Here is a 72,089-nt window from a genome sequence, read left to right as displayed (position 1 = left end):
TGAACTACCGCACCAATCCCAAATTATATTTTGGGCTTCTTCTTATCATGAGTGTGTTAATCTCCCTGTGTTTAAGATATCGAATGCCCACTAATTAAATGAGTTACTGATAACTCACTTAATTAATATCTAGCTCCAAGAGTAGTACCACTCAACTTCATTGTCATGTCAGACTAAGTCCACCTGCAAGGTTTACATGACAATCCTTATGAGCTCCTCTTGGGGACATCATCAACCTAGATTACTAGGTTACAATTTCATTCTATAATCAACAACACACCATATAAATAATATCATTTCCCAATTTATCGGGCCTATTGATTTAATGAACTAAGTCGCACCCTTTGATAAATTAAAGAAATAAATATTAAGTATATGTGCTTGTTATTATATCATGATTAAGAGTCCACACTTCCATAATAACAGAGGTATTATTCTTTTATATAGTCAGTATAAAAAGAAACTACCTCAAATGGTCCTACTCAATACACTCAGAGTGTACTAATGTAATTTTATAGTCAAGATAAACTAATATCAAATTACACTATCACTATTCTAATGGTTTGTTCCTATCCATCTTAGTCATGAGCTACTATTTATAATTTATAAGGAACTGATAACATGATCTTCTGTGTGTGACACCACACACCATGTTATCTACAATATAAATTAATTGAACAACTACACTTAGTATATAAATGTAGACATTTTACCAATGTGATTTTTTATTTCAAAAATAAATGTTTACAAAAAGCTAGGCTTTTAGTATACACTCTAACAGCTTTGACCTCTTGTCTTTTCCCTTTTTGAGTTCTGGGAAGTCCTCTTTTATGTGTCCTTTTTGACACTGGTAGTATCAAACCTTTCTTCTATTTCTTGAATTTTTTTCTATTATGTATTCCTTTAAATTTGTTAGATTTAAAATTTTTTTTATAAATTTTCTTACCATGTAAGCTTCTTGGTCTCCTTCCAGATCTGAGTCTGACTCAGGTTCATCCTTTTTGGTGGCTTTTAGTGCCAGATTCTTGCTTGATTCTTTTGTTGTACTTGCATATTTGGTTTCATGTAATTCTAAAGTTGAAAATAGTTCTTCTAGGATACTTACCTCTAGGTTTTTCGAGATGTAGTAGGCATCGATTATCGAGGTCCATTCTGGAGTCCTGGGAAAAGTATTAAGTGCGTAGCGTACCGAGTCCCGGTTGGTTACCATTTCACTGAGGTTGACCAGTCCGGTGATCAACTTCTTGATCTTCGCATATAGTTCCACTACCTTCTCACATTTCTCAAGACAGATGTTCGTTAGCTTGTTCCGAAGAATGTCCCGTCATGCAAGTCTCACTTTGGATGTTCCTTCATAGAGTTCCAGGAACTTCTTTCAGAGGTCTTTTGCCAATGTGCAACTTCTGATGTGATTTACTTCTTGAGGCAGTAATACACTTAATAAGTGATATTCCGCTCTACTATTGGCTACGAAATCACTTTGCTCCTTCTTCGCCCAGAGGTATTCTTCTTTCTTTATTCCTTGTTGATCTTTTGGAATTGCAAAACCGTACTTAATTATTAAAAGAATTTCAAAGTTGGTTATTAGGAATACCTCTATTCGACGTTTCTAGTGTGGGAACTCCCCCTCAAACTTTGGTAGGATGAGGCTTGGTCCGACCATTGATTTTACTTCGATCGACGGTTAGCCCTTCTGAAGCATTTTTACTTTGATAGCAATTGTTGGTCCCCTGGTGGCCAACTAGAGGGGGATGAATAGCCTTGAAAAATATAAAAGCAAATCTTTCTCGACTTATAGCTTAATTAAACCAAACACTTGTACAAAAAGAAATAAGAAGTAAACTAACTAAAGACAAAGGCACATAAAAAGTTACTTGATTTGCAATCAGAGGATTGCTAATTCAAGGTAGTTAAAGCTCACTAAAAAGCTCCTTTGGGCGGAGTAGCCTCTTACAACACTGACAGCTCACAAACAAGTAATAGAATAGAAAAAAGAATCATTTATAAGTGTTGTTCTGAACTACTGGGATTCAGGTCATATTTATAGCCTTGATCTGAGCGCTTATAAGGGTTCTGGGCGCCTGGGCATGGATAAAATTTTATCCTCGTCATAACGGATCATGATAGTTGACAAATTGATAAACTTTTTGGTTCGGACGCTCGGACCGGGTTGAACTAGCCTGCGACCAGGCTTCGCACCCGGGGCGCCTTGGCTGCCTTAGGTGATATGGGTGCCCGGACCAGAGTCAACCCCTGGTTGACTTTTTATCCGGGTCTTCCGCTCAGGTTCTGCTCATTTGGGTGATTTTGGTCATCCGGAATAGGGCTCAGCCGAACCCATTTTCTGGCCTTCTCGAGCAACCTTCCGCTCTAGCTTTTCGTCCCTCAGAACTGTCGCGCACTTCCTTCTCATCCACCAGCGTACTCTTCCGCAGCACCTCGTCCTTCAAATGCATAGAGCCCCTCGACTCTCTTTCGTGCTATCCTTCTCACTAGCTACATCTTTTGCTCGACCTCCTATGCTCTTAAGTTTCTGCACACTTAGACACAGGCATCAAACCACAACAGGACTTAACTTGACTTGGTTGATCATTTCAAAAACCATCATGGGGTACTTACAGTTACATCGCCTAGGAGTGAATCCATAATCTTCTCCCTCTTGATGAACTTGTCCGAGACCTTGGTGGAGAGGTGGCTGCCTTCCTTTAGCTACTGAAGGGTTCCATCAATGTCATAGTTGAATAGTCAGAAGGATCAATCGGTCAACATCTGATTGAAGCCCTCTGAATGAAGATACTCAACTCTGAAGGCTTCCAACTCGGCGGGCTCATCTTCTTGGAACTTGGTGAGTTGGGCCTTGGACGCCTCTAGCTCGACCTTCAGTGATTGTAGCTTGACATCCTTTTCAGTGATTTTTTGTTGGTGCTCCTCAATGTTAGAGTGTATACTAAAAGCCTAGCTTTTATATAAACATTTATTTAGAAATAATAATCACATTGGTCAAGTATCTACATTTATATATACTAAGTGTAGTCGTTCAATTAATTTATATTGTAGATAACACGGTGTGTGGTGTCACACACAGAAGATCATGTTATCAGTTCTTTATAAATTATAAACAGTTGCTCACGACTAAGATGGAAAAGAACAAACTGTCGGTAAAGTCGTAGTGTGATTATGGATTAGTTTATCTTGACTAATAAATTACACTAGTACACTCTAAGTGTATTGAGTAGGACCATTTTAGGTAAGTTCTTTTTATACTGACTTGATAAAAGAACTAGACCTTAGTTATTATGGAAGTGTGTACTCTTAATCCTAATATAATAACAAACACATATATTTAGTATTTATTTCTTTGACTTATCAATGAGTGAGATTTAACTCGATAAATCAATAAGCTCGATAAGTTGGGAAATGATATTACTTATAGTGGGTGTTGTTGATTATAGAAGGAAATTGTGTCCTAGTAATCTAGGTTGATAATGCCCCCAAGAGGAGCATATAAGGATTGTCATGTTAAACCTTGCAGGTGGACTTAGTCCGACATGACGATAAGGTTGAGTAGTACTACTCTTGGACTGAGATATTAATTAAGATGAGTTGTCAGTAACTCAATTAATTAGTGGACATCCGACATCTTAAACACAGGGAGACTAACACACTCATAATAAGAAGGAGCCCAAAATGTAATTTGGGATTGGTGCGGTAGTTCAATAATAATTCTTTAGTGGTATGAATTATTATTGATGAAGTTAAGTTGTGTGTTCGGGGCGAACACGGGAAGCTTAATTTCATCGGGAGACCAAAACCAATTCCTCCTCTCGGTCCCTATCGTAGCCTCTTGTATATAGAGATTTATACCCACCACATACCCACTTCTTATCCACCTTTATACCTATCCTATTGGGGCCAACCAAGCAAGCTTGGAACCCAAGCTTGGGCCGGCCAAGTAAATAGGATGAGTTGAGTTGGTGTGGCCGATCCTAGCTTGAACCCAAGCTTGGTGTGGCCGGCCACATCATATTAAAAGGGATTTTATTTTTAATCTTTTCTTAATGTGGATATCATGGTTTTAAAAGAGAGTTTAAAATTTAAATCTTTCCTTTTATAGCTTTCTACAAAAGATTAAGAAAAGATTTGAAATCTTTCCTTATTTGTAGATTGAAAGGTGGATTTTAATTTTAAGAAAATTTTACTTTTTTAACCATGTTCATGATTTAAAAAAGAGTTTAAAAATTAAATGTTTCTTTTATAAGTTTTTACAAAAGATTAAGAAAAGATTTGATATCTTTCCTTATTTGTAGATTGAAAGGAGATTTTAATTTTTAGAGATAACTTTCCTTTTTGGAAATTATCCACATGTTTAAAAGAAAGATTTTAATTTATAAAAATTCCTTTTTATAATCCACCATGAAGGAAAAAATTATTGGAGAAATTTTTTATAAATTTCTGGAAATAAATTAGGAAGTTTTAATTCTTGTGTTAATTAAAACTCTCCTTGTTTTGGAGTTTAAAGTGGCTGACCATTATAATTAAGAAAAGGATTTTAATTTTAATTAATTAAAATTTTCCTTTTCATGGCAAAAGAATTAAGGAAGTTTTTATTTAAATTTCCTTATTTTTCAGGTGCCTTCATGGCTAGAGAACTCTATTCTTTTTCTTCCTCTCTTTTCCTCCTTGGTATGGTCGGCCCTAGAGGTTCTCCCTCTCCTCTTCTCTTCTTCTTTAGTGGCTGGTTTCATCTTTCTTTTGGAGTTGGTGATGGTGGCCGGTTCTAGATAGGAGAAGAAGGAGAGAAAGGAGGCTTTGTTTTTAACATCCCTTGGAGCTTGGTGGTGGTGGCCGGACCTCTACTTCTCTTGGAGAATTGATGGTGGCCGAATCTAGCTTGGAGAAGAAGGAGCTTGGTGGTTCTCATCTCGGAAGATCGTTGCCCACACAACGCCCGAGATTAGAAGAGGAATACGGTAGAAGATCAAGAGCTTATTTGCTTACAAAGAAAGGTATAACTAGTAATTGTTTTCCGCATCATACTAGTTTTCTTTGTATAATTATTTTTAGAAATACCAAACACAAGAGGCATATGATTCTATAGTTTTTGGATTTGTTTCGAAGTTGTGTTTCTTTTCTTTTATTTTTTGAATTTGTGATTTGATTGTTCTTTTTGGTTAAACCTAGAGTTATATAAGGAAATTAAATATTAGCTTTCCTTAAAAGACTTTGTCTAGGCGGTGGTGGATGCTCCCATACCCAAGAAGGCCATGTGCCTCACCATGCAGTCTTGGAAGCTAATTTTGGAAATTAATATTTAATTAAATTTATAACATAGGTTGATTTAGATCAATAGTGTTAAGTTCCACTTGCGATCCAAGTCTAAACCATTAAGAACAGATAAGTTAAATTTGGAATCAATAATGTTAAGTTCCGTTTTCGATTCCTAATTTAACTTCTAAAGAACACAATAGGTTGTTTAGGAAAAGGTTCGACACTTGTACAAAATTTTTGTATAGTGGAATCGATACGATCCTTCTAGGACTAACCAACACTCGATTTGGAGTTCGCTAGCCATCTCGTCGGCTGTTCGGCTAACTTATTCCATAGCTAGAGCTTCCTCTACCTCTTGAAGTTTCTTGGCTAAGACCCGGACTTCTTTATTTTTTGTTTCTAAGTCCTTGATGGCCCGGGGTTTCCTGGTATTCGCTGAGTTGATCTTGACATAAAAATTGTGAGCTTTCTTGGTCAGTCGGTCGAGCTAGAGGGCCTGATCATAATTTTTATTCTTCTTAACTGTCAGCACCCACTAGGACCCTAGTAGCGGTTCAGAGGTCTTCTCCAGGTCTTCTCCTTGTCTTCTTTTAGTTGAGTCACCGTAGCAATGAGCTTATTGACCATGACCTACGAGGCGCTTGACTCCCTGGTTTGAGCTTGCAGCTGCCTATTTTCATGTTCGAGGAAGACCAGTTTTTGGCATATGGCCAAGCTTTCCACCTAGAATTGCAAGTAAAAGAAGTCAGTTATGGCCGACCGAGAAAAATGAATGAGAAATTCTAGATAAGCTTACCCCAGTGGATTTTTGACTAAAATTGTTAGCAAGCTCCCCAGGTGGAATAGTTGCTTCCCTCGCCCAAGCATCTGCCTAGGTCTAGACTAGGAGACCTTGTATCCTGATATGATATTCTGGGGAGTGCGGCTCAACGTTATCTAGATGGTGCCAATCATTGATTGACAATCTGATGATGTCGCAATATACCTACGGTCGCTCGAATCCAAAGGCTCTGAAGTAGCTTTTCCCATGGACTTGGATATTAGGGAGGAACAGATAGTTGAAATAAGGGCTGCTGGGTCGGCCGACAGTGGCAACATGTAAGAAATTGACTGCGCTATCATCGTCCCAGCTAGCAACTTAGACAAGGAGGGAGTCCGATCAGACGATGACGATGTCGGTAGGTTGGCCATCTTCTCAAGGACAGCGGATGAAGAGTTCTTGCCCCGCTCGGATGGAGATTGAGGAGTTGCAGCAGAAGGCTAAGGATTAGAGGACTTCGAGCGAGAGGAATCCTCTAATCAGAGCCTCTTCCTTCATTAGCACTGGATCAGGGGCTCACCGAAGGTGGTCGACTCGGAAGGGACTACCACTAGGACCATGGAGGGTCGGGCGGGTGGAAGCTTACTTGTGGTAGCCGCGGCGTTGCTTCTCGCCGCTTGGCTTGCTTCTCTGGTTTGCTCCTCTGAAGTACCAATCGGTAAGAGCCCACAACTTTCCAGCTTGGTTGCTCCCCTGGTGTTGATCTTGACATCGGTCAGCTTATTCTTGTCGCTCATTAATGACTTAAACATGACTTTGACTGCAAAAGAGAAAAAGAAATTAGCTAGATTCAAAAACGACAGAAAGAGAAATGGCTTACTAAATGAGCTGGGCAGTCGGGCTCAGATAAGACTCGACCCAAACATATATAGGATGCCCTCCATCAATATGATATTTCTGACCGACTAGGTGCACAACAACCTGGAGGTAGGTCGGCTCCATCCATATTTTCCCAGTGCGGGGGATTTCAGCAGCTCCATTTGCCAATTGGTCGAAAAAGCAGGTCAGTCAGGAAGTTGAACATAGAAATAGTGGTCCTTCTAGCCCTTATTAGATAAGAGCATCTTGTTAAAGTAGATAGTGTTGGATCGTAGAGTTCGATAGAGGGGGGGGGGGGGGGTGAATATCGATTTAAAACTTGTTGAAAGTATGCAGCGGGAAAGTAAATGCAAAAGAATAAAGCAATGCTAACAAGAGTCGTTTTTTACTTGGTTCGGAGCCTTTGCCGACTCCTACTCCAAGGCTCGCACGCAAGGGTGCTTTCGATGGGCAATCCATTAGCAATTCGAATATTTGATTACAAACTAAATTACAGGAATGCTAATAGGAAAGCAATACCGACAAAAGAAAGAAAACAACAGAACAGTGCGTGGTCGGAGTAGCTTCGCAGCGTCGCAGGAGCACAGGAGAGCAGATTATGAGTTGTTGTACTGGCTCCAGCCTTGACCCTCCTTATAAAGGAGGTTTGCGGCGCCCGGAACCTTCAGGGCGCCCTGGTTGTGACATAGCCAGACTAATCAGTGAGCTCCACGCGACGAAATGACTCTGAGGATAAGTTTTTGCCTTCGGGTGCCCGGACCTCTAGGCGCCCGGATCCATCCCGAGCGCCCGGACCCCAGTTTTCCAGCAGCTTCCTTCCTGCAAGAAAATGTTAGTCCAGAGGCAAATATATAATACATATATCCTGTAAAGTAAAGTGTTAGCACAGTTCAAGTTTAACAAGTAGAGTATTAATTAGATTCTGTCTCTCCGAGACCGGAATCTAGTCAAGATCTTGATTTAGAGTTCCGAAATGGTTCTAAGTCGGATCGGCGCCTAAGTTCCCTTCCCGGGAATGCGTCCTCACAGTCACTCCCCTCTAGTGACTTACCTTCACTTACCTGCCGACATCCGGTCAGCCCTTCAACCCGTCTGGACTTCGTGTCAGCTACCTGGTCAACCCGTCGACCTAGCTAAGCTTCCCTGCAATACTGAGTTAGTACAGTATTAATAGATATCAAGTATAACCTAGGGTTACCTCCTAGGGTTGCCTAGCTTCACTCACTAGAACTTCCATTGCCTGACTTCACTCACCAGGACTTCCTCCACCTAGCTTTACTCACTAGGGCCTGACTTCACTCATCAGGACTTCCTCCACCTAGCTTCACTTACTAGGGCTCGGTTTCACTCACCGGGACTTCCACCACCTAGCTTCACTCACTAGGGCCCAGCTTCACTCACTAGGGCCCTACTTCACTCACCGCGACTTTTACCACCTAGCTTCACTCACTAGGGTCCGGTTTCACTCACCGGGACTTCCACCACCTAACTTCACTCACTAGGGCCCGACTTCACTCACCGGGACTTCCACTTTGCCTAACCTTTAGTTAGGACTTACCTTTTCTAGTCATCTAGTCCTGACTATACTTCTCTCTCCCAAACATCAGGTTCTGTTTGGGTCAACCCTTGGTCATATTGTCAAACATCAAAACCCTAGAGGTCAATTGCACCAATAATCTCCCCCTTTTTGATGTTTGACAATTTTCTTAAGTTAGGCGTGGGTCTTTAAGGGTTAATTCTCAAGATTTGAGAAGTTTGAAAAAGTTTGAGAGGGGTTAGGAATGTTTTAACTTTTCTAACTTAAGATTTCCTAACTTAAGATATCACTCTCCCCCTTTGACACACATCAAAAGGATATGAACTTAAGGGTTAGTTTCTATTAGGTTTTGCACCAACAATGTGCGAAAAACTTTTTGAAAGTGAGTTTTCTAAGTGACAAAAGTGACTTTTGAAAGTTTAAGTTATTTTTTGATAGTGTATTTTCAAAATATTTTTCAAAGTGTTTTCACAAACATTTGTAAAGCAAAGAGTAATTTTGTAAAAGATTATGAAAATAATTTTTCAAACTTAATTTCAAAGATTTGAAAAAGTAATTTTTATTTTTTTTATATTTTTTTAAAGATTCCTTTTAGTCTTTTAATCAGGGCTCCCTTTAACTTGACACATTCTTAGGACTTCTTGTTAACCACAAGTAAAACTTCCTATGTGTCAAGGGGTTGATCCAAATTAAAAGAATATAAATTTTGAAGGTGAGTTTTCAAAACATTTTCAAAAGGAATTTGAAAGTGATTGTGCACCAAAACCTTTTAAGAAGACCTTAAGTTTTTAAAATGTTTACTAAGTAACAAAATAATTTTTCAAAATATGTTAAGTCGTAATGATTTTTAAAAAATATAGAGTGTTTATATATATATATATATATATATCAACACTCTCCCTGAAGTCAATATTCCCCCTGAAGTCAACATTGGGGTTTGGGTATGTTAATGTAACGACCCGACCCCTCAGCCCCTTAGGCGGCCCAACTGGCGACCCCTTGGCGATCCCTTGGGCGGACCATTTGGTGACCCCTTATGTCGTTGACCGACGACCCTCGGTCGTGCCATTACTCACTAGGACTTCCCACCCCTGGCCAGTGGATTTTTGTCTTCCCCAAGATTCGAACTCTAGACCTCCAGGCTAAGTACTAGAGTTTATGAATCTTAGTAGCTAAGTGAGAGGTGCTCACTTGGCTACCAAGATTCATAAACTCTAGTACTTAGCTTGGAGGTCTAGAGTTCGAATCCTAGGGAAGGCAAAAATCCACTGGCCAGGGGTGGGAAGTCCTTTTTATTGTAACGACCCGACCCCTCGACCCCTTGGGCGACCCATTTGGTGGCCCCTTGGCGGTCCCTTGGGCGGCCCAGCTGGCGGCCCATTTGACGACCCCTTATGTCATCGACCGACGACCCTCGGGCGTGTTGTTACTCACTAGGTCTTCCCACCCCTTGCCAGTGGATTTTTGTCTTCCCCAAGATTCAAACTCTAGACCTCCAGGCTAAGTACTAGAGTTTATGAATCCTGGTAGCCAAGTAGCGGCGCTTATTAGAAATAGTGGTTCTTCTAGCCCTTATTAGATAAGATCATCTTGTCAAAGTAGATACTGTTGGATCGTAGAGTTCGATAGGGGGGGTGAATATTGATTTAAAACTTGTCGAAAGTATGCAGCGGAAAAGTAAATGCAAAAGAATAAAACAATGCTAACAAGAGTTGTTTTTTACTTGGTTCGGAGCTTTTGTCGACTCCTACTCCAAGGCCCACATGCAAGGATGCTTTCGATGGGCAATCCACTAGCAATTCGAATATTTGATTACAAACTAAATTACAGGAATGCTAATAGGAAAGCAATACCGACAAAAGAAAGAAAACAACAAAACGGTGCATGGTCGGAGTAGCTTCGCAGCGTCGTAGGAGTACAGGAGAGTAGATTCTGAGTTGTTGTACTGGCTCCAGCGTTGACCCTTCTTATAAAGGAGGTTTGGAGCGCCCAGAACCTTCAGGGCGCCCTGGTTGTGACGTAGCTGGACCAATCAGTGAGCTCCACGTGGCGAAATGACATTGAGGATAAGTTTTTGCCTCTGGGCGCTCGGGTACCTCCCGGGCGCCCGGACCCCAGTTTTCTAACAGTTTCCTTCCTGCAAGAAAACGTTAGTCCGGAGGTAAATATATAATACATATATCCTGCAAAGCAAAGTGTTAGCACAGTTCAAGTTTAACAAGTAGAGTATTAATTAGATTCCGTCTCTCCGAGATCGGAATCTAGTCAAGATCTCGACTTATAGTTCCAAAATGATTCTAAGTCGGATCGGCGCCTAAGTTCCCTTCCTGGGAACGCGTCCTCACAGTCACTCCCCTCCAGTGACTTACCTTCACTTACCTGCTAGATGTCAGGTCAGTCATTCGACCCGTTTGGACTTCGTGTCAACTACCTCGTCAACCCGTCGACCTAGCTGAGCTTCCCTGCAATACTGAGTTAGCATAGTATTAGCAGATATTAAGTATAACCTAGGGTTACCTCAGGGTTGCCTAGCTTCACTCACTAAGACTTCCATTGTCTGGCTCCACTTACAAGGACTTCCTCCACCTAGCTTCACTCACTAGGGTCTGGCTTCACTCACTAGGACTTCCTCCACCTAGCTTCACTCATTAGGGCCCGATTTTACTCACCGGGACTTCCACCACCTAGCTTCACTCACTAGGGCCTGACTTCACTCACCGGAGCTTTCACCACCTATCTTCACTCACTAGGGCCCGGTTTCACTCACTGGGACTTCCACCACATAGCTTCACTTACTAGGGCCCGACTTCACTCACCGGGACTTCCACTTTACCTAACCTTTAGTTAGGACTTACCTTTGCTAGTCATCTAGTCCTGACTAGACTTCTCTCTCCCAAACATCAGGTCCTGTTTGGGTCAACCCTTGGTTATATTGTCAAACATCGAAATCCTAAAGGTCGATTGCACCAACAGATAGCGTTCACTCGGGCTTGGAAGAGAAAGGTGTCCGACTCAGACAATTTTGAATAATAAAAGTAGTGAAAAACGCGGGGTAAAAGAGGAATTCCGTATAGACATAATAATGCAATAATCCCGCACAGTAATCTAAAGGAGTTAGGTATCAACTGGTGCAATATAATGTGAAAGTACCTACAGACTTCAGAAAAAAAGGGGTGAATAGAAAATCGTAGATCGATATAGAATTGGTCTTTGAAGAATGGGAAGAAGTCGTCCAGAGGTATATGAGGGAGAGCATAGGCAGAAGGGATTACGATTTTGTAATCGTTATGAATGTGGTAGGTTATCTTCATTTGATCGACCTAGTCACCATTGAAATTAGACGCGGTGGAGGTGTACCACAGCTCGGGAACAACCGGGAGGAAAACACGCGATGGAACAAAAGATGGAAATCAAAGATTGCAGGAGAGAAGGATCGCTGACGACGAGCAGAGAACAGAGAGTAAGGAGACAAAAGAGAAGAAGACTACGACAATATAGTGAGCGGAGAAAGAAACGAAGGGTTTAAAAACCTAGGGGACCGCTACCCTGAGCCGTCCGATCAAGGGTTTAGGAAAATGAAGTTTAATCTTGGCTGCTAAATTTGAAAAGGCAGTCATCGCATCGGATCCAAATAGTCACCTGCCACATCAGACATGCGGCGACAGGAAAAAGTGACACATGACATTTGATTGCAAGCAACATTAATGAGGAATGGGAGCACATGATTAAAAGGCGTGGTCGACGTGCTTTAGATTAATGGCAAAGGATTTGAACAATTCCAAGAAATTAGGGTGACATCAACAGTGATCCGACGGTAAGAACAGGGGACCCCCGTTCTGGGGAGTCAACGCCACATGGAAGTTAAAGGGCCAGGTGGCCGACCGGAGATGGGTGGGTCGAACGCTCGGCCGACTGACCGGTGTCTAACTGATGGCAAAAGGCGCCCCAGCAGGAAGCTGGGCCCCGGCGCTCATGGTACAGGATCGTTGGGCCGAGCGGAGGGCACGCTCGGCCGAAACATGAGGTAGCATACTGCTAACAGTCTCCACAAAGCACATCACCGAGAATCTTCCAGGTAGACCACTATATGTGCCCGACCGGACGTAAGGCAGAGGCTAGCCGGCCGGACTCCCGGAGGCGGGCAGGCCGGACGCCCGGCCGGAAGCAAGGGGAAAAGGACAAGGGACATCTTTTTCTGATAGCGAGCATGTTCTACGTTTAGGCCAAACTCCAAATCTTACAACAAGGGGTTCCACTGTCCCATCGAAGACATGCTTGGACTGTAGCAGTATGGGGTCAGGTAAGCTCACTGACAGGCCCTTACTGGGGTATGGGCTGAGGACACGTGTACACCTCTGTATGTGTGCACTCGCTTCTCTACTACCCTATATAAAGACCCTCATCCTTCGCCGGAGGTACGCATTCTACGATTCTCTGAGCCACTTTCTTGTTGAGCTTTGCCTGACTTGAGCGTCGGAGGGTTGTCGCCGGGAACCCCTTCCTGGCCCAACTTGCTTGCAGGTTCGCTCGAAGTCCGTGCGGACGACCAGGGATCTACGTCAGTAGTTGGAGAGCGCCACGTGCCCAGCGTCCGTTGATTCAGCTTTCGGACAGGATCAATTTGGCGCCGTCTGTGGGAACGCTCCTGCATCCGATCGAAAGCAATGGACGAAGCTGGACGACAGCACTTGGTGATGCTCTCCACGGAGGAACTCGACGCGTTGATCGAGACAAGAGCTGCCAAGCTTATGGAACAGAGACAAAAGTCACAAGCTGAGCGGGCAGAGCAGCAAGCAACATCAGCATCAGGCGGCCGAGTGGAAGCACCTTAGGCCACCGTTGCATTCCATCGGGCCCTATTCCGCACTCCTGAAGCCGCAGCAACTAATCGAGATCGGGGATCATCTTCGGATGAAATGCCAAGACGAGATAGCAGAAAAGGGAAAGCCCCCCGAGCGGACGCATCGCCCGAGCGGATCAACCACCAATTTTCAGAGGCTATTCTACGAGACCCTCTGCCCAAGCACTATATGCCTCCGACGATCGGCGAATACAATGAAACCACCGACCCGGATGATCATTTGGGTAAATTTGATAACACTGCAACCCTGCATCAATACACAGATGGGGTGAAATGTCGAGTTTTCCTCACCACCCTCTCTGGATCGGCTCAACAGTGGTTTCGGAGGTTGCCGGATGGATCTATCACAAGTTTCAAAGACTTCCATACGACCTTCCTCCACCACTTCGCAAGCAGTCGGCGCTATCAAAAAACCAGTGTTAGTCTGTTTGCCATCAAACAGGAAGCCCGCGAATCGCTCCGAGCCTACATCCAGCGGTTCAACAGAGTGGCCATGGACATTCCAACGGCCACCTCGGAGACCATGATGAATGCCTTCACACAAGGCCTCGTGGATGGGGATTTCTTCCGATCACTCATTCGGAAGCCGCCCCGAGACTACGACCACATGCTACACCGGGCCAACGAATACATCAACGTGGAGGAAGCCCAAGCGGCCCGGAAAAAAGAAACCTCAACCGAGCGGGCTCCTCCTGCCGAACGGAAGCCGCACGCTGCTCATCAGCCACCCAGAGGACCAAGGGCCGAAGCAATCCGCTCCTCCCATGCTAGGTCCCACGTGCAAGAGGTAGCTGCCGCGCGGCCCAAGCCAAAGAAGAGATGGACCCCAATGTTCTGCTCCTTCCACCGGACGGACACACATAACACCAGGGATTGCCGTAGTCTTCCTCTAATCGCCCACCCCGTTCCCAGAGGCGGCGGTCGTTGGTCGTCATCAGCCGACAGGTGACAGAGGCCTCGTGAAGCCGATCGGACGATAGCTGACAGGCGACAACAACAGACTCCCGAACGGCATCGCTCTTCGAGGCGGGAGAATCTCCGGATGTCTAGAGAACGACCCCGACCGTCCGCTCGGGAAGAAGAAAATAGAAGTAATACTTCCTGAGGCGAGATCAACATCATAGCTGGTGGTCCGACCGTAGGAGATTCCAACCGAGCGAGGAAGGCGAGCGTCCGGCAGCTCCAGATCCATGCGGTCGGCTCCAGCCAGGAACGGGCGAGCGGACCCGGAATTAGTTTCAGGCCCAGGGACTTGGATGGGGTTGAAGTTCCCCACGACGACGCCCTTCTCATTAAAGCGGTAATAGCCAATTACTCTATTCACCGCATTTTTATTGACACAGGAAGCTCGGTCAATATAATATTCAAAAAGGCATTCGATCAACTGCAAATTGATCGAGCCGAGCTGCTGCCCATGACAACCCCCCTTTACAGGTTTACGGGTAATGAAGTTCAGCCAGTCGGACAGATTCGCTGGCCATATCGCTGGGAGAGGAGCCGCTCAGAAGGACACGTACTGCAAACTTCGTCGTGGTGGACTCTCCGTCGGCATACAACGTCATATTGGGGCGACCGGCTCTCAGTGAATTTCGAGCGGCCGTTTCCACTTTCCACCAGAAGATCAAGTTCCCCGTCGAGGATAAAGTGGGAGAAGTACGAGGGGATCAATTGGCAGCTCAGCGATGCTACGTCGAGATGGTCCGAGCAGAAGCCAATGCCGCTCGGAAGACGCCCCAGATCGAGGTAAACGCTATTACTGAAAAGCCACCCTCTTTGATTTATGAAGAAAAAGAGGAAGTGCAGATTCACCGGACCCGATTGGAGGCCACGACGTTCATCGCGTCCGATATGGAGGCGAGCCAGAAGGAGGAGGTGATCCAATGCCTCCAGAAAAACCATGATGTCTTCATCTGGTCGACGCATGAGTTGCCCGGAATTTCACCAAGTATAGCGCAGTATGAGCTCCATGTCCGACCGGACGCTCGGCTAGTGAAGCAGAGAAAGAGGGATTTCAGCGCCGAACAGAATGTCATAATCCGAGCGGAGGTGGAGAAACTCCTGGAGGCCGACCATATACGCGAGGTTCAGTTCCCGAGCTGGTTGGAGAACGTAGTATTAGTCTCCAAGCCGGGCAACAAGTGGAGAGTGTGCATAGATTTTTGGGATCTCAACAAAGCTTGCCCGAAAGTCTTTTATCCTCTGCCTCAGATCGATGAACTGGTGGACTCCACAGCTGGCTGCGAGTTGATATGCATGCTCGACGCTTATCAGGGTTATCATCAAGTGCCGCTCGCCAGGGAGGATCAAGAAAAAGTCAGCTTCATTACAGCCGACCGCACCTACTGCTATAATGTGATGCCGTTCGGACTGAAGAACGCGGGAGCCACTTATCAACGCTTGATGAACAAAGTTTCAAGGAGCAGATCGGGCGAAATCTGGAAGTATATGTGGATGATATTCTTATCAAGTCCGTCCGAGCGGTCGACCTCTTTAAAGATATGGAGGAGACTTTCCGAACGCTGCGGAAATATGGCGTTAAGTTATACCCACAGAAGTGCCTATTTGGAGCAAAAGGAGGGCGTTTCTTGGGTTACATAGTGACCGAGCGGGGCATCGAAGCAAATCCTAGCAAAGTGAAAGCCTTACAAGATATGCCGCCTCCAAGAAATCTGAGGGAAGTGCAGCGCTTGACCGGTCGGATAACTGCTCTGTCCAGATTCATCTCCAAGACTGTCGATCGGAGCTTGCCTTTTTTCAAAATCTTGCGCAAAGCCACCAAGTTTCACTGGGACGAAGAATGCGATCGGGCGTTCAAAGATCTGAAGACATATCTAAATTCTCTTCCGGTACTAGCCAAGCCAACTGCGGGCGAGCCACTTTGTATCTACTTGTCTTCAACCGAGCAAGCCGTCGACTCGGCACTAGTAAGGGCGAGCGGAGAAGAGCCTGTATATTTTCTGAGCCATATTTTAAAAGATGCTGAATCTCGCTACACTGGCTCGAGAAACTGGCTTTCGCCTTGGTCCTCGCCGCTCGGCGCCTCCGTCCTTATTTCTTGGCCCATACTATCATCGTCCGGACGAACAACCCACTAGGAAGAGTGCTGTTGAATCCAGAAGCGTCCGGGCGGCTCATCAAATGGACAACGGAGTTGAGCGAATTTGATATTCAATACCAGCCCCGTTCGGCGATAAAGGCACAGTCCTTGGCAGATTTTGTCATCGAAGTACAAAGGCCAGAACCGAAGCTATGTGGAAGATATTTGTAGACGGATCATCTACTCGGCTCGGGAGCGGAGTTGGAATACTGCTACTCTCCCCTCAAGGAGAAAGGATGCACTTATTCGTCCGGCTAGATTACAAAGCTACAAACAATGAGGCGGAATATGAGACCCTTATAGCAGGTTTACAGGCAGCTCGGCACGTGGGAGCTGGATGGGTGACGCTGCATTCAGATTCTCAATTGGCCGCTCAGCAACTTTCTGGTACTTTTGAGATTAACAACGCGCGGCTCAAACTTTATGCTGAAGTCTTCGAAAAGCTCAAAGCACATTTCAGAGAAGTCACTATCCAGAAGATACCCCGAGCGGAAAACCAAGCGGCCGATGAGTTAGCCAAACTAGCGAGCTCAATAACGCCAGTCGCCATCCAGCAGCCAATTGAACAAGTATCTTTGGTGACGCACGTCGATCGGATGGAGGGCCTCTCGTTTCCGAGAGACTGGCGAACACCCATCATGGAGTTCCTCCGCTCGGGTGTTACACCGTCCGATCGGGATGAGGCCCATCTACTAAGGAGGAGAGCCGGTCGGTTCACGCTCATTGGAGACCAACTATATAAGAAGGCTTTCTCTCGCCCACTGTTGAAATGCGTGAGCTCGGAAGACGCGGCGTACATCCTCCAAGAAGTGCATCAAGGATCCTGCGGTGGGCATCCGGGCGGACGATCATTGGCTAAGAAAATCCTGCTAGCCGGATACTTCTGGCCAACTTTACAAGCAGACGCCGCTCGGACCGTCGCGACGTACCTATCTTGCCAAAGGTATCATAATTTCTCTCACCGACCGGCGGAAGAAATGAAGGCAGCTGATGTGTCCTGTCCGTTCGACCAATGGGGAATGGATATTGTAGGTCCGTTTCATATGGCGACCGGATAGCGGAAATTTTTACTGGTGGCGGTTGATTATTTCTCCAAGTGGGTGGAGGCCGAGCCGCTAGCCAAGATCACCGAGCAGATGGTCAAGAAGTTCATCTGGCAACACATCATCTGTCGGTTCAGCATCCCTCGTCGACTTGTTTCAGACAACGGGTGGCAATTCCCAGGAAAGTTGCTCGGAGATTGGTGTAAAAGCTATGACATTGAGCAACACTTCACGTCCGTGGCATACCCCCAAAGCAATGGGCAAGCCGAAGTAGCCAATCGGGAAATTCTTCTTATTCTGCGCGCTCGGCTCGACCATTTGGGAGGAAGCTGGGTAGATGAAGTGTCGGGCGTCCTATGGGCCATCCGAACCACCCCAAAGGAAGGAACGGGTGTCACGCCTTTCCATCTGGTGTATGGCGGCGAAGCGGTTATTCCTGTCGAAGTCGGCGTCGAGTCCGCCCGAATCCAGAATTATGATGTCGGCAACGCCGAGCAGAGGAACATGGAGCTAGATTTGGTTGATGAAGAGCGAGCCAAGGCGTCCGTCCGGCTGATGGCGTACCGGCAACGGATGAAGCAAAACTATAACCGACGCGTCATCCCCAAATCATTTCAGGTCGGCGACCTTGTCTGGAGGAAAGTGAAGCCGGTCGGCGACGTCGGCAAACTGGAGGATCCCTGGGCAGGCCCCTTCAAAATCATCGAGAAGCTCCGCTCGGGCGCTTATTATTTGGAGGATGAAGACGGGCGACAGCTGGATCGGCCATGGAGCGCGAATCATCTCCAACCTTATCGAGCTGGGTGAAAGGTGCACTGGGGTAACTCATTTTTGTATATATTTTGGGTCGCCTATGTACTTGTAATGCAGAAAGCAAAAATGATTAAAGGATGGCAAATAGCTTCACCGAACGGCAACGTTAAAGTTAGCCTTAAGGACCGTCGAGCTTCGACGTTAAATATCGAGAGACGAGCCGACGTCTATAAACCCTCCGAGTGGAAGACCGTCGAGCTCCGACGTTAAATATCGAGAGACGAACCGGCGTCTATAAACCCTCCGAGCGGAAGACCGTCGAGCTTCGACGTTAAATATCGAGAGACGAGCCGGCGTCTATAAACCCTCCGAGCGGAAGACCGTCGAGCTCGAGGCGTTAAATATCGAGGCAGGCGGCGTCTATAAACCCTTGGCGGAAGATCGTCGAGCTCGACGTTAAATATCGAGAGCGAGGCGTCTATAAACCCTCCGAGCGGAAGACGCCGAGCTCCGGCGTTAAATATCGAGAGCAGCCGGCGTCTATAAACCCTCCGGCGGAAGACCGTCGAACTCCTACGTTAAATATCGAGAGCGAGCGGCGTCATAAACCCTCGGCGGAAGACCGTCGAGCTCCGACGTTAAATATCGAGAGACGATCCGGCGTCTATAAACCCTCCGAGCGGAAGACCGTCGAGCTCCGACGTTAAATATCGAGAGACGAGCCGGCGTCTATAAACCCTCCGAGCGGAAGACCGTCGAGCTCCGACGTTAAATATCGAGAGACGAACCGGCGTCTATAAACCCTCCGAGCGGAAGACCGTCGAGCTCCGACGTTAAATATCGAGAGACGAGCCGGCGTCTATAAATATTCCGAGCGAAAGATCGTCGAGCTCCGACGTTAAATATTGAGAGACGAGCCGGCGTCTATAAACCCTCCGAGCGGAAGACCGTCGAGCTCCGACGTTAAATATCGAGAGACGAGCCGGCGTCTATAAATATTCCGAGCGGAAGAAGGCCATAAAAAAGGACTACAAGTGTCTGAGAAACTCGCCATCAATATCGTTCGACCGACTCTACGTTCCGCTCGACTCAGAGCCCAAAGGTACTTATCTGCTTCTAGCGAGCGATCTCTGCTATTAAAGTGGAATGTTAAGCATTCGAAATATTACATATTTAGCCGAGCGGAAGGGAAACGCCAGGTACTTCGCAAAAATCCCTTTCGAATGCCAGAGGTGTGATAATAGGCGAGCGGACAACACACATATTAACTAGCAAAAGGACAAAGTGCAAAAGGACAAAGTGCAAAAGGACAAAGTATGCGAAAGGAAAATATTGCATTAAAATTAAAACTTTAGGCCGAGCGGCCTAAGTACAAAAAAGGATCATTTTTTGGCCTAGCGGCCTAACTACATATACAGACGTCTACTCAATGTAATCATAAAGGTCCTTGGGGATGTTGTCCTGGAGCGCCACTTGATCGCCGGCCGGAATAGTAGTGGACTCCGGAAGAAGACCTTTAGACTTCAAATACGTGGTGGTGGCGGTTATAGCCAAGTCGAAGGCTGTGTACATCCGCTCACAGATTTTCTCCGAGAATTCAGGCGAGCGGATGTAGCTCTGTCTTAGGCAGCGACCTGACTCGGCTCAGCCTCTTGATATTCTTTGAGAGCCGCCTGGGAGGCAGTAAGGGCCTTATTCAGATTTTGAAGCTTTTCCGCGTCGGCCGAGCGGCCCGCCTTCTCTCTATCAAGCTGCTCCATCAGCCCCTTTACCTTCAGCTCCAGGCCCCGAGCCTCCACGTTCTTTTTCTCCAGATCGGAGATGGCCGTGTTTTTTCGAGTGGTGGCCAGGGTTATTTTTGTGTCGAGCCACTTGACTTGTCGCTCGGACTCGGCCAGGGCGTGGGCTTGATCGGCCGTCGTCTTCTGCTCGGCCGCCAACAGATCTTGAGCTTTCTTCAGCTCCTTTTGCAGCTCAGAATATGAAGGGCCTTGAGGGCCGGACAGACCGACTGCTGCCTTCAGTTGCCTTAGTTCTTCATCTACTAAGGCCAGGCGGTTGGAGACAGCAATCTCCTCCACCCATCTCTGACAAAAGAAGTTGTTATTGGTCGATCGGAAGGAATGCATACAAAACTCGGAGAAAATAAACTTACCCCCGTGGCCTGCTGCATATGACTATTGGCCAAATTTCGAAGGGGGATGAGCGCGACGCGTGCCCGAGCGTCGGCCCACATCTCAGCTAGTGGGCCCTTTAGAGTGATGGTATGTTCGGGCGTTGTCGGTTGGTCGGCTTCTGGCAGCAGCTCTTCAGTTGGAAGATGAAGAGTGACTCGTATTGTGCGGCCATGACCTGGGGTCGTCCGACCGACATCCGGTAGAGGATGAGAGGCCGGCGCCGAAAACTGAGAGTGGATGGTTGAACGCCTGACTGGTTGAGAGGGCGGAAGGGTGCTGACTGGAACAGCCTCAATAGGGGCCACCGGGTCGTCCCATTCTGAAGGAGTTCGATCGGACGAAATGGCTTCGACCTCCGGAGCTTTTCCGTGAGAACTTGCAGTGGCTCGGGCGGCAGGTTGAACAGCAGACGTGGCCGAACGGACGGGAGTCTCCACTCGGGAGTGGGGGGTAGGTCGACCTGCCACTTGGTCCGGAAATTGGCCTGATCGGGCATACGAATATAGAAAAAAATACTCCATCCAATGTTTATTAGAAGAAGGCAGTTTGTTAAAGAAGATTAGGCTAGCCCGAGCTTGGAACATGAAGGTGCCCGGCTCGGACTGCTTGGGGTAATAGAAATAAAAAAAGACGTCCGGTCAGAGGGGGATGTTGTGGATTTTAAACAAAACAACAACCCCACAGAAAAGGCGAAAAGTGTTGGGTACTAGACAGCCGAGCGGAATGCCGAAAAAGTTACAAACATCTATAATGAAAGGATGTACAGGGAAACGTAGACCGGCAGTAAACTGGTCGTGGAAGACACAGAAAGCTCCACGCGGCGGCCTATGTGGCCGAGCGGAGTGACCGGCTAAAAGAAGTTCAAAGTCAGCGGGGATTTCAAAATTATCTGTCAGAACATCAAAGTCACGCTGGTCGAATCGTGACTGCATGGTAGTGTACCATGGGCTGAGAGACTGGTCTTCAGGATGAGAAGAACTAGCCATGGTCCAAGCGGGAGAAATCAAAAAGGCAGAAGAAAGACGACAGCAAGCGAAAAGAGTACCCTGGAAGCGAAAACTGGGGAAAGAAATGCAAAGAGAGCACCGGAAACGAGAAAGAAAAGAGGAGAATCCTACGAGAAAAAGGAGGATCGAAGGAAGAACACCTGGGATCGACGGAAGCAGAAGAATGCGATCGCCGGAGCTTCAGAACGCGAGGGTTAACCGGGAGCACACGAAGCAAGGAGTAAGGCGACGGAGGAGAAAACGAAGATTTTATAGGGCGGAGGCCGGGCGGCCTCCACCGTTGGATCCGGGTCACGGGAATCAAAGCGTGCATCACACCGTCCATTTCGAACCACTTCAATCCTATCAAAGCACCACGCCGCCGCCGCCGTACGATGACGCCATTGCGCCACGTGGCATTCAACCATTCGAAGCATTTAATGAGCGCATGCTCAACCTTAATGTCGAAGATTGGCGCAGATTACGAGGAGGTCCAATGTTGGGTTTTTCGGGCCGCGAAAACCATTTTTTCGCATCGCGGAAACCCCGAATCACCCTAGCCAACGGATCTCGTGCGAAGAAAACTTTTCAAAAACGATACGAGTACGAGTTTACAACTTAGATCTACTCCTAGATCTACATGAAGAAGAATTATACCTTCGAAGCGTGCCTTTCGCGTATCCCGCTCGTCCAAAACGCCGGATCTCGAGAGTATCAAGATAGATACCCCTCTAGAAGTATCCACACGAACACGTAGGTGGAGAAAAACACACAAAGAGGTGTGCTAGCACCTATTTGTGGTTCGGCCAAGATGAGGAGGAGAAGGAGAGGAGGAGAGCTCCAAGAGGAAGAAGGAAGAAAAATACACTTGAATGAAAAATTGAATTCCCATTCAAAACCAAAAGTGGCCGGCCACTTCCCATAGTGTAACCCCCCATTAAATGCAATTAATGTGAAGTTATTAAGAAAATGGCTTTGTAACTTCCATGAGGTGGCACCCATGATGATGTGGAGTAACATCATTGGTCCACTTCAATGCCAACTCACCAATGAGGTGGCATAAAGTCAAGTCTAACTTGACTTTTCATCTTCCTCTCAAATCAAGTCAAACTTGACCAAATCTCTTCCATGGTTGATCTAATCTAACCATTTGATTCAAGCCAACTTAATATAATGAATCTAATTCATTAAATTAAATTGATCTAATGAGTCATAATCTAAATTAGACTCATTGTATACATGAATCAACTTGAGTCTAACTCAATTAGCCCAATTTGGATTATTCTTAATCCAATTGGATCCATCAAATGAATCAAGTCCTCTTGGTTCATCATATGAACCTAATCTCCATCTAATTGTCCTAAGTGTGTGACCCTATAGGTTCTTGTAATGTTGGCAATGCCCTAAACCCATTTAGGAGCATAAGTAATGAGCGGTATCTAGCAACACATCATTACTACCCAAGTTACAAGAATGTCGAGATCCAACATCACCTTGTGACTACTAATTATGACTCCTCACAATATATGACAAGTGTCCTTCTATCATAGACATCTAGATTGATCAATATGAGGCATAGACCGTGTCATCCTCTAATCAATCTAAATCTTGAACTCCAAGTAGACACACTAAATCAAATGAGCTCAATATCGTATATTGACTCATTTGGGCATGGCCATGCACTTCGTGGTCTCACTCTATCAAGAATACCGATGTCACTCCCGTCATATAGGAGGGATAGATCCCATCTACATCACTCACATCCCTCCGCATAATTTGTTACATACCCAGTAATCGCCTTTATAGTCCACCCAGTTACGGGTGACGTTTGACGAAACTAAAGTACATAACTCCTTATGTAGGGATCTATGGTGACTTCAGGTCTAAGGACTAGTAGTCATACTAATAGCCACATGAGAAAGTATATGACACTCATATAACGATCCATGATACTTTCTCATGGCGGGTCATTCAGTATACATTCTCTAATGTATACCCATGTGTCAACTTGATATCTCTATATCCATGACTTGTGAGATCAAGTCATCGAGTTGACCTACATGCTAGTCTTATTGCATTAACATTGTCCCTGAATGTTAATACTCGACTAGGAATGATTAAGAGTAGTGTTCCCTATATCATCTCACTATCGGTTAAACTAACCGATTGATATAGGTGAGAACCATCTACTCAAGGACATTATTATACTTAGTTTATTTGGCACAAATACAAGTAAGTATAATAACCAAAATCCAAATACCTTTATTTATATAGAATATGATACAATAAGTCTAAAATACAATCATCTAATGATTGGCTCTAGGGCTCTAGCTAACAATCTCCCACTGACACTAGTGCCAATCAGTGTAGGCTCTAAGCCCAAATGACCTAGTGTGACCATCATGCTTCTTCTGTGCCAAAGCCTTGGTCAAGGGATCTGCAATGTTAGCCTCTGTAGGTACTCTGCAAATCTTCACATCTCCTCTCTCGATGATCTCTCGAATGAGATGGAAGCGCCGTAGTATGTGTTTGGTCCGCTGGTGTGAGCGAGGTTCCTTCGCCTGTGCTATATCTCCATTGTTGTCACAATAGAGCTCAATGGGGTCAGCAATGCTAGGAACCACCCCAAGTTCAGTGATGAACTTGCGGATCCAAACTGCCTCCTTTGCTGCCTCTGATGCAGCAATGTACTCGGCTTCTGTCGTAGAATCAACTACTGTGTCCTACTTCGAACTCTTCCAGCTCACAGCACCACCATTAATGCAAAATACGAACCCCGACTGCGATCTACAGTCATCCTGGTCGGTCTGGAAGCTAGCATCACTGTAACCCTTTACAGCTAGCTCATCATTGCCTCCATATATCAAGAAATATTCTTTAGTCCTTCTTAAGTACTTAAGAATATTCTTGACCGCTATCCAGTGACTTTCACCTGGATCTGACTGGTATCTTCTCGTCATGCTCAAAGCATACGAGACATCAGGTCGAGTAAATAGCATGGCGTACATGATCGATCCTATGGCTGAGGCATAAGGGATCTGATCCATACGGTCTCTCTCCTCTCTAGAAGAGGGACCTTGAGTCTTCGAAAAACTCACGCCATGTGACATCGACAGAAATCCCTTCTTGGAGTTCTGCATGGCAAACCGAAGGAGTACCTTGTCAATGTATGTACTCTGATTTAGGTCAAGCAATCTCTTAGATCTATCTCTATAGATCTGTATCCCTAGAATGCGGGATGCTTCACCTAAGTCCTTCATTGAGAAGCAACTCCCTAGCCAAATCTTGACAGACTGAAGCATAGGGATGTCCTTCCCAATGAGTAGTATGTCATCCACATACAATATGAGGAAGACAACTATATCCCCTATAACCTTCTTGTAGACACAAGGCTCATCTTCGTTCTTGATGAAACCAAACTGTTTAATTGCATCATCGAATCGAAGAGTCCAGCTCCGAGAAGCTTGCTTTAGTCCATAAATGGACCTATGCAGCTTGCATACTCTGCTAGTATGCTGTGGATCTACAAAACCCTCAGGTTGTGTCATGTACACATCCTCGAGTAGGTTTCCATTCAGAAACGTGGTTTTGACATCCATCTCATATTCATGGTAGGTTGCAATAGCAAGCATGATCCGAATGGACTTAAACATCGCTACGCGAGAAAAGGTTTCATCATAGTCAATACCATGAATCTGCTTGAAACCTTTAGCTACCAAGCAACCCTTATAGATAAGTCCATCCATGTCGGTCTTTCTCTTAAAGACCCACTTACACCCAATAGGTTTTACCCCTTGAGGTGGATCAACCAAAGTCCATACTTGGTTGGTGTACATGGATTCCATCTCGGATCTCATGGCCTCTAGCCATTTCTCGAATCTGGTCTCATCACAGCTTCCGATAGGTGGTAGGCTCATCCTCTATGAGCACAACGTCATCATGGTCGACAAGAGAAATGAGTATCTCTCGGCTGACGACGTACCCTATCGGACCTGCGAAGAGGTATGTCTACTTGAACTGGTTGTTGTTCCTCAACTCCTTGTGGAACAACATCATCCACAACACTTTGTGGTTCCAGTTCAATTTCCATCGAGGCATCAGTGCTATTGTTCGCATCTTGAACTTCTTCAAGATCGCGCTCCCACTAGTCTTTCTAGAAACAAAGTCCCTTTCTAAAAGACCCCGTCTTTGCCACAACTACCTTGTATTGATGGGAATGTAGAAGTAATATCCCTTAGTTTCCTTGGGATATCCAATAAAGTAGCACTTGTCGGATTTGGGTCCTAACTTGTCCGAGACTTGACGTCGAACGTAAGCCTCACAACCCCAAATCCTCATGAAAGACACAGGCATCTCTCCATCCATTTCCTATATGGTGTCTTTATCACGGCCTTGGATGGAACTCGGTTGAGTATAAAAGCTGCCGTGTCTAGAGCATAACCCCAAAGGTATGTCGGAAGATCTGTGTGACTCATCATAGATCACACCATATCTAATAGGGTACGATTCCTCCTTTCGGATACACCATTCCACTGTGGTGTTCCAGGAGGAGTGAGTTGGGATAGAATCCCACACTCAGCTAGATAGTCACGAAACTCATGGCTAAGGTATTCTCCACCTCGATCGGATCGAAGTATCTTAATACTCTTGCCAAGCTGGTTCTGTACTTCATTCTTGAATTCTTTGAACTTTTCAAAGGATTTAGACTTATGTGTCATCAAGTACACATAACCATATCTACTGAAGTCATCAGTAAATGTGATGAAGTACCTATAACCGCCTCTAGCAGCGACATTGAAAGGGCCACATACATCACTATGTATGAGTCCTAACAAATCAGTCGCTCTCTCGCTGTGCCCACTAAAGGGAGTCTTGGTCATCTTGCCTCGTAGGCATAACTCGCATATCTCATATGATTCTAAATCAAATGAGTCCAGCAAACCATCCTTATGGAGCTGGGATAAGCGCTTGTCATTTATATGACCTAAGCGACAGTGCCAGAGGTAGGTTTGGTTCAGGTCATTTGACTTGAACCTCTTGGTATTTATGTTATAGATAGGGCTTTCCAGGTCTAGAATATAGAGTCCATTTATCAGAGGTGCACTACAATAGAACATATCGTTTAAATAGACAGAACAACATTTGTTCTTTATTATAAACGAAAATCCTTTCTTGTCCAAACAAGAAACTGAAATTATGTTCTTAGTCAAGGCAGGCACATAACAACAATCATCTAATTCTAGTACAAGCCCAGAGGGAAGAGATAGATGATAAGTTCCTACAGCAATAGCAGCAACTCGTGCTCCATTGCCTACTCGTAGGTCTATCTCACCCTTCGTCAATGCCCTGCTATTCCTCAGCGCTTGTACATTAGTACAAATGTGCGAAGCACATCCGGTATCTAATACCCATGATGAAGAAATAGAGAGGTTGACTTCTATAACATGTATACCTGAAGTAGAAATCTTATTTCTCTTCTTCTTAAGATCTTCCAGGTATTCTTTGGAGTTCCTCTTCCAGTGCCTTGCTTGTCCTTGATATAGGTGACAAAGATGTTCAACCATATCGTAAGCACCCATCAACTCATGTTGCTTCTGAAGCTCAGAGTTCATGGTCGCGAGCATAAGACAGGACACATCTAATGCGTCATCTTGATGCTTCTTGTAAGCATCACGGTCTGCTCGTGTGGCAGTGGCAGGAGGAGCCTCCGGAATGGGCTGCTCCAGAACGTACAGTTTACGTTCCTGAGTGAGAACTATTCTCAAATTCCTGTACCAGTCCAGGAAATTTGCTCCGTTGAGCTTGTCCTTCTTAAGGACAGAACGCAGAGAGAAGGTGTTCGTATTTGACGTCATGGTTATCTACAACAGAATAAAAGCAGAAATAAATATCATATTCTTAATCATTTAATTAGGCCTTTAACTAAATGATGCTCCCACTGAATTCTATAATTCATGTGGGACAAGATCCACATCATACTAACCCTTGAGTTAGCTTTGGCTAATACGCCCAAGATTTAGTATGATTGGTAGGTAACGATTACCAATTACATCTCTATGCAACTCTTGTTTATAGGATAAAATCCGCATTTATATTAAAACTCGAGTTAGCTTTGGCTAATACGTCCGAGAGTTAATATAAACGTGATTTTGTCTTACCTTTCCAACCATTGGAAGAATGTCTATAGTTATACTCGATCCAACCGAGTTAACTAGGGATACTCAATCTTATTGAGTTTATACTCGCCCATGCGTTGATAGGCGGGACCAAGATTGTCCCTCCGCACCCTACCAAGATAGTATGCGTTGCTCTGCTTTGGCAGATTCAACAACATCATGCGATCGAGGTAGTGATGGGTATCACGGCATGGTAGGCATTTTGAGTTGTCGTGATTTAGATCTAATCTAAATGATGTTGTATCATATACTCGAAATAGATCTAATCTAATCGATAGAGTGCATCTTGTACACGATGTAGATCTAATCTAATCGTAAGGGTGCATCTTGTGCACGATTTAGATCTAATCTTAATCGCTAGGCACTAATTAATTACTTAATTAAACATGCATCATATACACAAGTAATTAACTAAGTTTTGTGATTAGTCATGGCCCTACTACGATCTTCTCAAGCCAATGAGAAGATCGGATGGTCAACCTAAGGTCAACTTCTCAAGCGCCTTCCTTTTGACCACCTTGTGTTGCTCGCGCCCTCCTCGTAACTCCGTCTCGTGTGGACTTCTACCGCTTCAAAATTACATTACAATTTTTGAAACTCGAGTTACATTCGAGTCTAAACCTAATTACAACCAGAATAAAAGGAAAGCATGATGCGCAGGTCGCAAAAAATAAAATAAAAATAAAATTACAAGCACGCACAACACATAACGGCACACATGCCGTATTATGAATTACAACACAATATCCAAATCTAATTTGGGTCATTTGGGCCATGACTATCACAAAATTAATATATAATTCAAAATTATATATTTCTGTAATTTTTCTATAATTGTTTCATAATTTTACAGATTTTATGAGTAAATTTTTCCCGACGGTCCCGATTAGCGATTTCGGGCGCAATCGCGTAGCAAATCCCCTTGCGGGGTTAGGGGCAGTACCCCTACCCACGATCTAACCATCGCGAGTTGCTCCTAAGCGATCCAATAGCGCCTAAGCCCGCTGTCCCAAAACGTTTTGGGTCGAAACGATTCCGTTTCGGGAAAAACTTCTCGGTAGTCGAAGCCTACAAGTGTATAAACACTTGTGCTTCGCTTCTACGAGAAAAATTACTCTTAAAACTATAAAAACCATAATTTACAGAAATGTACAAAAGCTTTAATTTTTCATAAAAATCAAATTAAACTCGTACAAGCTTCGCACGTGGATCTGATACCACTGTTGGATTTTTCGGGCCGCGAAAATCATTTTTTCGCGTTGCGGAAACCCCGAATCACCCTAGCCAACGGATCTCGTGCGAAGAATACTTTTCAAAAACGATACGAGTACGAGTTTACAACTTAGATCTACTCCTAGATCTACATGAAGAAGAATTATACCTTCGAAGCGTGCCTTTCGCGTATCCCGCTCGTCCAAAACGCCGGATCTCGAGAGTATCAAGATAGATACCCCTCTAGAAGTATCCACACGAACACGTAGGTGGAGAAAAACACACAAAGAGGTGTGCTAGCACCTATTTGTGGTTCGGCCAAGATGAGGAGGAGAAGGAGAGGAGGAGAGCTCCAAGAGGAAGAAGGAAGAAAAATACACTTGAATGAAAAATTGAATTCCCATTCAAAACCAAAAGTGGCCGGCCACTTCCCATAGTGTAACCCCCCATTAAATGCAATTAATGTGAAGTTATTAAGAAAATGGCTTTGTAACTTCCATGAGGTGGCACCCATGATGATGTGGAGTAACATCATTGGTCCACTTCAATGCCAACTCACCAATGAGGTGGCATAAAGTCAAGTCTAACTTGACTTTTCATCTTCCTCTCAAATCAAGTCAAACTTGACCAAATCTCTTCCATGGTTGATCTAATCTAACCATTTGATTCAAGCCAACTTAATATAATGAATCTAATTCATTAAATTAAATTGATCTAATGAGTCATAATCTAAATTAGACTCATTGTATACATGAATCAACTTGAGTCTAACTCAATTAGCCCAATTTGGATTATTCTTAATCCAATTGGATCCATCAAATGAATCAAGTCCTCTTGGTTCATCATATGAACCTAATCTCCATCTAATTATCCTAAGTGTGTGACCCTATAGGTTCTTGTAATGTTGGCAATGCCCTAAACCCATTTAGGAGCATAAGTAATGAGCGGTATCTAGCAACACATCATTACTACCCAAGTTACAAGAATGTCGAGATCCAACATCACCTTGTGACTACTAATTATGACTCCTCACAATATATGACAAGTGTCCTTCTATCATAGACATCTACATTGATCAATATGAGGCATAGACCGTGTCATCCTCTAATCAATCTAAATCTTGAACTCCAAGTAGACACACTAAATCAAATGAGCTCAATATCGTATATTGACTCATTTGGGCATGGCCATGCACTTCGTGGTCTCACTCTATCAAGAATACCGATGTCACTCCCGTCATATAGGAGGGATAGATCCCATCTACATCACTCACATCCCTCCGCATAATTTGTTACATACCCAGTAATCGCCTTTATAGTCCACCCAGTTACGGGTGACGTTTGACGAAACTAAAGTACATAACTCCTTATGTAGGGATCTATGGTGACTTCAGGTCTAAGGACTAGTAGTCATACTAATAGCCACATGAGAAAGTATATGACACTCATATAACGATCCATGATACTTTCTCATGGCGGGTCATTCAGTATACATTCTCTAATGTATACCCATGTGTCAACTTGATATCTCTATATCCATGACTTGTGAGATCAAGTCATCGAGTTGACCTACATGCTAGTCTTATTGCATTAACATTGTCCCTGAATGTTAATACTCGACTAGGAATGATTAAGAGTAGTGTTCCCTATATCATCTCACTATCGGTTAAACTAACCGATTGATATAGGTGAGAACCATCTACTCAAGGACATTATTATACTTAGTTTATTTGGCACAAATACAAGTAAGTATAATAACTAAAATCCAAATGCCTTTATTTATATAGAATATGATACAATAAGTCCAAAATACAATCATCTAATGATTGGCTCTAGGGCTCTAGCTAACAGGAATGTGACTGTTGACTAACCTTAAGGCCATCCCTGTGGTAGGCCGAGCGGAGGATAATGGTCATCCCTCGCAGTCCAGTCAATCGGACTAATCGCCTCCTTCGACTAGACTTGAAGGGGAGGCAAGTGATCCGGCGGTAAGAACATGGGACCCCCGTTCTGGGGAGTCAGCGCCACGTGGAAGTCAAAGGGCCAGGTGGCCGACCGGAGATGGGTGGGTCGAACGCCCGGCCGGCTGACCGGTGTCTAACTGATGGCAAAAGGCACCCTAGCAGGAAGCTGGGCCCCGACGCTCATGGTACAGGATCGTAGGGCCGAGCGGAGGGCACGCTCAGCCGAAACATGAGGTAGCATACTGCTAACAGTCTCCACAAAGCACATCACCGAGAATCTTCCAAGTAGACCACTATATGTGTCCGACCGGACGTAAGGCAGAGGCTAGCCGGCCGGACTCCCGGAGGTGGGCAGGCCGGACGCCCGGCCGAAAGCAAGGGGAAAAGGACAAGGGACATCTTTTTCTGACAGCGAGCATGTTCTACGTTTAGGCCATACTCCAAATCTTACAACAGGGGGTTCCGCTGTCCCATCGAAGACATGCTTGGACTGTAGCAGTATGGGGTCAGGTAAGCTCACTGACAGGCCCTTACTGGGGTATGGGCTGAGGACACGTGTACACCTCTGTATGTGTGCACTCGCTTCTCCATTGCCCTATATAAAGGCCCTCATCCTTCGCCGGAGGTACGCATTCTACGATTCTCGGAGCCACTTTCTTGTTGAGCTTTGCCTGACTTGAGTATCGGAGAGTCATCGTCGGGAACCCCTTCCCGGCCCGACTTGCTTGCAGGTTCGCCCGAAGTCCGTGCGGACGGCCAGGGATCTACGTTAGCAGTTGGAGAGAGCCACGTGCCCAGCGTCCGTTGATTCAGCTTTCGGATAGGATCAAACAACAATTAAATGACACTAAGTATAAGTGGTCGAGCGGGAGAAAGATCAAAAATAACTTAGCAAACAGCTAAGTGTTGTCCACATCGAATTTGAGTGGAATTAACCTCAGAGTACAAAGTGGCCGATCGGGAGAGGGATCAGAAATAATTTAGCAAATGACTAATGTTGTTCACGCTGAATTTGAGCGGCATCAGTCTAATGAAAAGCAGTAGGATCGGTGATGTTCATAGTTGAGTGACGACTCAAAATCCTAGTACGTCTAGTCCAGGAAAAGTCAACTTCTTGACAAATGGTAGGAGCAGTAAATGTCATAGACGAGAGGTGGCTCTAAATCCTAGAACACCCGATTGGAAAGAAGAGTTGCAGAATGATCCTGTCCGAAAGCTGAGTCAACGGACGCTGGGTGCGTGGCGCTCTCCGGTCACTGACATGGATCTTTGACGGCTGGTGCGAACTTCCGGCGATCCTGCAAAGAAGTCGGGCCGGGAAGGGGTTCCCAGCGACGACCCTCCGACGCTCAAGTCAGGCAAAGCTCAACAAGAAAGTGGCTCCGAGAATCATAGAATGCGTACCTCCGGCGAAGGATGAGAGCCTTTATATAGGGCAGTGGAGAAGCGAGCGCACACATACAGAGGTGTACACGTGTCCTCAGCCTATACCCCAGTAAGGGCCTGTCAGTGAGCTTACCTGACCCCATACAGCTACAGTCCAAGCATGTCTTCGATGGGACAGTGGAACCCCCTTTTGTAAGATTTGGAGTATGGCCTAAACGTAGAACATGCCCGCTGTCAGAAAAAGATGTCCCTTGTCCTTTTCCCCTTGCTTCCGGCCGGGCGTCCGGCCGGCCCGCCTCCGGGCGTCCGGCTGGCTAGCCTCTGCCTTACGTCCGGTCGGGCACATATAGTGGTCTACTTGGAAGATTCTCGGTGATGTGCTTTGTAGAGACTGTTAGCAGTATGCTACCTCATGTTTCGGCTGAGCGTGCCCTCCGCTTGGCCCTACGATCCTGTACCATGAGCGCCGGGGCCCAGCTTCCTGCTGGGGCGCCTTTTGCCATCAGTTAGACACTGGTCAGCCGGCCGGGCGTTCGACCCACCCATCTCCGGTCGGCCACCTGGCCCTTTGACTTCCACGTGGCGTTGACTCCCCAGAACGGGGGTCCCCTGTTCTTACCGCCGGATCACTTGCCTCCCATTCAAGTCTAGTCGAAGGAGGCGATTAGTCCGATTGACTGGACTGCGAGTCTAGCCGGGCGGCGCCTTCGTGCCATTATCCTCCGCTCGGCCTACCACAGGGATGACCTTAAGGTTAGTCAACAGCCACATTCCTTGGACCTCCTCGTAATCTGCGCCAATCTTCGACATTAAGGCTGAGCATGCACTCATTAAATGCTTCGAATGGCTGAATGCCACGTGGCGCACTGTCGTCATCGTACGGCGGCGGCGGCGTGGTGCTTTGATGGGATCGAAGCGGTTCGAAATGGACGGTGCGATGCACGCTTTGATTCCCGTGACCTGGATCCAACAGTGGAGGTCGCCCGACCTCCGCCCTATAAAATCTTCGTTTTCTCCTCCGTCGCCTTACTCCTTCCTTCGCGTGCTCCCGGTTAACCCTCGCATTCTGAAGCTCCGGCGATCGTATTCTTCTGCTTCCGTCGATCTCAGGTGTTCTTCCTTCGATCCTCCTTTTTCTTGTAGGATTCTCTTTTCTTTCTCGTTTCTGGTGCTCTCTTTGCATTTCTTTCCCCAGTTTTCGCTTCCAGGGTACTCTTTTCGCTTGCTGTCGTCTTTCTTCTGCCTTTTTGCCTTTTTGATTTCTCCCGCTCGAACCATGGCTAGTTCTTCTCATCCTGAAGACCAGTCTCTCGGTCCATGGTACACTACCATGCAGTCACGATTCGACCAGCGTGACTTTGATGTTCTGACAGATAATTTTGAAATCCCCACTGACTTTGAACTTCTTTTAGCTGGTCCCTCCGCTCGGCCACATAGGCCGCCGCGCGGAGCTTTCTGTGTCTTCCGCGACCAGTTTACCGCCGGTCTGCGTTTCCCTGTACATCCTTTCATTATAGATGTTTGTAACTTTTTCGGCGTTCCACTCGGCAGTCTAGTACCCAACACTTTTCGCCTTCTCTGTGGGGTTGTTGTTTTGTTCAAAATCCACAACATCCCCCTCTGACCAGACGTCTTTTTTTATTTTTATTACCCCAAGCAGTCCGAGCCGGGCACCTTCATGTTGTTGGATCGAGATGCGCTAGAGGGGGGAGGTGAATAGCGCTCGCGGCTATTTCGTTCGATTCGTAAAACATTCGAGTAAAAATGCAGCGGAATAAAAACAAACAGCACAAAGACACAGGTCGATTTTACTTCGTTCGGAGCCTAAGGCGACTCCTACTCGAAGGCCCGCGATCCTTGATCGCTTCCGGTGGGCAACAACTATAAGTTCGAAAGTATACAAAGATGATTTACAAGTAATGCAGTAAATAATCTTATACCGACAATGGAAAATACTAAATTGAAGCTTCGGGTTGTCGGTGTCGAGTTGCAGCACTTCGGGACGAGTTCGTTAGCAGCTAAATGCAGAAGGAAGACTTGAATCTTGTTGTGTACTCAAGCTGTTGGTCGAATCCCCTTTATAAACAGTGTTCAAGGCGCCTTAAACCCCTCCAAGGCGCCTCCAGGTTGGCCGCATCACCCGCGTGGATCAGAACCGACCTAGTCGAATTCTATCCTGTTCAAGGCGCCTCCAACCTCTCCAAGGCGCCTTCATCAACCTGTTCAAGGCGCCTTAAGCCTATCCAAGGCGCCTTGAAGCTTGCTTCGCAGGTACCCGAGGCGCCTCCAAGCTCCATGGAGGCGCCTCGGACACTGTTCATCCGAGGTTAATCTTTGCACTTTGGTCCCTGCAAGATACATTAATCCCAAATATACCCTGCAACACAAAGTTAGCACATAAAACATAATAGAAGTGATAATGACGGTCTCTGGACTGTCCGAGTCTGACTTCGGGTTTCCGACCGGAAACCCTAGGTCGACCCGACGCCTATTGTTCCCTCTACGGGGAACGCGTCCTCACCTACTCCACTCAGGAGATTTACCTGATGCCAGTCCGGTCCTCCAGACCGACTGGACTTTCCGCCTAGGGTTACCACCCTTAGGACCTAATGTTGTCGCCCCTTAGGATTTTCCTCCACCTAGGGTTACCGCCCCCTAGGACCTAAGGTTGCCGCCCCTTAGGGTTTTCCTCCACCTAGGGTTACCGCCCCTTAGGACCTAAGGTTGCCGCCCCTTAGGGTTTTCCTCCACCAAGGGTTACCGCCCCTAGGACCTAAGGTTGCCCCCCCTTAGGATTTTCCTTCACCTAGGGTTACCACTCCCTAGGACCTAAGGTTACACCCCCTTAGGACCTAAGGTTACCCCCCCTTAGGATTTTCCCCTGCCTAACCGCAGTTAGGACTTTCCTAAAACCTTATTTAACCACATTAGATAACAAGGAATCTTAACTTTGAATCCCTTTGCCATTATCAAAACTGAGGTTCGATCGTCGGATGCTTACTGCACCAACAATCTCCCCCTTTTTGATTATGGCAACCGAAATTCAAAGTTAAGTAAAAATGCAATAAAGATACACATAAATAAGCACAGGCATAAATAAAGCATAGGCACATTCACAACAAAAAATTCTTTTTAATTTTCTTTGAATTTCTTCCTATTCTCCCCCTTTGCCATACATCAAAATACCCAAGAGAGTGAAGAAAATCTAGGCCTTAGCTTAACTCTCAAAAATAGTTTTTGTTAAGTTTTTAACCTTAAGAAGACTTAGTTTTTTTTTGTTTTAAAAAAAATATTTTGATGAAATTTTGAGAATGCTTTGAAAATACTTAGCTATATGTCCAGCTTAAAAATGATTGCCTTGAGAAAACATCTTGCCAAATAGCTAAGTTTAGAGTATAATTTAACTAAGTTTAGTTAAAGAATACTTGATTAAGTACTTAGCATAAAGAGGTTTTACATAAAGGCTTAGCTTTGAAAATATTCTAGAGGAGTTGTACTTTAAAAGTCAGGTCATAGATAATTTAAATTTTAAGTCTAAGTTAAAAATGACTTGAATTTTCAAAGACATGCCAAAAATAGTTTTAAATTATGAGGTCAAATCAAAATTTTATTTTAAAGAAAAACTAATTTTAAAACCAACTCAAAATCACTCCCCCTTAATTAATGCCTTAATAAATTTTTGAGTTCAGGTGTTCAAGCATGAGAGGTTAAAAAATTATTTTCCTAATTTTCCATCTCACTCAATCTATATTAACAAGCATGTTTAACATTTGAGTGAACGTGAGATGGAGTTGTCTTTAAAGTTGATATAAAACATAATTTTTGAATTTCAAATAATTTTGAAATGGAGTTTAAAAAGATTTTTAAAATAAATTTAAAAGATTTTTCAAATAATTTTGAAAGATTTTTCAAATGATTTTGAAAATAAGTTTTGAAAAGATTTTAAAATGATTTTAAAATTAAGTTTGAAAAGATTTTGAAAATAATTTTGAAATTAAGTTTGAAAATTTTTGAAAATGATTTTGAAATTAAGTTTGAAAAGATTTTAAAATGATTTTGAAATTAAGTTTAAAAATTTTTGAAAATGATTTTGAAATTAAGTTTGAAAAGATTTTAAAATGATTTTGAAATTAAGTTTGAAAATTTTTGAAAATGATTTTGAAATTAAGTTTGAAAAGATTTTGAAAATGATTTTGAAATTAAGTTTGAAAGATTTTGAAAATGATTTTGAAGATAAGTTTGAAAAGATTTTAAAAATGATTTTGAAATTAAGTTTGAAAAGTTTTGAAAATGATTTTGAAAAGATTTTAAAAATGATTTTGAAATTAAGTTTTAAAGATTTTGAAATGATTTTGGAAAGATTTTTCAAATAAATTTTAAAATGATTTTGAAATTAAGTTTTAAAGATTTTGAAATGATTTAAAAAGATTTTTCAAATAAATTTTAAAATGATTTTGAAATTAAGTTTTAAAGATTTTGAAATGATTTTAAAAATATTTTTCAAATAAATTTTAAAATGATTTTTCAAATAAATTTTAAAAGAATTTTGAAATTAAGTTTTAAAGATTTTGAAATGATTTTAAAAAGATTTTTCAAATAAATTTTAAAATAATTTTGAAATTAAGTTTTAAAGATTTTGAAAAGATTTTTCAAATAATTTTTAAAGGAATTTTGAAATTAAGTTTTAAAGATTTTGAAATGATTTTGGAAAGATTTTTCAAATAAATTTTAAAAGAATTTTGAAATTAAGTTTTAAAGATTTTGAAATAATTTTAAAATTTTTTTTCAAATAATTAAGTTTTAAAAGATTTTTAAAATATTTTTTTTTCAAAGATTTTTCTAATAATTTTTAAATGATTTCTTAAAATATTTTTCAAATACTTTTGAAATGAAGTTTTAAGAGATTTTGAAATGATTTTGGAAAGATTTTTCAAATAAATTTTAAAAGAATTTTGAAATTAAGTTTTAAAGATTTTGAAATGATTTTGGAAAGATTTTTCAAATAAATTTTAAAAGAATTTTGAAATTAAGTTTTAAAGATTTTGAAATGATTTTGGAAAGATTTTTCAAATAAATTTTAAAAGAATTTTGAAATTAAGTTTTAAAGATTTTGAAATAATTTTAAAAAGATTTTGAAATTAAGTTTTAGATTTTTTTTAAATAACTATTAGTTTGAATTTTTTAAATTCCTTAGTCATCTCACCCATCTAAATTTTCAATCAGGGATTCCTATAATTTTTGTGAGATGAATTGAGGTTCAATTTAAGGGTATGGTTTAACTTTTTGTTAGATTCAGGTTTAGCTTTGGGTTCAACAAGTAAGCATTGTTTGGATAAACTTCTGGGCTATGGTGAGTCACAAGGAACTCATTAAAGTAATCATGCCTTCGAAGTTTTCCAAATAGTCCTACCCATTGAACTTAATACTAAACTTTGGTCTAACTAGTTAGGATCCATTTAAGGGTAGCTACGGTCAGTTCCACTTGGCCAAATGCACCAGGTCGAAGCCATATCTTCCTAGACATGCGATGCCCAAGCTTCCCTAACGTACTATCATCCAAAAACTTCACCAGTACCGTTGGTTAAGTTAAACCTAACACATTTTGATCTAACCTTAATTACCCTGCCGGGTAGTCTACTCTTGTTTACCCATTTCGGGTAGATTAAGTTGGGTTACCCAGTCAGGTAGTTAAGTTTGGGGGTGCCAGCTATTCTAGATCCTCCTTCTAATTTTTATTTGATAAGATAATTATTTATTTATTTATGAATTAGATTTAGGTTATATTTAGATTAAGTTTAGTAAATAAAAGGTACTTGATTATTGCTTGGTATGTAGTGTTTAAGTTTTACTTTAGACTTATAACCTAAGTCTAGATTTCGAGATTTGACTAAATTATTAACAATCTTCTCTAATTTATCAATTTTATCTTTTAAAATATTATTTTGTATTCCTAATTTTCTTAAAATTAATTTCTTATTTTTACTTAATAATTTTGAGTTATTCTTGTTTATATATGAATCAAATTTAATCATGGTATTATTAGCATGCGTATCTAATTTTGAAGAAAAATCTATACTAGAACAAGCAGGATTAGTTGAACTATTGCAATCATGTGTTGTAAAAACTGGATTTTCATACAATGTAAATTTATTTACCTTGATTTCTCCCTCTGGATTCTTGGGTCTTCTTTCTGGGCATTATCTTTTGCTGTGATCCATTTGTTTGCATTTAGAGCATTTAATTTGTTCCTTCCCTCTTTTGATCGTTTTCTCCTTCTCCTTCGATTGTACCGGCCGAGTCTTATGAGTAGGACACTCATTTCTATAGTGCCCTCTCTCCCTACACTTAAAACAAATTATGTGACATTTGAATTTTGAATTTACAATCTTACCTCTCAGATTCATGACAGGATACTCCCCCTTGACTGTTGCCACCTCGAGTTCAGACTCAGATTCAACAATTTCCTCTCTGGCCATTAGTGTTATGAAATTGGTCTGGTCTGTTTCTTCTGAGTCTGGTTCGGAGGTTGACTCTGGAGATTCGTATTCGGGTTCGCAGTCTTGTTCAACTTCTGAAGGAGTCTCATGAAGCTTGAGCAATTTCTCCCAAAGCTCCTTAGCAGTGTTGAACCTTCCAACTCGATCAAGGTCTGAATTTGTCAGCCCGCATAGGAGAATACAGGTTGCTTTTGCATTTGTCTCGAAGTTTCTTATCGTTTGTGCATCCCACTTGTCACAGGTGATGGGTACTCCGTCTTCGATGGGGGAAATGAGTCCGATCTGGACTATGGTCCATATCTCCTCTTGTATTTTTAGTTGGTGCTCCATCTGGTCTTTCCAGTAACTAAAATTTTCGCTGGACAAGAGTGGTAGGCTTGCGGTGTTGTCTCCATCTTCATAGGCCATTTAAAAACCTAGCACAAAAATGAACAAAAAACTTGTCCCAGGACTTAATCCTGGATTAGTAGTGCAGTATAAGGATAGAAATAGAAATTCATGAATTTTCGAGAAAAAATAATAAAATAATAATAAAATATTATTAAAAAATATTTAAAAAATATTATTTCAAATTTTGCCAAATTCAATATTTTATCAATACTAATAAATCGTGAAAGGATGAAAATAAATTTTTCGAAAATAATTTTGGAGGGAAAAAAATGAAAGGTGGTTGAAAGGTGGTTGAATGGTGGTTAACCTATACAAACGACAAAGCCACGAAAAATGCTTGAATGGTGGTTACATCAATTCAAAGCGACCCCGCTCTGATACCAATTGTTGGATCGAGATGCGCTAGAAGGGGGGGGGGTGAATAGCGCTCGCGGCTATTTCGTTAGATTCGTAAAACACTCGAGTAAAAACGCAGCGGAATAAAAACAAACAGCACAAAGACACAGGTCGATTTTACTTCGTTCGGAGCCTAAGGCGACTCCTACTCGAAGGCCCACGATCCTTGATCGCTTCCGGTGGGCAACAACTATAAGTTCGAAAGTATAAAAAGATAATTTACAAGTAATGCAGTAAATAATCTTATACCGACAATGGAAAATACTAAATTGAAGCTTCGGGTTGTCGGTGTCGAGTTGCAGCACTTCGGGACGAGTTCGTTAGCAGCTAAATGCAGAAGGAAGACTTGAACCTTGTTGTGTACTCAAGCTGCTGGTCGAATCCCCTTTATAAACAGTGTTCAAGGCGCCTTAAACCCCTCCAAGGCGCCTCCAGGCTGGCCGCATCACCCGCGTGGATCAGAACCAACCTGGTCGAATTCTATCCTGTTCAAGGCGCCTCCAACCTCTCCAAGGCGCCTTCATCAACCTGTTCAAGGCGCCTTAAGCCTATCCAAGGCGCCTTGAAGCTTGCTTCGCAGCCAGCTTAGGCTTTGCACCCGAGGCGCCTCCAAGCTCCATGGAGGCGCCTCGAACACTGTTCATCCGAGGTTAATCTTTGCACTTTGGTCCCTGCAAGATACATTAATCCCAAATATACCCTGCAGCACAAAGTTAGCACATAAAACATAATAGAAGTGATAATGACAGTCTTTGGACTGTCCGAGTCTGTAGGTCGACCCGACGCCTACTGTTCCCTCTACGAGGAACGCGTCCTCACCTACTCCACTCAGGAGATTTACCTGATGTCAGTCCGGTCCTCCAGACCGATTGGACTTTCCGCCTAGGGTTACCACCCCCTAGGACCTAGGGTTACCTCCCCCTAGGGTTTTTCTCCACCTAGGGTTACCACCCCCTAGGACCTAAGGTTGCCGCCCCTTAGGGTTTTCCTCCACCTAGGGTTACCTCCCCTTAGGGTTTTCCTCCACCTAGGGTTACCGCCCCCTAGGACCTAAGGTTGCCCCCCCCCCCTTAGGATTTTCCTTCACCTAGGGTTACCACCCCCTAGGACCTCCGGTTGCCCCCCCCCCCCTTAGGATTTTCCCCTGCCTAACCGCAGTTAGGACTTTCCTGAAATCTTATTTAACCACATTAGATAACAAGGAATCTTAACTTTGAATCCCTTTGCCATTATCAAAACTGAGGTTCGATCGTCGGATGCTTACTGCACCAACACATGTTCCAAGCTCGGCTCGGCCTAGTCTTCTTTAACAAACTGCTTTCTTCCAATAAACATTGGAAGGAGTATTTTTTCTATATTCGTATGCCCGATCAGGCCAATTTCCGGACCAAGTGGCAGGTCGACCTACCCCCCACTCCCGAGCTGAAGAAGTTCAAGACCCGCCCGGACTACCTCCATGCTGTAAATATGCTAGCTGGTCTGCGACTTGACATCAATAAGCTTCTTCACGAAGGAGTGATGTACATCTTCGGTCTGAGTCCCATACGGACTCCTCTTCCGAGCAGCTTCGGTAAGAATTTAACTTGGGCATATGCTTTGATCGCTAACTGATTTCTCTTCTTTCCTTTGCAGCGGACATCGTCATGGAGTCGGTAATGGCCGGCATTCTGAAGAGAAAGGGGGCGGCGCTCGAAGCCACGACAGTCAAAGAAATGGAAGCGCTTGGTATCCAGCTGGTCGGCTCACATGAAGAAGAGAGCGGGACACATGCCCGGGAGTCGGCCGCTCAGGCTTCTCTCCCTGAGCCAGCGGTTGGAGCAACCATCAGCCAAGAGCATTCCGTTCGGGGTGACGACTTAGCTCCGGAAGAAGAGCAGCCTCTCCCCAAAAGGCGCCGAGTGGAGACTCCCGTCCGTTCGGCCACGTCTGCTGTTTAACCTGCCGCTCGAGCCACTGCAAGTGCTCGCGGAAAAGCTCCGGAGGTCGAAGCCATTTCGTCCGATTGGACTCCTTCGGAATGGGACGACCCGGTGGCCCCTATTGAGGCTGTTCCAGTCAGCACCCTTCCGCCCTCTCAACTAGTCAGGCGTTCAACCATCCACTCTCAGTTTTCGGCGCCGGCCTCTGATCCTCTACCGGATGCCGGTCGGACAACCCCAGGTCATGGCCGCACAATACGAGTCACTCTTCATCTTCCAACTGAAGAGCTGCTGCCAGAGGCCGACCAACCGACAGCGCCCGAACATACCATCACTCTGAAGGGCCCACTAGCTGAGATGTGGGCCAATGCTCGGGCACGCGTCGCGCTCATCCCCCTTCGAAATTTGGCCAATAGTCATATACAGCAGGCCACGGGGGTAAGTTTATTTTCTCCGAGTTTTGTATGCATTCCTTCCGATCGGCCAATAACAACTTCTTTTGTCAGAGATGGGTGGAGGAGATTGATGTCTCCAACCGCCTGGCCTTAGTAGATGAAGAACTAAGGCAACTGAAGGCGGCAGTCGGTCCGTCCGGCCCTCAAGGTCCTTCATATTCTGAGCTACAAAAGGAGCTGAAGAAAGCTCAAGATCTGTTGGCGGCCGAGCAGAAGAAGACGGCCGATCAGGCCCACACCCTGGCCGAGTCCGAGCGACAAGTCAAGTCGCTCGACACAAAAATAACCCTAGCCACCACTCGAAAAAACACGGCCATCTCCGATCTGGAGAAAAAGAACGTGGAGGCTCGGGGCCTGGAGCTGAAGGTAAAGGAGCTGATGGAGCAGCTTGATAGAGAGAAGGTGGGCCGCTCGGCCGACGCGGAAAAGCTTCAAAATTTGAATGAGGCCCTTATTGCCTCCCAGGAGGCTCTCAAAGAATATCAAGAGGCCGAGCCGAGTCGGGTCGCCGCCCTAAGACAGAGCTACATCCGCTCACCTGAATTCTCGGAGAAAATCTGCGAGCGGATGTACACAGCCTTCGACTTGGCTATAACCGCCACCACCACGTATTTGAAGTCTAAAGGTCTTCTTCCGGAGTCCACTACTATTCCGGCTGGCGATCAAGTGGCGCTCCTGGACAACATCCCCAAGGACCTTTATGATTACATTGAGTAGACGTCTGTATATGTAGTTAGGCCGCTAGGCCAAAAAATGATCCTTTTTTGTACTTAGGCCGGTCGGTCTAAAGTTTTAATTTTAATGCAATGTTTTCCTTTCGCGTACTTTGTCCTTTTGCACTTTGTCCTTTTGCTAGTTAATATGTGTGTTGTCCGCTCGCCTATTATCACACCTCTGGCATTCGAAAGGGATTTTTGCGAAGTACCTGGCGTTGCCCTTTCGCTCGGCTAAATATGTAATATTTCGAATGCTTAACATTCCGCTTTGATAGCAGAGATCGCTCGCTAGAAGCAGATAAGTACCTTTGGGCTCTGAGTCGAGCGGAACGTAGAGTCAGTCGAACGATATTGATGGCGAGTTTCTCGGACACTTGCAGTCCTTTTTTATGGCCTTCTTCCGCTCGGAATATTTATAGACGCCGGCTCGTCTCTCGATATTTAATGTCGGAGCTCGACGGTCTTCCGCTCGGAGGATTTATAGACGCCGGCTCGTCTCTCGATATTTAACGTCGGAGCTCGACAGTCTTCCGCTCGGAATATTTATAGACACCGGCTCGTCTCTCGATATTTAACGTCGAAGCTCGACGGTCTTCCGCTCGGAGGGTTTATAGACGCCGGCTCGTCTCTCGATATTTAACGTCGGAGCTCGACGGTCTTCCACTCGGAGGGTTTATAGACGCCGGCTCGTCTCTCGATATTTAACGTCGGAGCTCGACGGTCTTCCGCTCGGAGGGTTTATAGACGCCGGCTCGTCTCTCGATATTTAACGTCGGAGCTCGACGGTCTTCCGCTCGGAGGGTTTATAGACGCCGACTCGTCTCTCGATATTTAACGGAGCTCGGCGGTCTTCCGCCGGAGGGTTTATAAACGCGGCTCGTCTCTCGATATTTAACGTTGGAGCTCGGCGGTCTTCCGCTCGGAGGGTTTATAGACGCCTCGTCTCTCGATATTTAACGTCGGAGCTCGGCGGTCTTCCTCTCGGAGGGTTTATAGGCGCCGGCTCGTCTCTCGATATTTAACGTCGGAGCTCGACGGTCTTCCGCTCGGAGGGTTTATAGGCGTCGACTCTCGATATTTAACGCCGGAGCTCGGCGGTCTTCCGCTCGGAGGGTTTATAGACGCCGCCTCGTCTCTCGATATTTAACGCCGGAGCTCGGCGATCTTCCGCTCGGAGGGTTTATAGGCGGCTGCTCTCGATATTTAACGTCTGAGCTCGACGGTCTTTCGCTCGAAGGGTTTATAGACGCCGTCGTCTCTTGATATTTAACGTCGAGCTCGGCGGTCTTCCGCTCGGAGGGTTTATGGCCGGCTCGTCTCTCGATATTTAACGTCGTAGCTCGACGGTCTTCCGCTCGGAGGGTTTATAGACGCCAGCTCGTCTCTCGATATTTAAAGTCGGAGCTCGACGGTCTTCCGCTCGGAGAGTTTATAGATGTCGGCTCGTCTCTCGATATTTAACGTCGGAGCTCGACGGTCTTCCGCTCGGAGGGTTTATAGACGCCGGTTCGTCTCTCGATATTTAACGTCGGAGCTCGACGGTCTTCCACTCGGAGGGTTTATAGACGCTGGCTCGTCTCTCGATATTTAACGTTGGAGCTCGACGGTCTTCCGCTCGGAGGGTTTATAGACACCGGCTCATCTCTCGATATTTAACGTCGGAGCTCGACGGCCCTTAAGGCTAACTTTAACGCTGCCGTTCGGCGAAGCTATTTGCCATCCTTTAATCATTTTTGCTTCCTGCATTACAAGTACATAGGCGGCCCAAAATATATAAAAAAATGAGTTACCCCAGTGCACCTTTCACCCAGCTTGATAAGGTTGGAGATGATTCGCGCTCCATGGCCAATCCAGCTGTCGTCCGTCTTCATCCTCCAAATAATAAGCGCCCGAGCGGAGCTTTTCGATGATTTTGAAGGGGCCTGCCCAGGGAGCCTCCAGTTTGCCGACGTCGCCGACCAGCTTCACTTTCCTCCAGACAAGGTGGCCGACCTGAAATGATCTGGGGATGACGCGTCGGTTGTAGTTTTGCTTCATCCGTTGCCGGTACGCCATCTACCGGACGGACGCCTTGGCTCGCTCTTCATCAACCAAATCTAGCTCCATGTTCCTCCGCTCGGCGTTGCCGTCATCATAATTCTGGATTCGGGCGGACTCGACGTCGACTTCGACAGGAATAACCGCTTCGCCGCCATACACCAGATGGAAAGGTGTGACGCCCGTTCCTTCCTTTGGGGTGGTTCGGATGGCCCATAGGACGCCCGACACTTCATCTATCCAGCTTCCTCCCAAATGGTCGAGCCGAGCGCGCAGAATACGAAGAATTTCTCGATTGGCTACTTCGGCTTGCCCATTGCTTTGGGGGTATGCCACGGACGTGAAGTGTTGCTCAATGCCATAGCTTTTGCACCAATCTCCGAGCAACTTTCCTGTGAATTGTCGCCCGTTGTCTGAAACAAGTTGACGAGGGATGCCGAACCGACAGATGATGTGTTGCCAGATGAACTTCTTGACCATCTGCTCGGTGATCTTGGCTAGGGGCTCAGCCTCCACCCACTTGGAGAAGTAATCAACCGCCACCAGTAAAAATTTTCGCTGTCCGGTCGCCATAGGAAACGGACCTACAATATCCATTCCCCAATGGTCGAACGGACAGGACACAACAGCTGCCTTCATTTCTTCCGCCGGTCGGTGAGAGAAATTATGATACCTTTGGCAAGATAGGCACGTCGCGACGGTCCGAGCGGCGTCTGCTTGTAAAGTTGGCCAGAAGTATCCGGCTAGCAGGATTTTCTTAACCAACGATCGTCCGCCCGGATGCCCACCGCAGGATCCTTGATGCACTTCTTGGAGGATGTACGCCACGTCTTCCGAGCTCACGCATTTTAACAGTGGGCGAGAGAAAGCCTTCTTGTATAGTTGGTCTCCAATGAGCGTGAACCGACCGGCTCTCCTCCTTAGTAGATGGGCCTCATCCCGATCGGACGGTGTAACACCCGAGCGGAGGAACTCCATGATGGGTGTTCGCCAGTCTCTCGAAAACGAGAGGCCCTCCATCCGATCGACGTGCGCCACCAAAGATACTTGTTCAATTGGCTGCTGGATGGCGACTGGCGTTATTGAGCTCGCTAGTTTGGCCAACTCATCGGCCGCTTGGTTTTTCGCTCGGGGTATCTTCTCGATAATGACTTCTCTGAAATTGGCTTTGAGCTTTTCGAAGGCTTCGGCGTAAAGTTTGAGCCGAGCGTTGTTTATCTCAAAAGTACCAGAAAGTTGCTGAGCGGCCAACTGAGAATCTGAATGTATAGTTACCCGTCCGGCTCCCACATGTCGAGCTGCCTGTAAACCTGCTATAAGGGCCTCATATTCCGCCTCATTGTTTGTAGCTTTGTAATCTAGCCGGACGGATAAGTGCATCCTTTCTCCTTGAGGGGAGAGTAGCAGTATTCCAACTCTGCTCCCGAGCCGAGTAGATGATCCGTCTACAAATATCTTCCACATAGCTTCGGGTTCTGGCCTTTGTACTTCGGTGACAAAGTCTGCCAAGGACTACACCTTTATCGTCGACCGGGGCTGGTATTGAATATCAAATTCGCTCAACTCCGTTGTCCATTTGATGAGCCGCCTGGACGCTTCTGGATTCAACAACACTCTTCCCAGCGGGCTGTTCGTCCGGACGATGATAGTATGGGCCAAGAAATAGGGACGGAGGCGCCGAGCGGCGAGGACCAAGGCGAAAGCCAGTTTCTCGAGCCCAGTGTAGCGAGATTCAGTATCTTTTAAAATATGGCTCAGAAAATATACAGGCTCTTCTCCGCTCGCCCTTACTAGTGCCGAGCCGACGGCTTGCTCGGTTGAAGACAAGTAGATACAAAGTGGCTCACCCGCAGTTGGCTTGGCTAGTACCGGAAGAGAATTTAGATATGTCTTCAGATCTTCGAACGCCCGATCGCATTCTTCGTCCCAGTGAAACTTGGTGGCTTTGCGTAAGATTTTGAAAAAAGGCAAGCTCCGATCGGCAGTCTTGGAGATGAATCTGGACAGAGCAGTTATCCGACCGGTCAAGCGCTGCACTTCCCTCAGATTTCTTGGAGGCGGCATATCTTGCAAGGCTTTCACTTTGCTAGGATTTGCTTCGATGCCCCGCTCGGTCACTATGTAACCCAAGAAACACCCTCCTTTTGCTCCGAACAGGCACTTCTGTGGGTTTAACTTAACGCCATATTTCCGCAGCGTTCGGAAAGTCTCCTCCATATCTTTAAAGAGATCGGCCGCTCGGACGGACTTGATGAGAATGTCGTCCACGTATACTTCCAGATTTCGCCCGATCTGCTCCTTGAACACTTTATTCATCAGACGCTGATATGTGGCTCCTGCGTTCTTCAATCCGAACGGCATCACATTATAACAATAGGTGCCGTCGGTTGTAACGAAGCTGACTTTTTCTTGATCTTCACGGGCGAGCGGCACTTGATGATAGCCTTGGTAAGCATCGAGTATACATATCAGCTCGCAGCTAGCTGTGGAGTCCACCAGTTGATCGATCCGAGGCAGAGGATAAAAGTCTTTCGGGCAAGCTTTATTGAGATCCCGAAAATCTATGCACACTCTCCACTTGTTGCCAGGCTTGGAGACTAATACTACGTTCGCCAGCCAGCTCGGGAACTGAACCTCGCGTATATGGCCGGCCTCCAGGAGTTTCTCCACCTCCGCTCGGATTATGACATTCTGTTCGGCGCTGAAATCCCTCTTTCTCTGCTTCACTGGCCGAGCGTCCGGTCGGACATGGAGCTCATGCTGCGCTATACTTGGTGAATTCCGGGCAACTCATGCGTCGACCAGACGAAGACATCATGGTTTTTCTGGAGGCATTGGATCACCTCCTCCTTCTGGCTCGCCTCTAGATCGGACGCGATGAACGTCGTGGCCTCCGATCGGGTCGGGTGAATCTGCACTTCCTCTTTTTCTTCATAAATCAAAGAGGGTGACTTTTCAGTAATAGTGTTCACCTTGATCCGGGGCGTCTTCCGAGTGGCATTGGCTTCTGCTCGGACCATCTCGATGTAGCATCACCGAGCTGCCAATTGATCCCCTCGTACTTCTCCCACTTTATCCTCGACGGGGAACTTGATCTTCTGGTGGAAAGTGGAAGCGGCGGCAGGGAAGAGAGGAGGCCTCAGCACCGGATCTGCCGTGGTCGATCGCCTCAGCACCAGGATCTGCCGCTTGACGAAGGTGTGGTCTTGACGGAGAACTTCGGAGACTGGTTCACGTAAAGGGGTCATGGGCAGCAGCTCGGCTCGATCAATTCGCAGTTGATCGAATGCCTTTATGAATATGAAATTGACCGAGCTTCCTGTGTCAATAAAAACGCGGTGAATAGTGTAATTGGCTATTACCGCTTTAATGAGAAGGGCATCGTCGTGGGGAACTTCAACCCCTTCCAAGTCCCTGGGCCCGAAACTAATTTCGGGTCCGCTCGCCCGTTCCTGGCTGCAGCCTTCCTTGCTCGGTTGGAATCTCCTCCGGTCGGACCACCAGCTATGATGTTGGTCTCGCCTCGGGAAGTATTACTTCTATTTTCTTCTTCCCGAGCGGACGGTCGGGGCCATTCTCTAGACATCCGGAGATTCTCCCGCCTCGGAGAGCGATGCCGCTCGGGAGTCTGTTGTTGTCGCCTGTCAGCTATCGTCCGATCGGCTTCATGAGGCCTCTGTCGCCTGTCGGCTGATGGCGACCGACGACCGCCGCCTCTGGGAACGGGGTGGGCGATTAGAGGAAGACTACGACAATCCCTGGTGTTATGTGTGTCCGGTCCATCTCTTCTTTGGCTTGGGCCGTGCGGCAGCTACCTCTTGCACGTGGGACCTAGCATGGGGGGAGCGGATTGCTTCGGCCCTTGGTCCTCTGGGTGGCTGATGAGCAGCGTGCGGCTTCCGTTCGGCAGGAGGAGCCCGCTCGGTTGGAGTTTCTTTTTTCCGGGCCGCTTGGGCTTCCTCCACGTTGATGTATTCGTTGGCCCGGTGTAGCATGTGGTCGTAGTCTCGGGGCGGCTTCCGAATGAGTGATCGGAAGAAATCTCCATCCACGAGGCCTTGTGTGAAGGCATTCATCATGGTCTCCGAGGTGGCCGTTGGAATGTCCATGGCCACTCTGTTGAACCGCTGGATGTAGGCTCGGAGCGATTCGCGGGCTTCCTATTTGATGGCAAACAGACTAACACTGATTTTTTGATAGCGCCGACTGCTTGCGAAGTGGTGGAGGAAGGCCATACGGAAGTCTTTGAAGCTTGTGATAGATCCGTCCGGCAACCTCCGAAACCATCGTTGAGCCGATCTAGAGAGGGTGGTGAGGAAAACTCGACACTTCGCCCCATCTGTGTATTGATGCAGGGTTGCAGTGTTATCAAATTTACCCAAATGATCATTCGGGTCGGTGGTTCCATTGTATTCGTCGATCGTCGGAGGCACATAGTGCTTGGGCAGAGGGTCTCGTAGAATAGTCTCTGAAAATTGGCGGTTGATCCGCTCGGGCGATGCGTTCGTTCGGGGGACTTTCCCTTTTCTGTTATCTCGTCTTGGCATTTCATCCGAAGATGATCCCCGATCTCGATTAGTTGCTGCGGCTTCAGGAGTGCGGAATAGGGCCCGATGGAATGCAACGGTGGCCTGAGGTGCTTCCGCTCGGCCGCCTGATGCTGATGTTGCTTGCTGCTCTGCCCGCTCAGCTTGTGACTTTTGTCTCTATTCCATAAGCTTGGCAGCTCTTGTCTCGATCAATGCGTCGAGTTCCTCCGTGGAGAGCATCACCGAGTGCTGTCGTCCAGCTTTGTCCATTACTTCTATTTTCTTCTTCCCGAGCGGACGGTCGGGGCCGTTCTCTAGACATCCGGAGATTCTCCCGCCTTGGAGAGCGATGCCGCTCGGGAGTCTGTTGTTGTCGCCTGTCAGCTATCGTCCGATCGGCTTCACGAGGCCTCTGTCGCCTGTCGGCTGATGGCGACCGACGACCGCCGCCTCTGGGAACGGGGTGGGCGATTAGAGGAAGACTACGGCAATCCCTGGTGTTATGTGTGTCCATCCAGTGGAAGGAGCAGAACATTGGGGTCCATCTCTTCTTTGGCTTGGGCCGCGCGGCAGCTACCTCTTGCACGTGGGACCTAGCATGGGGGGAGCGGATTGCTTCGGCCCTTGGTCCTCTGGGTGGCTGATGAGCAGCGTGCGACTTCCGTTCGGCAGGAGGAGCCCACTCGGTTGGAGTTTCTTTTTTCCGGGCCGCTTGGGCTTCCTCCACGTTGATGTATTCGTTGGCCCGGTGTAGCATGTGGTCGTAGTCTCGGGGCGGCTTCCGAATGAGTGATCGGAAGAAATCTCCATCCACGAGGCCTTGTGTGAAGGCATTCATCATGGTCTCCGAGGTGGCCGTTGGAATGTCCATGGCCACTCTGTTGAACCGTTGGATGTAGGCTCGGAGCGATTCGCGGGCTTCCTGTTTGATGGCAAACAGACTAACACTGGCTTTTTGATAGCGCCGACTGCTTGCGAAGTGGTGGAGAAAGGCCGTACGGAAGTCTTTGAAGCTTGTGATAGATCCGTCCGGCAACCTCCGAAACCACCGTTGAGCCGATCCAGAGAGGGTGGTAAGGAAAACTCGACACTTCGCCCCATCTGTGTATTGATGCAGGGTTGTAGTGTTATCAAATTTACCCAAATGATCATCCGGGTCGGTGGTTCCATTGTATTCGCCGATCGTTGGAGGCACATAGTGCTTGGGCAGAGGGTCTCGTAGAATAGCCTCTGAAAATTGGCGGTTGATCTGCTCGGGCGATGCGTCCGTTCGGGGGACTTTCCCTTTTCTGCTATCTCGTCTTGGCATTTCATCCGAAGATGATCCCCGATCTCGATTAGTTGTTGCGGCTTCAGGAGTGCGGAATAGGGCCCGATGGAATGCAACGGTGGCCTGAGGTGCTTCCGCTCGGCCGCCTGATGCTGATGTTGCTTGTTGCTCTGCCCGCTCAGCTTGTGACTTTTGTCTCTGTTCCATAAGCTTGGCAGCTCTTGTCTCGATCAACGCGTCGAGTTCCTCCATGGAGAGCATCACCGAGTGCTATCGTCCAGCTTCGTCCATTGCTTTTGATCGGATGCAGGAGCATTCCCACAGACGGCGCCAAATTGATCCTATCCGAAAGCTGAGTCAACGGACGCTGGGTGCGTGGCGCTCTCCGGTCGCTGACGTGGATCTTTGACGGCTGGTGCGAACTTCCGGCGATCCTGCAAAGAAGTCGGGCCGGGAAGGGGTTCCCGGCGACGACCCTCCGACGCTCAAGTCAGGCAAAGCACAACAAGAAAGTGGCTCCGAGAATCGTAGAATGCGTACATCCGGCGAAGGATGAGGGCCTTTATATAGGGCAGTGGAGAAGCGAGTGCACACATACAGAGGTGTACACGTGTCCTCAGCCCATACCCAAGTAAGGGCCTGTCAGTGAGCTTACCTGACCCCATACTGCTACAGTCCAAGCATGTCTTCGATGGGACAGCGGAACCCCCTGTTGTAAGATTTGGAGTATGGCCTAAACGTAGAACATGCCCGCTGTCAGAAAAAGATGTCCCTTGTCCTTTTCCCCTTGCTTCCGGCCGGGCGTCCGGCCGGCTAGCCTCTGCCTTACGTTCGGTCAGGCACATATAGTGGTCTACTTGGAAGATTCTCGGTGATGTGCTTTGTGGAGACTGTTAGCAGTATGCTACCTCATGTTTCGGCCAAGCGTGTCCTCCGCTCGGCCCTACGATCCTGTAGCATGAGCGTCGGGGCCCAGCTTCCTGCTGGGGCGTCTTTTGCCATCAGTTATACACCGGTCAGCCGACCGAGCATTCGACCCACCCATCTCCGGTCGGCCACCTGGCCCTTTGACTTCCACGTGGCGTTGACTCTCCAGAACGGGGGTCCCCTGTTCTTACCGCTGGATCACAGAACATACTAATTATTCAGTCAGTCGAATTTGTAGCCTCCTTCGACTGACTTGAAGGGAAGTCTTGTGATATGATGATGAAGAGGGGCCCCACCAAAGATGAGTCAAAGCAGGGAAGAGTGACTAACGTGGAGGTCAAAGTCAAGACAGTTAAAAGCCTAGGTCTATTGATCGGGTGAAGTCGATCGAACGGATCTCCAACGTCACGGGCGTGACCATCCGAGCTGCCATCCTCTGAAAAGCTCGTGACTGAGGCTAAGAGACAGACAATAAATCCCCCAGCCCACCATCCCCACCGAGTGGATGGCGTGTTCGGTCGGACAAAAAGCAGCCCTTTGACAACCAGACAGCGAGTGAAGGAGAATAACTCAGTTAAGTGCGACCGAGCTTGGACGTTCTTGCCATCTAATAACGCATGCCCATGGGGCAAATCATACTTTAGAAGCTTCAAGTCTATCACATCAGAAATTTGTATGCACATTTAAGGAAAGGTGTCAGGAAGGCTTTTTTACTTATCTTTTCCTAGGATGCTTTAGAAAATATGCATATACTTTGAGATACGTGCACATATACTATAATGACACTATAAAGGGAGTTTTCATCTACAAGCGGAGGTATGCGTTACTTTTCTATTCAACATGTTCATTGCTACAATTTTTCTACTATTCTCCATTGTATTGAGGACTGACTTGAGCATCGGATGCCCAACACCGAAAATCCCTTCCTGACCTGACACTGACGCTCCTTGTCTTGCAAGACCGCATGAAGTCTTCATCAAGTCAACCGCAAAGTCACATCCCCAGCCAGCTATCTTCTTTGCTTTCGAACAAGATCAGGTATATACCCATCGAATTAGAGAACTTGCATCAAAGTTGAATGGACCTCTTTAGAGCCATTTTTGAGGTTCAGCATAAACATAAGTTCTCCACAAGAAGCCGAGGGATCAAACTGATTCTATGACCTTTATCTAACCTAAATATGTCTGAACTGTTTACAAACTCTTGCATGTACAATGAGAAGAAATAAGAAAAATAAGCTTCTACTTTGAAGTACAAGTATAAAGTATACACCTTCCCAGCATACAACATTCAAGACCTAGCATATACATTTCAAAAAGCTCATCAATTTAACAGGCATAGTAAGTTATTGCAGCTAAGAGTTGATCAACAACAATGCTATCTGATTCCGTTCGGAAGCTGAGAAGACTAGACCGTTGATAATGTGGTACTGGTGTTGACCGAGAGAAGACTTTGCTGGAGGGAGACGATAATGCTTGGCCTCCCTTTCCATAAACAGCAACCTGGTTTTTCTGGTCCTAGCACTCCAAAGCTCAGGGTCGGCCCCAAGAATGTAGTAAGAAGCGGACTAAGTAGCAGATTAAGGAAATGTGAGGGATGGGCATAGGGCACATACCTTGGCCCAGGGAGGTGCTCTCTTGTTTGGGTTGGAGGTGGATCGGTGAACTCCTTGTAGCGCTGGTCGTAACTGCTCAAGTCTCTTTTCGTTGTTATCCTGAATGAAGAAGATGAATAGTACAAAAGAATAAATAAAATAATTGTATACAGTAATTAAGGAGTCTCTCCCTTTTTTCTCCTCCCTCCTCCTTTTCCCTTTTTTTCCTCCTCCCTCCTCCTTTTTCCGCCTACGTGGATAGACTTTTAAATAGAAGGTCATGTCAAACTAAAAGATGTCGGAGAATAAGGTTACTCCTATCTAGGTATCAGAGGATTCTGTCTAGATAAATATGTCATGATTATGTCCAAAAGCGATGAAGACAACTGGCTAAGGATGTAACTATGCTATTGAATGTGTGAAGACTCCACTCTGCAAAACAAAGAGCATCAGTGTTGGGCCAGGGAAGGGGTCCCGATATTGACCCTCCGACGCTCAAGTCAGCTACTGATAATAGTGAAGAACAAAGAGAACTGTAACAGCAATAAGAGCGTAATCACAAATAGCACATACCTCCACCGGTGCATGGACTCCCCTTTATATAGTGGCTCTGTAGTGCACGTGCACACTTCTCAAAGTGCACACTTCTCAAAGTGTATGCACGTTTCCCTATTTTTTCTATGAAAAGATAAGTCAAAAAGTGTCTCTAACACTACTTCTTAACAGGCCATGTAAATCCTTGATGTGACAGTAGGAAGTTTTCGTCGTACGCTTTGCCTACTGCCCATGCTCTATTGTCAGCGGCACAAACTCTCAAACAGATATAATGAGCTGTACAAGGGGTCCCACTGTTGGCCGAGTGAGAGATGCTCGGTTGGGACCCCCTGCTCGCTCGATCAGAGTAGTTCTCCTCTTGGGCGTATGACTCAGTAGATCATCACCATCCGCCCGGACAAGCAATCTGGTCGGACTATCCTTTATAGTTGCTTGGTCCGGCCAAACAAGTGGTCCGGTCAGACTAGCCTTTATATGGTTGTCGTTGCTGTGAATATCTCGTTTCCTTTCTCTGATCGTCGAAGTATCAAGGTACTGTCTTCATTCGGCCGGACGAGTGGTTTGGCCGGACAAACCACTAGGCGGTTATTTGGTTATGAGATATTCTTTCGAAGAGTGGACAACTATATCCGCTCGGCGTTTTGCGGTTTGATCGGCCCGTTGCCATCCACTCGGTCGGCTATGTTGACTATGACCCCCACGCCGGCCGCTCTTTCCATCTTTGACCCATCCTTGATGGGCTCCCCTTTGCTGCTGTATCACTATCCTTAGTTTAGGGGTAGAATATTTTGATGGTGATAATTCAACAAAGTCTAGACTATCAGTGGTTAATCTAATGAATGAATCCATCTTGAATTTTGAGATTCTTTGCAATTGATTTCTTGAGACGACAAGAACAACAAAGAGTGAGAAAATATTATCGTCCAAGGCAATCTGCGAAGCTCTCTTCCTCGATCTACTAGTTTTATTGTTCGAGTTTCCATTGATTCCATTATCTTCAGCAAAGTTGCCTCCTTTAAGTCTTCCTACTTTGCCATCCCTAAACCTCTTAGACCTTCTTCCTTAGCTCTATCACCTCTCTTGGCATAGGACGACAATGGCAAGGGAAGGGGACCGAGATTGCTTGGGTTTGTGAACTAGAGGTTTATCTGTAGAGGTGAATGGCGAGTGCGAATACAATAAGAGAGGAGTCGAGGATAAGAGAGTACTGTGGAGAGGCTTGATTGAGCCTTTTGGGGAAACAAAGGATGAGGAGCATGCGAAGGTTACGACTTATGAGAGTTGCAGGGATTCTTGCCTCAACGCACACTAGTGAGTTGTGATTCATTTGGCTAGTTTTTTAGTCCCACATCACTAGGTTTTAAACGATTACTGGATGGAACAATGTAAATTGCTGCAGAATGCAACACTTCCGACCATGCAGCTGTGTGACAGGCACAAAGCGAATTATTCTTTCGCCTTTTACTAAAGAATACCGTGTGTTTGTCATTTTAAACAGCATACACTAAATTTTTTGAAGGGGCTTTTTTCTGTAAAAGGTTCCTACAAAATATAATTTAAGACTTTTTGCCTATTACATTTTCGATTTAACTATTTACTAACTTGTATTTAAATTTTATCACTATGTGCAAGAATTTTGACTAATTATATTTTATTTTTCTCCTCTAAGATATGCTTGTTTTGCTGATACTTTCTGTGATCGAGGCTGTGTGAAGCAAATTATCTTAACTCAAAAAGTCAAATTAATATCCGTATAATTTATCAAAATATTAATCTGATAAATAAAATTTATATTAAAATCTCGTCTTTCATAACTTAAATTATAAAGAAATATAGAATAGTACATGTGGTCGAATAAAAGAATTTAAAGTTATTAATTAGTATTTCGACAACTTAAATAATAAATTTATTAAAATCTTATATATGAACATTGTTTATAAATATAAATGATCGATCTGCTTTCCTCTGCTAACTAAGCCACCCAAAAGTGAGTTTCCAAAAGCTGCTTTTCAAGCTATATCGCATCTCTCTCGTCAGAGGACGGCAGCGGCAAGGGAATGGAAGGGCGCCAGGGCTGGTCGGATTGTGAGCTAGGGTTTCTTGACAGACGTAAATAGGCCATTCGTTTAGGGTTTTGAGCAAAGAGAGAAGAGGCGTTGGAAAGCCGGTCGGGCAGCAACGGAGGAGGCAGCGAAGGGTAAAGAGAGGGAGGCCGTAAGTAAGCAGTGTTGATTGTGCATCAACGTTGTGACATTATGATGGTGTCGTGGTGTCGACGAAAGTTTGACTTGCTTTTTAGTCCCACATCGCCCGTGGTTTCTGATTCTTCCTCTGAAAAATAGATAAAATGGTACACGCTCCAATCTGATTTGGCACGCAGCTGTGTAGTGATCACAAAGCGAATTATTCTTTCGCCTTTTACTAAAGAATACCGTGTAATCGTCACTTTCAACAGCATACGCTAATTTTTGAAGGGTGCTTTTGCAGTGAAAGCCCCACCAAAGCAATTCAATTTTACTTTTTCCTTCTAAGGAGAGCTTGTTAATAGTAATTATATTTTATTAATATTTCTATAAAATTGTAATAGAGATATTTGTCTCATTTAGTTAAAAGTTTTGAGTTAAGTTATTCAACTAAACATCAATAAATGTATTTGTTATTTATTTTTATGAAGTAAATATGCCGGAGAATAGGAGGTGGGGTCGCGCTGAGCGAGCACCACGACCGGAGATGCTGGCGTTCCTCGTTATCGATGTAACCGACAGCATAAGAAGGAAAAAACAGAAGAAGAAGATGTTTCGTTTTATCATTTTCTTTTCAGTTGTTTTCCCATCACGATGAAACAATATGGGCAATTGAATGAACAAAATAATACAGCGGGGAACAAATTAACTAATTTGTTCAGATCAAATCGGCGATGGCAAGGCAATTGCTGGCGAGCTTTGAGAGCGCGCCGTCGAAGGCGGCGAGGGGCGAGGCGGCTTGCATCTCGGTGAAGCCATCCTCGCAGGTGGAGAAGTCGTCGACGAGGGCGGAGAGCATGCTGTTGATGGTGCCTTTGTCGCGCGCCTCCACCGCCTTGTCAGTCGCGTCCAGGTTGTCGAACGCGTCGCTGTAGCTGTCGTCGCACACCTGCAGCGTGCTCGCCACCATCGGGTTCATCCCAGGCTGCTTCAGCAGTGCCGCCACCGAACTCTGTGCCGCCTCAGCCTTCGCCCGACACGCCGCCATTTGCACCTTCAGAAACGCCACCGCGTCCACGAGTGCAGCGGCTTTGGCCTCCCCCACCGCCGGCAGGAAATGCTGCGCCGACGACTGGCACTGCTCCGGATAGTCGGTTTTCTTGCAAAACTCGGCCACCGCTGCGTTGAGCAGGGGAGGCAGCGGGAGAAGGCCGCCGCCCACACCAGCGACGGACGAAATAGCAGTAGGATCCTGCGGCAGTGGAGGAGTTTGAGGTTGGGGTGCCGGAGAACTTTGCTGTTTGGCTGGCGCCGGAGCGCTTTGAAATTTGAGTGCTGAGCCGACCGGGGAGGATGCCACTTCAAAGGTGACCGAGGCGTTGCGAGGCACGCAGAGGCCGACGACAGGGCCGAGAAGGAGGAGGAGGTCGGAAGCGAAGAGGGCAAAGAGGAGGAAGAATAAGCGGAGGAAAGCCATGAGGAGGAGAATGCCAGGGAGAAGGGAATGGAAGGGGTGGTATTAATATTTGAAATCGGTGAGCGGTGGAGGGAAGGAAACGGATTGGATAATTTGGGAAGGAAGGTCGTTGATCGTCCTTGCAAGTAGGGATTGGCTCGGTTAATAATAGCTAGCCACTCTTTAACTGTAATTTGAAATTATGACCTTTTAAACTTTAGTCCGGTTTAATTTTTAATAGACGACTTTGATTTTAATTTTTAAATTTGTTTAAACCCAAATGGAAAAAGATTGATGATGTGAGAATTGAGACCATTTACAAAGCATAAATCTGATCATGGTTCAAAATTAACAGTTTAACTGTTTAGAATCATTAAACCTTTAACCTTAATCTTCAAGTTATGATTTGTAACGATTTAGAATCGTTAAACCTGTAACCTTAATATTCGAAGACGGTTATAATTTATATTATTAAATATAATTATCCTTATTAGGTAGATTTATTTATAAATTATACACGTGAATACGATCTGAATCCTTTAAAGTCATCTAACTTATGTCTAGTGGGTTTCGGATAATTGGATGTGGATCTCATATGTGTAGAATCTATAGCCCCGCATCTATTATTATCGACGGGCTGATAATAGATGTGCAGTATATAATGAGTTGGTCCCCAGAAAATTAGGGTAATCTTGAGACGTCTCTTCGTTTCCCATTGACAAAGATAATTCGGCGCCGTCAACCCTAACTCCTCCGGAAGACTTACCTTTTCCTTCCGCTGTTTCTTCTATCACAAGATCTTCTTGACGATGCTAAAGGACAAAGATATGTCTCTTCAATCAGATTTTTTGTCATTATGTTTATGTATTATTTACTTTCTCGTGCCATGTTTTCGATGAAACGAAGATCCATGCTCATATGTTCTTGTTTTTCCTATACAAATTATTATTTTGATTATCTAGAATTCATGCGGCTTAGATTTTTCGAGAACCATTAATTGGTATCAGAGCAAAGTTTCTGTTTTGTCGTTTTCATTGACAATACAGTTTAGATTTTTGATCGATTTGTTATTTGTATGCTAGATAAAATTTTTCCTAATTAATACAAATATTTGATCATCGAAATCTTTTGTATAGAAAATCTAGGAAAGGCTTGATCTTCTATTAATGATGGTTTAATCGATTGATTTGATCGATCAATATATTATCAAGCCTAAAACATTAAACAGAATAGATAAAAATTGATTAAGAATTTTTCTTAAATAATTTCTCGTCTTAAACTCGTGATTATGTCAATTTTAATAGATTAAATTTAATTTTTAATCGATTAAGATTATTTTTGTTCGATAATTTTTATGAATCGATTAAAAAAAATACTGCTTCATTAATTGAAACACTGTTTATAAATTTTTTTATACTGTTTCAACGGAAACCGTATATATATATATATATATCAACGGAAACCGTATATCATTGAAACAGTATGATACAGTGCATGGTCGTGGGGTCCATAAGATGATGTGGTTAGAAGTCAAGACCACAAGATGGTCAGGAGTCAAGCTTACGTGGAGGTCAGAAGTCAAGCTTACGTGGAGGTCAGAAGTCCAGCCTTCGTGGCTGGTCAGAAGTCAAGCTTACGTGGAGGACAGAAGTCAAGCTTACGTGGCCAGGGTCAAAGTCTCAGCTGACGGGGTGGTCAAAGGAGAGGATCACAAGTTGGACAATAGCCAGCCTCGATAGCAATCAAGAATTGGGCCCACGGGCCAGGCATAGCTGACTGAGCCCACAGATCAGGCAAGGGTTAGGAAAGGAAGGCCTCTGGGGCAGAACAGGCCTGACGTGCAAGTCGGAACGTACATGCCATGGATTAATAGCGGATAGAAGCAGGTCGGGATACAGACCTGGCGTACAGGTCGGAACGTACAAGCCATGGATAACAACAGAGGTAGGTCAGGATATAGACTTGACATATAGGTCGGAACATACAGGCCGTGGATAATAGCAGACAGAAGTAGGTCAGGATACAGACCTGGCGTACAGGTCGGAACGTATAGGCCGTGGATAATAGCGGACAGAAGCAGGTCGGGATACAGACCTGGTGTACAGGTCGGAACGTACAAGCCATGGATAACAACAGAAGCAGGTCAGGATACAGATCTGGCGTACAAGTCAGAACATACAAGTCATGGATAACAACAGAGGCAGGTCGGGACAGACTTGGCGTACAGATCGGAACGCACAGGCCATGGATAACAGCAGAGGCAGGTCGGGATACAGGACTGACATACAGGTCGGGACATACGAACCACGGATAACAGCATACAGGTCGGGCCTTAAAGTTTTTTTGAAGCGGCGTCGCAGGAAGACTGATGCTGGTGTACAGAGAGGTTGGAAGGAATGTCAGAGCGCCATTGGGTCGGCTCGACCAAGGGTTCAGGTGATCTAATAAAGAAGAAACGAGATTTCCACCCTTTGTTGGAAGAGGACATGCCAGAAAAGAACTTATAACCAGGTCTAGCTTGTATCATGAATACCCCTGGTTCAGAGCGTTTGAAGGAATAAAAATGATGGAATAGCTGAACAGTCAAGGGGATTTGATATATGCGGCATAGAATGACGGTGCCACATACAACCCTAAAGAAGTTGGGAGCAAATTGAGAGGGACAGATACCAAAGTAGCGGCTCAGTGAGGAGATGAATGGATGTATGGGAAAACGAATGCCTCCTAAAAGCTGGTCTTTAAATTCAGTCATGAAGCCTTCAAGAGGGTTTGCGGGGTGTTCGCTGTGTGTGGGAACTTGAAGTTCGTAATCCTCACTAAGTCTCAAGTTAGACCGAATCACGGACAGGTCATGATCATCTATGTCAGAAATGTAGCATGAATACCAAAAGGAGGCCTTACCGTCCGCCATTATCAAGGTTAGGAAGGTCGAAGAAGAGGTCAGTCGAAGAAGAGGTTATGTCGCCGAGTGTTCCACCTGATCCACTGTCGCTGGTCAACCATTGGTCCTACCGTCTCCTCCTCGCAGAGATGCAGTTTCACCGACTCCTCTGCTCAAGTCGGCCACATTGGGTTGTCCTCGGCCAAGATCAGGGAAGCACGTCGTGCCCTAGCCGAAGCCCACCGCCAGGACCCGATCACCGACGGCCAACATCTCTGATGCTTGCTCGCAGCTTTCTGTGCCCTAGCTCTAGACCCGATTTCCTTCCTCCTCCGGTCGTGTGAGCACAAGGGATGCAGATTTCCTACCGGCAGGGCATCATCCGTCCTCTGCCAAATCACAACAGAGTAGGCAGGGCAGCATTCGAGCCGAGCCCTAGTTCCCGATTTGTGGTTTCCGAGGGTGTTCGATTTCTCCGATGCAACTGGTAGGTAGGTGTTCCGCCTTATATTTTTTTTGATTTGGGTATATGGTCTCTGTATGGTTTGATTGGGTGCTTGGTTTGTTGGAAGGTAGTGACCTAGATTGGTTCCGGCTACCATTTTCATCAGTAGCTTGTTGACTCTGCTCGATCCATGGCTTTAGTAGCTGTTGAAGAGGAAGTGGTGGTGAGAACAGGTTATTACTAGAATTAGGTTGTTGCTTGAATTAATAATCTCTAGTCTAGTTCTGATCTGTGATATTCTTGTTGATCTCATCTTGATCTGTTGAGTAGGAAGGATTCCAGCCAAGTGTGGTGCGTTATGGGGAAAAACTGCAGCAAGGAGATCTTGTTGTGGTATACCTTGTTTTCAGCAGCAATCAGCTCACCTTGTTCTGTGTTCAACAACAGTTGAGCCTGAGGTATGGTATAGGAATTTGGATACGTATTGTGGTTGGATGATGTGATTAGGGTTTTACCCTAAATTAGTTGTACGATTTTTTATTTAGCTATTTAATGAATTGTTAGCTAAATAAAAATGTATATATATTAGTGACACAGGACTTTGATGCGAGACGAGCATCTCAATGTCGGATTGGACCGGATACGATACTCTTATCGGAGGCGGGTATCTCTTGACTTATCTTTTATGATATTGTCATTTGGATATGTATAGTATTTTATAGCTACAAGCAATGATCATGTTTGCCTTTGGTATGTCACAGTTTGATACCCATAGCATGTTCTGTTTTCTCGCTTGTTATGTATCCATGTTTATATTTCATGATTATTACCATGAGTACCTTAGTTTCTAGAGTAAGTGACATACCATGCTTTACTGAGTTTAGGACTAGACTCTGGATTTTTATTATCTGACATGTGTATCTATATTTTTACATCATACCTGATCTGTGTACTAGACCTTTTGCTTTGATCCATGTACATTGTTGGTACATATTTTATGGAGGTGGATATGTTCAGGACATAGGTTGTTATACCATAGAAGGCCTGTATACCCTAGGTCTGTGGATTTGACTTACTTGTACTAGGGTACACATTTTTATATATATATGTGGATTTGATTCAGGATATTGTCATGCTTAGTTTCATGCACCATTCGCATGATTGCATGCTGCGTGATAGGCTGCTCCATTATTGTAGAGCATATCGCCAGTTTCATCACTGGCTCATGGGTAGCGTGACGCAGCGTGGTAGCACGTCAGTTTTGCTCTGTTTGGTGCTTCGTTGGTCCGCTCATGGGTAGTATAACGCAGCGTGGTAGCACGTCAGGGATCCCTCTCCGTCATGGTGTACCGGGAGTTGAGAGCATTGCGCTCCCCCACTTATGATTTGGGGTAGGAGTATGTGTGTACTCCAACAGCATCCCGTTCACTCGGCCACTCATCAGGGGTAGTGATGTCAGAGTGCACGGTTGTCATAGCCCTACCCACTCTGTCTCACCATTGTGTGTGAGATGACTGACTGGCGTCAGGGGTGACCATCTCATTGACATCATATGCATTTATTGTATTTATTTGCTTGTGTTTGCTACACTTATATGCTGCATTTTAGCGGATGCATTTGTTTGACATGCATACAGGAGGCATATTGTGTATCTGGTTTGACGACCCTTTTGTTCTAGATAGGAGTTCCTGGTGAGTATAGCTTTCTCAGTTACCTTTCAGTTTTGCATATTTCCTATATATGATTAGGAAGCCGTATTCCATGTTTATTGCTGTTAGATATTTCTTACTAGGCATGTCTATTGGTATTCGCTGAGTTGTTGAACTCACCCCCGTGGACACTATCTTTTTCAGGTACCAGGTGGTTTATGATGTCGCTTGGAGTATCCTGTCTGCTGGTCCCCACGTCACCTCAAAAGATCGATCGGTTTCATTTATGTGTTGTTTGTTTTATGTGTTAGTGTGTTTAGTTTGTGCTCCGATTTTGTCTTTGGAGTTTTGAAGTTGTTATGTGGTATCTTGTATTATTGTTGGTTGGTAAGCCTAGCCGGCTAACAGTTTTGTGTTTGGTTTGTATTTGGTTTCTGTTATTTTCCGTTGTGTTTTGGTTTTGGTATAGCCGAGTGGGTTATTTTACATATAACTGCGTGGTTGTGTTTTTATTTTGTCAGCCGAGTAGACTGTATCATATAACTGCGTGGTTGTTGTTGGAGTGTATACTGAAAGCCTAAGCTTTGTAAACATTCATTATGAATAAAGAATCACATTTGGTCAAATTGTCTACATTTAGTTGTAGTTGTTCAATTAATTTATACTGTATATAACATAGTATGTGGTGTCACATGCAGAAGATGATGTTATCAGTACCTTATAAATTATAAACAGTAGCTCACGACCAAAATGGAAAGGAACAAACCATTAGAAGGTCGTAGTGTAATTAGGTATCAGTTTATCTTGACTGTATAATTACACTAGTACACTTAGAGTGTATTGAGTAGGACCATTTGAGGTCGTTTCTTTTATACTGACTTTATAAAGAAACAAAGACCTCGGTTATTATGGAAGTGTGTGCTCTTAATCCTAATATAATAACAAGCACATATATTTGATATTTATTTCTTTAATTTATCAGTGGGTGAGATTTAGTTCGATGAATCAATAAGCCCGATAAGTTGGGAAATGGTATCACTTATAGTGTGTGTTGTTGATTATAGAAGGAAACTATGTCCTAGAGATATTAGGTTGATAATGTCCCCAAGAGGAGCTCATAAGGATTGTCATGTTAAACCCTGCAGGTGGACTTAGTCCGACATGACGATAAGGTTGAGTGGTACTACTCTTGGACTAAGATATTAATTAAATGAGTTGTCAGTAACTCACTTAATTAGTGGACATTCGATATCTTAAACACAGGGAGACTAACACAGGGAGACTAACACACTCATAATAAGAAGGAGCCCAAAAATATAATTTGGGATTGGTGCGGTAGTTCAATAATAGTTCTCTAGTAGAATGAATTATTATTGATAAAATTAAGTTGTGTTCGGGGCGAACACGGGATGCTTAATTTTATCGGGAGACCAAAACCAATTCCTCCTCTCGGTCTCTATCGTAGCCTCTTATTTATAGAGTACTATACCCACCTATACCCACTTTCTATACCCACCCAAAAGGGGGCCGGCCGAGCTAGCTTGGGAACCAAGCTAGGGCCGACCTAGGTATAAATTGGGGTGGCCGGCCCTAGCTTGAACCCAAGCTAGAGGGGCCGGCCATATTAATTTAAAAAGGAATTTTAATTTTAATTTTTATTATGTGGGAGATATAATTTATTAAAGAGAATTAAAATTAAAATATCTCTCTTGTAAAAGATCTACAAAAGATTAAAGAAAGAGATTAGATCTCTTTCCTTATTTGTAGATTGGTGAGATATTTTATTTTCTCTTTAAAAATTATTCACATGTTGTAAAATTAAAATTATAGAAATTTCCTTTTATCAACCATGAAGAGATTTTTTAAAGAGAAATTTTAATTTTAAAAATTTCCGGAAACAAATTAGGAAGTTTTAATTGTTGATTAAAACTTGTCTAATTTATCTCTTTTAATGTGGCCGGCCATTAGAGATTAAATTGGGAAATTTTATTTTATTTTTTTCAATTAAATCATGTCAAGGAAATTAAGGAAATTTTATTGTAATTAAATTTCCTAATTTGCCTAGGCCAAGGAATATAAAAGAAGGGGTGAGGGTGCCTTCACAAGGGGCAACCTCTATTATTTCTCTCCCTCTTTTATTCCTTGGAGTGGCCGGCCATCCTCTTCCTCTCTCCCTCTTTGTGGTGGCCGAAACTCTCAAAGGCTTGGAGCTCTTGTGGCGGCCGGATACTACTTGGAGAAGAAGAAGAAGAAGAAGAAGAAGGAGAGAAAGCTAGCATCTCTTGGAGCTTGGTTGGTGTTTTGTTCTTCATCCTTGGTAAAGCTTTTTGTGGTCGAACCTAACTAGGAGGAGAAGAAGGTGGTTGGTGGTTTCTCATCTCGGAAGATCGTTGCCCACACAACGTCCGAGGTTAGAAGAGGAATATGATAGAAGATCAAGAGGTCTTTCTATAAGGTATAACTAGTAGTTTTTCCTTTTCCGCATCATACTAGTTATTTATGAAAATAATACCAAATACAAGAGGCTTACGTTCTAGTATTTCGAATATGTTTTTTCGATATTGTGTTCTTTTATTTTATTTTTCCTTGTGATTTGATTGTTCTTTTCGGTTAACCTAAAGTTATTTTAGGAAATTAAATATTAGCTTTCTATAAAAGGTTTTGTCTAGTCGGTGGTGGTTGCTTCCATATCCAAGAAGGTCATGTGCCTCGCCACGTTAGTACTGGAAACCAATTATGGAAATTAATATTTAATGGAATTAATAACTTAAGGTGATTTGGGTCGAACGTGTTAAGTTCCGCAGGAGACCCAAGTCAAAACTTAAAAGAACGAATAGATTAAGTTTTGGATCAAACGTGTTAAGTTCCGCAGGCGATCCAAAATTTAATTTAAAAGAACACATGGTAGCTAGGAAAAGGTTCAGACCTTTGTACAAAATTTTTGTACAGTGGAACCTCTAGGTTTTCCGAGTAGCAACCAACAGTTGTGTGTATATTTCAGCCGCCTGTGGCTGATGTATATTGTGCATGTAGAAATGACTCAGATTGTCAGCCGTACAGGGGAGGTGCTGCCAAAATTTCTTCGGACATGAACTCCCCCGGGGTGTGACAAAGTCTTTCCACAAAATTCAATAATTAATCTCCTTATAGTAATCCTAGGTTTAACCATTAAGAACAATTGAATCACAAATTCGAAAAACAAAAAAAAAAAAACATAAACTCGAATCACAAATTCGAAACCTAGAATCATATGTCTCTTGTGTTTGGTATTTCAAAATTCTTACAAAAGAAAAACTAGTATTGTTAGTGAGAGCCCTAGAGCCAATCATGTGATGGTTACTTTTTGGACTCTTTGTATCATATTCTTGTACATATATTTCTGATATATAAATAAAGGCATTGTGATTATTATACTTGTGTGTATTTGTGCTATATAAATAAGTATAATAATGTCCTAGGGTAGTAGGTTCATATCTATATCAATCGATTAGTTAAATCGATAGTGAGATGATATAGAGAACACTACACTTAATTATTCCTAGTCAAGTATTAACATAGAAGGACAATGTTAATGCATTGAGACTAGCATGTAGGTCAACATGATGACTTGATCTCACAAGTCATGGATATGAGATATCAAGTTGACACATGGGTATACATTGGAGAATGTATACTGAATGACCCGCCATGAGAAAGTATCATGGATCGTTATATGAGTGTCATATACTTTCTCAAGTGACTATTAGTATGACTTTAGTCCTTAGACCTGAAGTCACCATGGTTCCTACATAAGGAGTTATGTACTTTGGTTTCGTCAAACGTCACCCGTAACTGGGTGGACTATAAAGGCGATTACTGGGTATGTAACAAATTATGCGGAGGGATGTGAGTGATGTAGATGGGATCTATCCCTCCTATATTACAGGAGTGATATCATAGCCTTGATAGAGTGAGATCACTAAGTGCATGGCCATGCCCAAATAAGGCAATATGTGATATTGTGCTTATTTGATTATAGTGAGTCTACTTGGAGTTCAAGACACTTAGATTGATTGGAGGATGACACGGTCTATGCCTCATATAAGATCAATCTAGATATCAAGGATAGAAGGACAATGTCACATATTGTGAGAGTCACAATTATTAGTCATATTGGTGATATTGGATCTCAACATTCTTGTAACTTGGGTAGCAATGATGTGTTGCTAGATACCTCTCATTGCTTATGTCCCTAATTGGATTTAGGGACATTGCCAACGTTGACAAGAACCTATAGGGTCACACACATAGAGCAATAGATGGAGACTAGTTCATATGATGAACCAAGAGGAAAGATGAAGTCAAGTTTGACTTGGCTAAATATGGAAAGTCTATAAAAGGCAAGTTTGACTTGACCTAAATCCACAAGTTTGACTTGACTATGAGTTAGACTCAAGTATGATCCAAATGTTGGATAAATCAATTAAGGGAGTTAATTTGGTCATGTTTGACTTTGGCCAAATTAGGAAGGTTGAAAGTCAATATTGACTTGACTTGGATGCCACCACATTTGATGAGGTGGCATGGGAGAACCAATGGGGATGCTACACATCACCATGCCACCTCATGCTTGCCACCTCATGGGAGGTTACCCATGAGTGGCCGGCCACATTAAGGGGGCAATTAAGAGCATTAATTGCCCACTTAATGACATTTATGTGGCCGGCCACATGATATGGTGGATTGATTGAATTTTTGAATTCAATTTTTGATTCTTCTTCTTCCTTGGTGCTCTCGGCAACTTCTCCCTCTCTTCCTCCTCTTCTTGGCCGAAAAACCACATAGGTGCTAGCACACCTTGTTTCGGTCATCTTCTCCACCTAATTGCTTGTGTGGACACATATAGAGGGGCTCTACTTTGTGCCCTCTAGATCCAACTTCAACCTTAGTCGAGCGGGATAAGCGAAGGGCACGCATCAAAGGTAGTTTTTCTTTAAACTATAGATCTAGGAGTAGATCTAACATATTCGGGTATTAAGCATGATATAAATACGTGGAATTTTTTGAATCGGATTTTTCTTTGCACGAGATCCTTGGCTAGGGTGTTTCGGGGTTTCCGCGACGCGAAAAGCGGTTTTCGTGGCCCGAAAAATTCTAACAGTGGTATCAGAGCCATCGTGCGAAGCACGTATTTATTTTTTTTTCCTGTATTAGATACAAAATTTAGATGCTTTTAAGTTTCTGTGATTTTTCTAAATTTTAGGAATTTTTGGGTATTTTTCTCGTAGAGGCGAAAGAACGAGTGCGAAGCACTTGTACACTTTTGTCACCGAGAAAAATTTCTCCGAAACGGCAAGTTTCACCCAAATAGATTTTGGGACAGCGGGTAAGGGCGCTGTATAATCGCAAGAGGACACTCGCGAAGGTTATTTCGCGAATAGGGGCGCTGCCCCTAACCCCGCAAGGGGCCTTGTCCCGCGATTACGCCCGAAACCCGCTTAGCGGGACCGCCGTGGAGAAGGGACTCAAAAATTCAGAAAAATCAGTAGAAAAATTTTAAATAAAAAAAATACACAATTCTGAATTATGTACAGTATGTGTTGGTCATGGCCCAAGTCCCAGAATTTTTATGAAAAATTATGCGTGTAATTCATAATACGGCCTGCGTGCCGTCATGTGTTGTGTGTGCTGTATTGTGGATGCGACCTGCGTGTTGCCTTTTTCCATTATTTTATTTCTGTAAAAATTAGTTTTAAGACTCGAATGTAACTCGAGTATAAATTTTGTAATGTACAAAATTTGAAGATGACGAAATTCCGGAGAAGACGGACTCGCGGGAGCATGCCGGCAACACATGGGGATCGGAAGGAGGAGCTTGGAGAAGCTGCCACCTAGACCTTAGGATGACCATTGGATCTTCTCTTTGGCTAGAGAGGATCCTAGTAGGGCCATGACCAATCACATAATTTAAATGTATATATTTTATTTTTGCTTATGTGTATGTGATGCATGTTTGTGTAGAATAGAATATGCATGAGTGTATGTGATGCACATGTGATGTGGGAACCACATCTTGATGTGCACAATACACATTTAGGATTTAAATTAGATTTAATTTACGCCTAAATATGATGCACATCGTCGATTAGATTAGATCTAAATCGAAATCAACTCGTAAACGCCTACCGGGCCATGATACCCATCACTACCTCGATCATATGCGATTGTCGTATCTGCCAAAGCAAAGCAACGCATTTAATCTTGGTAGGATGCGGAGGGACAACCTTGGTCCCGCCTATCACGCTCGGGTTAGATTGAGCTCAATTAGATTGAGTAGCTAGCAAAGCTCAATTGGATCGAGTGAAGCTATAGGCGTATTCCAATAGTTGGAAAGGTAGGACAAGATCACGTTTATAAATAATCTTGGGCGATTTAGCCAAAGCTAACTCAAGATTATTTGTAAAAGTTAAATCTTGATCCTATAAACAAGAGTTGCATGGAGATGTAATTGGTAATTAGCTACCTACCGATCATACTAGGTCTTGGGCGATTCAGCCAAAGCTGACTCAAGATGTAGTATGATGTGGATCTTGTCCCACAAAATTCAGTGGGAGCATCATTTAATTAAAGGCCTAATTAGATGATAGAATATGATATTGATTCTCTGCATGTTTAATATGTTGTAGATTGCCATGTCACCAAACGCGAACACTCTCTCCCTACGATCTGTCCTTGAGAAGGACAAGCTCACAGGAGCTAACTTCCTGGACTGGTACAGGAACCTGAGGATAGTCCTCATGCAGGAACGTAAGCTGTACGTTCTGGAGCAAGCAGTTCCTGAAGCACCACCAGCCTCTGCCGCTCGTAGCATTAAGGATGCTCATCAGAAGCATCAAGACGATGCGTTAGACGTGTCGTGCCTAATGCTATGCTGCATGTCCTCTGAGCTTCAGAAGCAACACGAGAACATGAATGCCTTTGATATGATTGGCCATCTTAAGCAATTATATCAAGGGCAAGCCAGGCATGAGAGGTTTGAAGTGACTCAGGCCCTCTTTTCATGTAAGATGAAAGAGGGAACCCCTGTAGGAACTCACGTACTCAAGATGATTGGGTACGTCGAGAACCTAGAGAGGTTGGGGTTCCCATTGGGCCAAGAGCTGGCCACTGACTTGATCCTGCAATCGTTGCCGGCAAGTTACCGTCAATTCGTCATGAACTATAACATGAATGAATTAGACAAACCACTGTCCGAGATGCTCAACATGTTGAGAACTGCTGAGCCCAATCTCACCACTACCAAGACCAGTACCGTCCTGATGGTACAAAAGGGCAAGGGTAAGGGCAAGTGGAAGCCCAAGGGTAAGGGTAAGACCCAGACCAAGGGCAAAGCCAGCTCTTCAGCACTCAAACCCAAGGGCGGGGTGCAAAAGGATGCTACCTGCTTCCACTGTGGTCAGACAGGGCACTGGAAGAGGAACTGCAAGATCTACCTGGAGGATCTTAAGAAGAAAAGAAGCGAGGCTTCTACTTCAGGTATAAATGTTATAGAAGTCAACCTTTCTATTTCTACATCATGGGTATTAGATACTGGATGTGCATCTCACATTTGTACTAATGTGCAGGCGCTGAGAAGTAGCAGGGCATTGGCAAAGGGCGAGGTGGACCTACGAGTAGGCAATGGAGCAAGGGTTGCTGCTGTTGTTGTAGGAACATATTTTCTATCTCTGCCCGCTGGGCTTGTATTGGAACTAGATAATTGTTGTTATGTCCCTGCACTAACAAAGAATATTATTTCAGTTTCCTGTTTAGATAATAAAGGTTTTTCATTCATAATAAAGGACAAATGTTGTTCTGTTTATTTGAAAGATATGTTCTATTGTAGTGCACATCTGATGAATGGCCTCTATATTCTAGATTTAGAGAGCCCTATCTATAACGTGAGTACCAAGAGGTTGAGATCAAATGAGTTGAACCCAACCTATCTCTGGCATTGCCGCCTAGGCCACATAAACGAGAGTCGCTTGTCCCAGCTCCATAAGGATGGTTTGCTGGACTCATTTGATTTTGAATCATATGAGACATGTGAGTCATGCCTTCTAGGCAAGATGACCAAGACTTCCTTTAGTGGACATAGCGAGAGAGCGACAGACTTGCTAGGACTCATACATAGTGATGTATGTGGCCCTTTCAATATCGCTGCTCGGGGTGGTTATAGGTACTTTATCACATTTACTGACGACTTCAGTAGATATGGTTATGTGTACTTGATGACACATAAGTCCGAATCCTTTGAAAAGTTCAAGGAATTCAGAAATGAAGTACAAAACCAGCTCGGCAAAAGTATTAAGATACTTGATCAGATCGAGGTGGAGAATACTTAAGCCATGAGTTTAGTGACTATCTAGCAGAGTGTGGGATTCTATCCCAACTCACTCCTCCTGGAACACCACAGTGGAATGGTGTATCTGAAAGGAGGAATCGTACCTTATTAGATATGGTACGATCTATGATGAGTCACGCAGATCTTCCTATATCCTTTTGGGGATATGCTCTGGACACGGCAGCGTTCACACTTAACCGTGTTCCATCAAAGGCGGTCATGAAGACACCATATACGATATGGACTGGGAGGAGTCCCAAGATGTCTTTCATGAGGGTTTGGGGTTGTGAGGCTTACGTTAGACGTCAAGTCTCAGACAAACTGGGACCCAAATCTGATAAGTGTTATTTTATAGGATATCCCAAGGAAACTAAGGGATATTACTTCTACATTCCTAGTCAGCACAAAGTGTTTGTTGCTAAGACTGGGGTCTTTCTAGAAAGGGACTTTGTTTCTAGAAAGGCTAGTGGAAGTTCGTTTGATCTTGAAGAAGTTCAAGACAACGACCAAAACACTGAGCCATTGATGGATACTGAACAAGAACCACAAAGAGTTGTGGATGATGAGATTGTTGCACAAGAAGTTGTGGAACAACAACCTGTTCATGTAGACCTACCTCTTCGCAGGTCTGATAGGGTACGTCGTCAGCCTGAGAGATACTCATTTCTCTTGCCTGACCAGGATGACGTTATGCTCATTGAGAATGAGCCTACCACCTATCAGGAAGCTGTGATGAGCCCAGATTCTGAGTCATGGCTATAAGCCATGAGATCTGAAATGGATTCCATGTACACCAACCAAGTTTGGACCTTGGTTGATCCACCTGAAGGGGTCAAACCTATTGGGTGTAAGTGGGTCTTTAAGAGAAAGACTAACATGGACGGACTTACTCATACCTATAAAGGTAGACTGGTAGCTAAAGGTTTCAAGAAGATTCATGGTATTGACTATGATGAAACCTTCTCTCCAGTAGCGATGTTTAAGTCCATTCGGATTATGCTTGCTATTGCAGCCTACCATGATTATGAGATCTGGCAGATGGATGTCAAGACAGCGTTTCTGAATGGAAACCTCCTCGAGGATGTGTACATGACACAGCCTGAGGGTTTTGTAGATCCACAGCATACTAGCAGAGTATGCAAGCTGCATAGGGCCATTTATGGTCTGAAGCCTCTCGGAGCTGGAATCTTCGATTCGATGATGCAATCAAACAGTTTGGTTTCATCAAGAACGAAGATGAACCCTGTGTCTACAAGAGGGTTAGTGGAAGCACAGTTGTCTTCCTCGTATTGTATGTGGATGACATACTTCTCATTGGGAACGACATTTCCTCGCTACAGTCTGTGAAGACTTGGCTAGGGAATTGTTTCTCAATGAAGGACTTAGGTGAAGCAGCCTGCATTCTAGGCATTAAGATCTATAGAGATAGATCTAAGAGATTGCTTGGCCTAAGTCAGAATACATACATTGACACGGTATTACTTCGGTTTGCCATGCAGAATTCCAAGAAGGGAAATCTGCCGATGTCACATGGTGTGAGTCTTTCGAAGACTCAAAGTCCCTCTTCTAGAGAGGAGAGGGACCGCATGGATAAGATCCCCTATGCCTCGGCCATAGGATCTATCATGTACGCCATGTTATATACTCGTCCTGATGTCTCGTATGCTTTGAGCATGACGAGCAGATACCAATCAGATCCAGGTGAGCATCACTGGATTGCGGTCAAGAAT

At 44.8% G+C, this 72,089-nt stretch overlaps 1 protein-coding gene and 2 non-coding genes across 3 annotated transcripts; 2 read left to right on the top strand and 1 right to left on the bottom strand.

Annotated features, from left to right (window-relative positions):
- Positions 1–54,803: 54,803 nt before the first annotated feature.
- On the top strand, positions 54,804–54,924 carry LOC122039414. Its single transcript, XR_006128227.1, has one exon. It is a non-coding gene; the product is annotated as a U5 spliceosomal RNA (small nuclear RNA).
- Positions 54,925–55,761: 837 nt separating this feature from the next.
- On the top strand, positions 55,762–55,878 carry LOC122039101. Its single transcript, XR_006127998.1, has one exon. It is a non-coding gene; the product is annotated as a U5 spliceosomal RNA (small nuclear RNA).
- Positions 55,879–56,200: 322 nt separating this feature from the next.
- On the bottom strand, positions 56,201–56,656 carry LOC122002061 (pectinesterase inhibitor-like). The gene has a single exon (XM_042557105.1). The coding sequence runs from the start codon at positions 56,612–56,614 to the stop codon at positions 56,285–56,287; it is 330 nt and encodes a 109-aa protein (XP_042413039.1). The 5' UTR covers positions 56,615–56,656; the 3' UTR covers positions 56,201–56,284.
- Between the last annotated feature and the right edge of the window lie 15,433 nt (positions 56,657–72,089).

Source organism: Zingiber officinale, chromosome 1A (assembly GCF_018446385.1).
Source record: "Zingiber officinale cultivar Zhangliang chromosome 1A, Zo_v1.1, whole genome shotgun sequence".
Taxonomy (NCBI): Eukaryota; Viridiplantae; Streptophyta; class Magnoliopsida; order Zingiberales; family Zingiberaceae; genus Zingiber; species Zingiber officinale.
The sequence above is the reverse complement of the archived record's forward strand: the minus strand, read 5'-3'. Positions and strand labels throughout refer to the sequence as shown.

Bases quoted from the DNA above. Each gene is read 5' to 3' on its own strand.
- LOC122002061 (XM_042557105.1), bottom strand. From the start codon at position 56,614: ATGGCGGCGTGTCGGGCGAAGGCTGAGGCGGCACAGAGTTCGGTGGCG.